The sequence below is a fragment of the Neofelis nebulosa genome, chromosome 6 (assembly GCF_028018385.1).
Source record: "Neofelis nebulosa isolate mNeoNeb1 chromosome 6, mNeoNeb1.pri, whole genome shotgun sequence".
In the NCBI taxonomy this organism is placed as follows: Eukaryota; Metazoa; Chordata; class Mammalia; order Carnivora; family Felidae; genus Neofelis; species Neofelis nebulosa.
This window is the reverse complement of record NC_080787.1, coordinates 3749964-3819134: the sequence shown is the minus strand read 5'-3', so window position 1 is coordinate 3819134 and position 69171 is coordinate 3749964. Positions and strand designations below refer to the sequence as shown.

Here is a 69171-nt window from a genome sequence, read left to right as displayed (position 1 = left end):
ATGAAATTTGTTTGAAGGCAAAATGATAAAGGAAAAATAAGAGAGAGAGAAAGAGGAGGTGAGTGGATCTGGTAACTGAAAAGAGAGCTGGAAAAATTTCTAGAAGAGGTGAAAATTGGGTCAGAGACGATACACACTGAGAGGAAAGTAAAGAGAAACCAAGTGAAAGAAGGAAAGAAAAAGAAAGAGAAGGACCCGAGTGGGAGAAGAACACAGGGGAAGGTCCCGACAGAACAAATTCTGGCTTTGAGGAGGAGGATGCCTGCCCGCAAGCCCCACGGAACAGGAGGAAGGGCTGGGTGGCAGGCTCAGCGCTCAGCCCTGGGGAAGCTGAGGCAGGACCGCGTGGGTCCCACCAAACGTAGGCACCTGCAGAGGTGAGTTTAGCCAGCCAGGCTGGCAGCACTGAGCCCTCCAAAGGGAGCAAGGCTGATGTGGGCAAGGGAGTGCTGCCCCAAAGGCCGGGGACACTGGGAGAACGGGCATCCAGAGGCCACCTGTGTCCACGTCATGATTCCGTGGCTGCCCCTGCCCTGAGCTGTGAGCAGGATGGGCACAAACGCCTCCCTGGTGGCCCAGTTCATCCCCATGGGCTTCTCCCACCTGGCCCACCTGCAGGGCTGGCTCTTCTTCCTCTTCCTGGGCGTCTACCTGCTCACTGTGGCCAACGACCTATTCATAGTGGTCATGGTGTCGGCCGACGCCACCCTTCAGTCCCCCATGTACTTCTTCCTGCGCGTGCTGTCAGCCCTGGAGATTGGCGCCACATCGGTCACCCTGCCCCGCCGCCTCCTCACAGGCCAGCGCCACGTGCCCCACATGGGCTTCACTCTCCACATGTTCTTCTTCCTCTTCCTCAGGGCCACGGAGTGCTGTCTCCTGGTGGCCACAGCCTATGACTGCTACGCAGCCATCTGCAAACCCCTTGGCTACCCACTCCTGCTGAGCCACAGGGTGTGCCTCCAGCTGACAGGGGCCGCGTGGGCCTGTGGAGCGATGCTGGGCCTGAGCCACACCTCCTTCATCTTCTCCCTGCCCTTCTGCAGCCCCGACGCCAGCCTACACTTCCGGGTTCTTCTTGCCCTGTTTGCCAGGTGCAAAAACCCACCACAGATATGGAAGATGACAACTATAAATAACCCTTCCCACTTGCATTCAGTGCTCAGATCTTTGGAGAAACAGTCTCCTCTGAGCCCGTCGGTGTTAAATAAATCTCCAATCCACCAAGTTCTCCAAGTGCTGCTTGGTTTTTCCACCAGCGTTCCAGTCTGGTTGCGAAACATACTTGGTTCCCTGACCGGGAAACCCAATTGTGCTGGTCTATTGTTGCCACTGGCTTGGGAGAACAGCGAGGCAGTGACGGAATGAAGGATCACAAGGGAGAGGGCCCACCTTGCCTGAATTTCGGCAGTCTCCTTCTCGGTTGCCTTGGGCCGGCCCCTGCTCCACCACTCCCACCGGACTCAAGGAGACTTGGCAGGTGAGGACCTGGACCCGACATCAGAAATGGTAAGGCTTGGGGCGCCTGGGTGGCGCAGTCGGTTAAGTGTCCGACTTCAGCCAGGTCACGATCTCGCGGTCCGTGAGTTCGAGCCCTGCGTCGGGCTCTGGGCTGATGGCTCGGAGCCTGGAGCCTGTTTCCGATTCTGTGTCTCCCTCTCTCTCTGCCCCTCCCCCGTTCATGCTCTGTCTCTCTCTGTCCCAAAAATAAATAAAAAACGTTTAAAAAAAAAAAAAGAAAGAAATGGTAAGGCTGGAGCCCAATCTAGTCAGGCCCACTCACAAGAGTGGAAGGGGGACCTGATCACTCCCCGAGACTTCAGAAGTCTCACAGGTAGGAATTCTGTGGAAGGAAATATAATAACCTCTGGTGTGTGTGTGTTGAATGTGCGGCTCAGCCAGGCTTGCCAGTCGAATTCGAGTCTGTAGCTCCACGGACGGGCACCCTTAAAGTCCCCCAAAATTTACAGAGTCTGAATGGGCTCTCCTGTGTCATGGTAAGAGTATAAGGTCTAAGGTGGTATCGGGTCAGATTCCGACCACAAGTCACAAAGCTGAGTCCGCTAAGGCCAAACCTCACCTAAAGTTTCCCTCGGGAACGTGACCAGAGGAGTATCTGATTTGTCCTCTCATCTGAGGGGATACCCTCCCTTTGTCTGTCTTTGCGACACCAAACACAAGAACGGAATTAATAATGGGATCAAAACAGAGTAAGCCTACGATTTTAGAGGTCATGCTCAAAAATTTTAAAAAGGGCTTTTCAGATGATTACAGGGTGAAAATGATACCCAGGAAGTTAAGGACCTTTTGTGAACTAGAATGGCCCCTATTCAATGTAGGATGGCCCGTAGAAGGGACATTAGATACTCAAATAGTGCTGTGGGTTTGGCTAATAGTCACTGGGAACCCAGGCCACCCTGATCAATTTCCATACGTTGACTCCTGGCTTGAAATTGCCCAAAATCCCCCACCTTGGGTGTGATTCATCATTAGCAAACAGAGCCAGGCAAAGGTTTTAGCCACTTTATGTGGAGGCTCACCCAAGAAGCCAAAGAAGCAACCCACCGCTCTCCTAGCGTTTGCAAGAAACCTGGAGGAAGATCCCCTCTTTCCGCCACCTTATGACTCACCGGGCTCCCTCCCTACTGCCCCTGAGCTTGAAACTCCTCCCCCGTCTGTCTCTTCTCCCCTCCTGGACCCAGAGAACCCTCCCTGACAAGGACCAGCAGCCAGATTGCACCCTTGGCCACGCACAGGCACTCTCCAGATGTCAGTCCAGATCCGCCGGTACCAAGAGGCTCTCCTCCGGGGCATCAGAGCAGGGGCTGAGAAGCCCAGAGTTAAGGCGGCCAACTCAGAGGAACCCTCAACCTGGTGAAGTGATCCAGATCCAGTCAACCCGCTTAAACTGACCCTCAAAAAGACACTGGCCCCTGAGACCTCCACCCCTGCTCCAGCCACACCCGGAAGCTGGCTGGCCTGCACATGGCAGAAGCTTGAGGACTCAATGTGTGGACTGAGCCCAGGGGTTCGGATGCAACTCTGCCAGCCCTTGCCCCTTACTGGTGTCATCGCCCTGATCTTGCTTCTTGCTGTTGGGCCAAAAGAGACGGCACCAACAAGCTGGACGTGGAACGGATGGCAGACTCCCTGGGAACCCGACAAAGCCAAATCAACTCCCTGGCAGCAGTGTGCCTCCAAAATAGGCGAGCCCTCGACCTCCTCACTTCAGAAAAAGGAGGGACTTGCATCTTTCTGGGGGAGGAATGTTGCTATTTTGTAAACCAATCAGGAAGAGTCAGGACTAAGGTTAAGGAACTCAAGGAAAGAATTCAACGTAGACAACAGGAAAACATCAGTCAATGGAGAGGACGGGATCTCACAGACTGGGCATCCTGGCTCCCTTCGCTGGCAGGGCCCCTTCTTTCCATAATTTTCCTTGTGACCATCGGCCCCTGTATACTAAATACCTTGGTACATTTTATTGAAAACACTGTTGCTCGCCAAACTACAGCTTTCCAAGAGTACCAACCTGTAAAACTGAAAGGTGATGCCTAGTGAAAGTTTTTTTTAAGGCATCAAAGTGGGTAATGTTGGAGAAATGAATAAAGTCTTACACCATAAGACGGCCGATGAGACTAAAACAAGCTCTGGTCTCTGACTTAGAGACCCCTCTTCCAGGTTCTTCTTGTCCTGTTTGTCGCACACACGAAAACCCCCACAGATATGGAAGCTGACGACTATAAATTACCCTTCTCCCCTTCATTCGTAGCTCAGATCTTTGGAGAAACGGTCTCCTCTGAGCCCGCCGATGTTAAATAAATCTCCAATCCACCAAGATCTCTGAGTGCTGCTTGGTTTTTCCACCTGAGTCACAGCCTGGTTCCGTAACAGTATTTTCTATTCCACCATTTTCTTTGTTCGGTCTACCTCAGCCTTATTTTGTGCAGTTCACAGAAGGCACATTAAAGCCTTTCAGGAACAAGGCCTGCATGCAAATCACAGCACAGAGCCTGCTGAGTGGGGAAAACCCTGGGTTAAGACGGAAGACCTGGCTGCCACCCACACCGTGCCACAGATGACGCTCAGGACCTGCCACGTTCTGCTGCCATCATGTCTCTGGTTTTCAACTTCCTCAATGAACCACATGGGCCTCGCACCAGGTTCAGCCCCACTCTTCTACACCCCAGGAGTTTCTCTTTCTTGTGGCTGATTTTCTTACAAAGAACCAAAAAGATTATGTTCAATGCTCCTTGTCCACCATCCCTACAAAGTGATCTTGAACTACGGTAATCCCAGCCAAATATAAGCATGGTCACTTGGTTGCCATGGAGACCAGTCAAAATAGGTAGCAAGTTTCTAAATTCAAAACTATGACGCTGGATCTAAAACAAGTCAAGTGGGAAAGTTTCTGTTTATTTACAAAGATATTTCCAGCAAGAGGGCAGACAAGCCTGGTTCACCAGAAGAAAGGGAACAGAGAGGATGAAGGGACCTTTAGTGGCCCACATCTACCTTCCTCCAATGCCGCGGTGCTAAGAGAGCAAATGATCGCGGCTCCCAGGATGCAGTGTGCTCTCCGCCTGGCCTGTCTGGTCCACACTCATCATGTGCTCCAGCTGTGTGGAGGCAGCCAGCATGGGACCCAGAAAGCCTCGGCCAAGGCATCTTGTCTCACCCAGGACCATCAGCTCCTTGTCTGTTAGAAGCCAGCCCCAGCCACACACAGCTTTGCAAACTAGTGCACCAAAAACAGTAACACAACTGCCTGACCGGATGCCTTAAATGCGCCCAAAAAGACTCATAAAAGCTCTTCCCTTCAGATCACAGACGATTTCTTGCTTTAGGAGTTTCAGAGAAAGTACATTACCTGAGTCCTTTACCATTTACACCTTGAGGGAGCGTTCTAACAGCAAGGCGTCACAGGACTTGGAATCCACACAGGGCCAGGGAATGATGGCAGACAGGCCAAATGCAAAACCGACGGGTCTCACAGGTGGAAAGGTGTGTAAGTCCGACCTTGTGCCCCAGTCAACAACAGGATACCTACAAAAACAGACACTCAGATCAATGGAACAGAATAGAGAGCCCAGAAATGGACCCACAAACATATGACCAACTAATCTTTGACAAAGCAGGAAAGAATACCCAATGGAATAAAGACACTCTCTTCAGCAAATAGTACTGGGGAAACTGGACAGCGACATATAGAAGAATGAACCTGGACCACTTTCTTACACCAGACACAAAAATAAACTCAAAATGGATGAAGCGCCTCAGTGTAAGACAGGAAGCCATCAAAATCCTTGAGGAGAAAGCAGGCAAAAACCTCTTTGACCTCAGCCTCAGCAACTTCTTACTCAACACGTCTCCGGAGGCAAGGGAAACAAAAGTAAAAATGAACTATTGGGACCTCATCAAAATAAAAAGCTTCTGCACAGCGAAGGAAACAATCAGCAAAACTAAAAGGCAACTGACAGAATGAGAGAAGATATTTGCAAATGATGCAGTGTGGGGGTAATGGTGGGGTTCAGGGTTTTGGAGCTGATGGCCAAGAAAGAATTTTTAAGATGTCTTTGGTGCAAAAAGGTGGTTTTATTAAAGCATGGGGATGGGACCCATAGGCAGTAAAGTCTAGGGGAAGTTTCCAGTGAGACTTTCATAAGCCGAAGAAGACTCACAGGACACTGGAGGCCTAGCTATTGTCAAGGTAGGGTGGTTTTTCTCTCTAGCAAAGTATTAGCATTAGGACAGTACGGGGTTCCTGGAGGGATGGTTTACTCTGCCAGCCTCAAGTATCTGTCAATGGGCTGCAGGTTATAAGGAAACAGTTCTACCTGCCATTTCCTTCTGCCTTTGTTCCCACATCACTGTGGAGGAGAGGGTGATGTTGGGGCTCCAGGAAACGGAGTCTATAGGTTTCTGGAGATTAGACAATGGATAAGATTGCCTTTTCTTGTAATTTGCTAAGACATTTGTAAACTGATGTAGACTCACATCCTGCAGGACTGCAATCTCTAGTTACCATTTGTTTTCCCCTTTGTTCCTGGGCAGCCAGGAGAGCCTGAGGAATGCCACACATCCCACTTGGTGGGAGGGGGGGGGTGTCGGGGGAGGGGTGTCCAGGATGTCAGCTTGCCTTAGCTCCCTCATCACAAATGACATATCTGATAGAGCGATTCCAAAATACATAAAAAAGCTTATAAAACTGAACACCCAAAAAACAATCCAATTTAAAATGGGCAGAACAAATGATATGAAAATACTAATTTGAGGGGACACATGCACCATAATGTTTGTAGCAGGCTATCAACAGTAGCCAAACACTAGAAACAGCCCAGTGTCCAACAACGGATGAACAGGTAAATACGTGGTATATATATACAATGGAGTATCAAGAAGAATGAAATTGTGTCATTTGCAGCGACACGGGTGGAAATGGAGGGTTTTATGCTACGTGAAATAAGTCAGGCAGAGAAAGAGAGATACCATATCATTTCACTTGTATGTGGAATTTGAGATACAAATCACACACGGGGAGTGGGGAAACAGGAAAACCAAGAAACAAACTCTAAACTCTAGACAGAACAGACTGAGGCCTGCTGGAGGGGTGGTGGGAGGGGGGTGGGGTGATTGATGGGCATTAAGGAGGGCATCTGTTGTGATGAGCACTGGTTGTTGTGTGTATGTGATGGATCAGTATATTTACACCTGACGCTAACATTACACTGTATGGTAACTACACTGGAAACCAAAATTTAAAAATTAAAAATAAATGTAAAAAGAATAGGATGCCTCCTGGGGACAGACCTGCCTCCCCTCATTTGCTAGCCCCTCCCTGAGCCCCCCCTCAGGGAGCAGGTGACAGACCCCACTGTTCTGCAGCCTGAGCACAGTTTATCTTAATGGGGTGGGAATCTGCAGTCCGGGGGCTATAGCACAACCCTGCTGGCCTTTCATGGTACCTGACAGTGGTTCTCAAAATGCAGTGTGCACCAGCAGCAACAGCATCACCCAGGAACATAGAATTTTAACCCCTCGGGTGCTGCCGCAGACCCACTAAACCAGGAATTCTGTGGGTAAAACCCAGCTCACTTTCTGAAACCCCTTCGCTAGACCTTAGCTCAAGGGACAGTTGCTACAGGATTTCAGACCCCAGATCCGCCCTCCAACACTGGAGAAGACGCTGTTGTGTCTGGGCCACATGCTGGCACAGGGTCCCCAAATCCCGACACTTGGGCAGGAATTGGCAGGCTCCTGAGGGGTCAGGAGTCAGAACGCTGAAGTACAAGTATCTGTAAACAGTAGCTTTAACCCAAGTCCCACAGACAGCCTGTGGGGTCATTCGCCCCGAGGGAGAAATGCTGGCTTCCGGTAGCCACAAGTTTGAAACGAACTTTCTTCTTCCCCTGAAGCAGTATACTGAACGTTGTAGCTGGTGCACAAGGAGGCAAGGGCACCAGGCCCGGGCCAGGGACCAGGCGGTGGCCTCCGAACCTCTGACTTTGCAGGAGGCCACCAAACCCATAGCTCAGCACTTCCTGCCTCTCTTGAGCTGAGCCGTCAGGTGCCCACAGGTGGCTGGGCCACCACCACCCGCCTTTCCTCTGCGTGTGACCAAACTGCCCCTTCTTGGCTAAATTTCTAATTGGCATTCCCACCACCTCTGGCCCTAAGGACACACCCTGAAGAAAGTCAGAGAAAGTTCCATCCCCAATGCTGGACCCCTCCTTAACCTCACCCATGAGGCAGAGCAGGGGATCCGTGAGCCACTAGGGAGGGGGCACGAAACCCTAGGAAACAGCGCAAGTTGGAGGAGGAAACTGGGCCGGCGCCCCAGCTGCACGTCTGCTCCCACATAATGCTGGGGACCCAGCGCCAGGGACCAGGTCCCTGCTCTGGGGTCACCCGCGCTCCTGCGGAGGCTGCAACACATCTGAAAGGACAGGGGGGCACAGGCCCGATTCCCAGACACCCTACCTGCGCCCCCCGGTGTGTGCTTGACAGCAAGCTGGTCCTCAGAAACGGTGACCCCCGATGGCCAGCAGGTCCCCGGACACGGTGACTCCCGACGGCCAGAAGGTTCCCGGAGACGGTGACGCCCAATGGCGAGCAGGTCCCCGGAAATGGTGACCCCCGACTGCCAGCAGGTCCCTGGACACGGTGACCCCCCGACGGGAAGCAGATCCCAGAAACGGTGACTCTGACAGCCAGCAAGCCCCCGGAAACGGTGACCCCTGACGGTGAGCAGGTACCCGGAAACGGAAACGGAGACCACGGAAAATCCGCAGGAGCGGATCCTGCTCAACCCTATGCACCTCCAGATCCTCCCTCGGCGAACCCCACCGAGAAAGGAGGGGGCGCCTCTGCCAGCTCCCACCAGGAGCCTAGGGCTTGGGTCCCAGGCCTGGCCACGGCCCTGAGTATCACCCCGGGCCACCGCCGCCCGTGCAATTTCTCATGTGTGACACCGGGTGGGCTGCGAGCAGGCGGGGCGCAGCGACCTGACAGAAGCTCAGGACACCGGCACGGCAAGAGGGGGCGGGCCGCGGGGAGGGAGAGGAGCGCAGGAGGGGGGCACAGAGAGCAGCGGGGCACGGGAGCTGGTCACACAGCAAACCTGCCACTCTGTCCTGCTGCCTGTTGCCCAGAACTGCAAATAACTCCCTTCTTCCATGACTCGTGTCTACAAGGACGGCCAATTGTTAAACATCAATAGTGCTTTTTGAGAAAGGCAATCCAAATATCTAATGTATCCTCAGCCACTCCTTCAGATGGGCAAGGGAGGGAAATTCTGTTCCCTTAACAGATGAGGTCACCAACGGACCAAGTTAAGACAAGCTGAGACTGGAGTCTCATTACCCTGATTCTGCAGGTGTCCCATTAATACCAGATTCTATTTTGGATTCCTCTCCCTCAGCACTGTCCCCATCACTCTGATGACCCCATGTCTGCATGCAATTTGACTGCAAATTAACATTTGGTTTCCTCTTGGAGGAACATCAATCTTGATGTCAACCGTAGCCAAAATTAGTCTCTGGCTCTGTACTCCATCCTATATTTGCAGAGAGATCACACAATCATTAAAGCGGTCACCAATTAAATTCATAAGAGAGTTAAACCAGAATAATGGCAGAAAAGTAAAAAGCACAGTAATTTACATAACAAAAGACTCACACGGGAATTTTAAGGTTGGTTGAGGCAAGAGACAAGATAACCAGAAGGACCTAGTTGTGGGGGGGTGGGGGGGGTGGGCAGGGAGGGTGCCTCCAGAGGCTCAATCAACTTTCATCAAATGTTAGAAAAGAAGAAAGGGTTGCTTTGTCTCTGGAGGGGTCCTGGAAGCCCACAGGGGTTCAGCAGGGCATACTTACCACCTCATTATGAGGTATAACTCTTTTTGTAAAAAAGAGAAAGAAAAAGATCAGTGGTGGCAGGGACTGGAGGAGGGAGGGATGAAGAGGCAGACACAGAGGATGTGTAGGGCAGTGAAACTCATCTGTATGATGCTATAGTGGTAGCTACAAGTCATTACACATTTGTCAAAACCCACGGAATGGACACAAAGTGAGCCCCGCTGTGCACCGTGGACTTGGGAGATTATGACAAACCCACGGAATGGACACAAAGTGAGCCCCACTGTGCACCATGGACTTGGGAGATTATGATGTGCAGGTCCATCAGTGGTAACAAACATACGGTCTGGTGTAGTATTGATCATGCGTGAAGGCAATGCGTGTGGGGGCAGGAGGTATATGCGAAGTCTTTGTACTTTCTGCTCAATTTTGCTGTGAACTTAGCCCTGCTCTAAAAAAAAAAAAAAGTCCACTTAAAGGGGAAGAGAAAAAAAGTCACAAATTTTGCCCTAAATCCATTTATTCTAAATGACAGTCTTGCAATCTTCCCTTTTCTTATTGCCAAAACTCTCTAATCTTTATATAAGTAAATGCTCAAAGAAGTATTTCAAAATACCAATTACTTAATATTTTCTCCTAATTTTCTCACAACTGAGTGTTCCTTTCCAACACACACACACACACACATGCACACACACACAAATGACCCTCTTTCTTACCGCTTATCCCGCATACACCCCACCACACACATTTCCCTGTAATGATGATTCTCTCCTGTCAAGCAATCCTCCTATTGGAGTCCATGATTGGTAATTCTCCCGATAATTAACATCAAGCGGTACAGCATGGAGTGTCCCTTGCCAGCCTCAGCCTCACTCCACCTTAGTGAGGTTTTCCCTTATTAAATTTCACAAAGGGAAGGGGGAATCCATGCAAACTGTGTGGATCAGGAATGTGGTTCTAGTAGGTGTGACAGGGGGGACAGGGATGAGGGCAGTTTTGCTTCTTTGGATGCTCCATGCTCCAATAAATATAGTAACAGTAATAGCAAAAGTAAATGCTTCTCTGCACATCACTGTCTGCCTGCTGATTTCTCCATGATGATCCAGAAAAGCAGACATATATCCATATTCTTCTTCACCCCACAACTGCACACAACCCTTCACCACCTTCCTATGGTTGAAAGCTTCATTGAGCAGGACAAGCCCTCACCACCTTCTCATCCATCAGCTAATCCTTACTTCCTAAGTCAATCAAAATATAGCAGCAACTATTCTAACTGCCAAGAACTGGAAACTCTCCCAAAGTCCTCCAATAGGAAAGCAGATTTTATAAAAGCAGGATTTCCATACAGTGGAATAACCAGCAGTAAGAGGAATGACTTACACAGTGTGGACGACTCCCATAAGCATGATACTAAGTAAGGTGGCTGCAAGAGAGCACAATAAACATTAAAAAAATTTTTTTTTTAAAAACTGGAATATTAGGGGTGCCTGGGTGGCTCAGTCAGTTGACCGTCCGACTTTGGTTCAGGTCATGATCTTGTGGTTTGTGAGTTCGACCCCACATCAGGTTCTGAGCCGTCAGCACAGAGCCTGGAGCCTGCTTCAGATTCTGTGTCTCCCTCTCTCTTTGCCCCTCCCCCACTAAATTCCCCCTCCCTGGTCTCTCTCTCAAAAGTAAACATTTAAAAGATGTTTAAGAAAAATTTGACTTTTTAGAACAACACCTCTAGCACCATTGGGCCATAAGCCTGAATGTGATCTCCCACCTGAACACATCTCCAATATGACCCCAGCACTACAAAATTATCTTGAGATCAGGATCAGGATTCGTGTGTACTTTTATCTGCCACAGCCTCTAGTAAATGAGAGCCTGGCTTGTTTAAATAAATTAAAAAAAAAAAAAACACCAAGGTTCTCAGAATTGGTGGGATTTGGGTTGAAATCCTGACAAGTATTTACCAACAGTGTGACCTTCGGCCAGTGATTTAACCTCAACCACCCTCCTATCTTAGTCTACAGTTAGGACTATTGCCTAACTGGCAGGAGAATGAAGCCCAGAGACATAAACTCACATAGCAGTTCTCCCCCTACCTGGTGCGGACCTCTCTGAACACCTTCCCGACTTAGGAAATAGAGCCTATAAGAGTGAGCACTTACCAAACACCTATTCTGTGCCACGCACTGTTCCAGGAGCTTTACATGTTTAACTGCTTCACCAATTCTACTCTCAAGTGAGGGCACTGGGCCACAGACACATTAGATTGCTGGGCTAGGAAATGGCAGAGCCTGGATGGAAGCTCAGGCAGTCTGACACACCAACCCTCGTTCTTAATCACATGAATACCTGTTCTGCCTAATGAGGATAAAAACATGATGTTCTGTTGGGGGCGGGGGGGAGGGAGGTTTTTTCTTCTCGTGAAAAACTAAAAAATCAGGGGATTGTGATTTTTAAATTAGGAACAGTCAATATGAAGTTGCAGTAAGTTACCTATATAACAATACCTGTCAGGAAACTTGCCAAAGAAAGATTTATGTGCACCTTTTAGCCATCACCTCAACCACTGTGGTTTCTGCACCATTAGGAAATGTGATTCAGCACCACTTTTCAGGATTGAAAGGCTTCTATCTCCCCTTTTCATTTGTTTGAAAAGTACTTCTTGCAGTTAGAGCCAGGGGGATAAGCCAGGAGCCCCAGAGGTCATCTGGCTACATGAAAACCCTGAGGCAGGCAAAGAGAAATGTGTGACTTCTCCACATCAACCAGTCAAATGGGCCAAAGGCTATTATGTCTGGTGGGACCCGGGTCTCCCGACTTCTAGCCTGGTGTTGTTATCCTGACACATGGCTTGTGGTTTAAAGACTGGTAAAGCACAGTAATCACACCAGATAGAAGCAGGAGGGGCATGAACATTGGAGCCCAGAAGAGAGATTCACCACAGATTAGCACTCAGGAGTCAGCAGTTAATGGCTGTATTAACAGAAGCAGAGCCCCTGAAAGAAAGGTGATAAATGGTGATATATAAGTCTAATCTACCAAGTGTTGGTTATACCAAGTCTGGGGTATTGCACTTATTCTTAGGCACTACAGATTTTCCAAGAAGGAGAGGGAGACTGGGGCGGGGGGGGGGGGGGGGATTTGTCTTCAAATATCTGGAGAACTATTCTAACCCCTAGTAAGTTTGATCAAAAAGAAAAAGGAAAGGAGCCATACAAATAAAATCAGAAGTGAAACAGGAGAGATCACAACCAACACAGTGGAAATACAAACAATAATAAGAGAATATTGTGAGAATTATACACCAATAAACTGGGCAATCTGGAAGAAATGGACAAATTCCTGTAAACATAGAAACTACCAAAACCGAAACAGGAGGAAATAGAAAACTTGACCAGACCTATAACCAGCAAAGGAATCAAATTAGTAATCAAAAATCTTCCAGAAAAACAAGACTCCAGGGCTGGATGGCTTTCCAGGGGAATATACCAAACATTTAAAGAAGAATTAACACCTAGTGTCTTGAAACTGTTACAAAAAATAGAAATAGAAGGAAAACTTCCAAACTCTTTCTATGAAGCCAGCATTACCTTGGTTACAAAACCAGATAAAGACCCCACTAAAAAGGAGAACTATAGACCAATTTCCCTGATGAACATGGATGCAAAAATCCTCAACAAGATACTAGCCAACCAGATACACAATACATTAAAATAATTATTCACCACGACCAAGTGGGATTTATTCCTGGAATGCAGGCTAGCACAATATCCGCAAATCAATCAATGTGAAAAAGGAGAAGAACCACAGGATCCTGGGAAACTGTCATAAGGGAGGGAGTTCAGAACCACAACCCCCTAGAGAACTGTCGTGCGGGAAGGAGGTCAAATCCACACCATCCTCAAGAACTGTCATACGGGAGGGAGTTCAGATCCACACCATGGAGAACTGTTGTACGGGAGGGAGTTCAGATCCACAGAATCCTGGAGAACTGTCATACAGGAGGGAGATCAGATCCACAGGATCCTGGAGAACTGTCGTACAGGAGGGAGAGCAGATCCACAGAATCCTGGAGAACTGTACGGGAGGGAGTTCAGATCCACAGGATCCTGGGGAACTGTCATACGGGAGAGAGTTCAGATCCACACCACCCTAGAGAACTGTTGTATGAGAGGGAGATCAGACCCACAGGATCCTAGAAAACGGTCGTAAGGGAGGGAGTTCAGACCCACAGGATCCTGAAGAACTGTCATACGGGAGGGAGATCAGATCCACGGGATCCTGGAGAACTGTTGGTCGGGAGGAAGTCGGATTTCCACTCTGGCTCTTAGGAGCTCTTTGAGAAGCGGGGTAACCCAGGGAAAAGCAGCGACTGGGAAATGAGACAGGCCACAAGTCCCACACGGTCACTCACTAGCTATGACCCTGGGACAATGTCACCTTTCCGACCCTGAGTCTGTGTCCAGTGAGTGAGATTCTTTGTTCCAGGAAGCAGGTGGCAAACACACCAGCTAAAGGGCACCAAGGCTCGCCTCCCACACTATGGCCCTCACCACCCGGCTCCCCGCGCCGGGATGTCCTCGTGCAGCCACGGCGTCACCTCGCGCGTGGAGTCCCCACCCCCAACACCCCGGGGGCTCCCCTGTCAGCGCAGCCACAGCGCGGGAGCGCTTCCTCCTGCGGGGTCGCCCCCCCCCCTCCCCGCATCGTCCCGACCCCGGAGGGCTACCGGACGCTCGTGCAACCGCCGGTGCGCGACCTGCACCTGCAGACGCACGCGCACGCGCACGCGTGCGACCTCAGGTGTCACCGGCGCTGCTGGATGCGGGCTACACGGCGAGCGTGGCGCCCCTGCTGCGGCCGCTTTGCGCGACTGTGCCCGAGTGCCCCCAGCTGGCGGCGACGGTGCGGGACGCGGGGAGGGGCGGGGGCAGGCGGGACACGAGGCCGCCGGCCCCGCCTGCTGCACCTCCCCACCTCCCCGCGCCCCTCCCCGCGGCGCCCCCGCCCCTTCCCGCTCCTCCCCGCTCCCCCCCCTCCCCGCCTCCCTCGTTCCCCTCCCCGCCCTCCCCGCTTTCCCGCACCCGCACCCGTACCGCACGCAGGCAGGAACCTTGTGGGTGCGTGTGCCCCGCCCGCCGCCCCCCTCCACCCTCAGGCCGCCCGCGCCTCTACCACCGGGTTCGCTTTGCTCCTACCGGGCGGTCCAGCCGGCCCTCAACCCGCTAGTGTCCACGCTGGGGAAGGAGGGAGTGAGGGGGCGGCGAGGAAGCCCTGGGGAGTCTGGGGAGGGGGCGGGCCCGGGGGTGGGGATGGCCACCGGGAAGGCGGTCTGCAGGTTCCCTGTCCTGAACCGCTGAGGTCCGGGAGTGTTCGGGGCAGCCCCTCCATCCTCGTTTTCACGGTTCAGACAGGGAGAGTGGCCTTCGGGCGGAGGCAGAGAGAAGGCAGGATTGGGGGAGGACGTTCCCCATCCTTCGGGCACTGTGACCGCCCTTGCCAGGGTCAGGTATCACCGGACGGGTGATACCCGTCGGACGGCACACCATGAAAAGACCCCCACGCTGTCTGGCGTCAGGGAGGCCCCCAAATTGACCGGGAAATCGTACACTCTACCTGCAGGAGACCCCGTCCGAAAACAGGATCCCCGGTTGCCCATCTTGGGAAACCAGACCAACCTAATGCCCACCAGGAGCATTGGACCCCTAAGTGTACCAAGCAGCGGGACAGGGGGACAGGGGGACAGGGAGTGAGTGAGCGGGGGAGGTGGAGGAAGGGGCCCCGCGCTCCCCGGAGAGGGCCAGGCCCCAGTGACGGTAAGGGTGATGGAGGCAGACCACACCTTCCAGAAACCCCTGCCCCAAGGACCTCCCACTGGAGACACAAAACCTCTGGGTCCTGAGGAAAATATTTTCCCGTGCTCACCATCTTCCCCAGAAACGAGAACAGTTTGGATACCGAACGTAAAGAGTAAGAAGGGACACAGTGCCAGGTGACATTTCATACCAAACAGCTTTAAATAGGGACACAGGACATACTTTAATTTGAATTTCTAAATTCTTTATTAACAAGATTGTAATCATATCAGAGTACTTCATTTATGATGAATCATTTCAGTGTTCTCTGTAAGTAGAAATTCAGTTTGGTTCAGCATATGGTGTGATATTACAGATGAAACATATCGATGGAAACACAGAAATTAGTAGAACATGGATCCCATTCTAAAACTTACACTAACTTGCTGGACAAAAGAGGAAACAGCAGTGTCTCTATAAATCGGAGGGGGCCAAGGAAAGATTCAAATGCAAGCTGGCTTTGATGCTGTCTCTACAGTGCCTTAAAGATTTATGTTCTGCTGGAGTCACATGCACAATCTTGCCACCTAATCAATTATGTGAGATCCAGGAAGGTGGGAATTAGAAAGCAGAGTTTTTCTGCAGCCCTTCCTCCCCACTTAACCCCACATCTTCTCTATCTTTCCCATTAATTTGGGGAAATCATCAAAGGATGTGGGTGGTGAGTAAGGGCTAGCAGTAGCTCTTCTGCTCCTGGATCACCCACCCATGATGTGGTCACCCTACCCCCCCCCCCTCACCAGATACAGTAGGTCGTCATGAAGAGTAAACTGCCCCTTTTTTTTTTAATTTTTTTAACATTTGTATTTATTTTTGAGACAGAGAGAGAGAGAGAAAGCATGAACAGGGGAGGGTCAGAGAAAGAGGGAGACACAGAATCCGAAACAGGCTCCAGGCTCTGAGCTGTCAGCACAGAGCCCGACGCGGGGCTCGAACCCATGGACCGCGAGATCATGACCTGAGCCAAAGTCAGACGCTTAACCGACTGAGCCACCCAGGCACCCCTAAACTGCCCCTTTTGGTGCCATACTCCCCCATGGTCTTCCCATCTTCCAGCTTCTTGCCATTGCAAACCACAGTCTGTTTCTCAAGCAGGCACTACAGCCGTCTTGCTCTCAATCATCTGTCTCACCTGGGCCACCGAACTGGACCTTCGCACCTGGAGGAGATGCCTCTGCCCCTCATCACCAATCTCCACCAGAAACAGGGACAGCTACTCGTCACTGGGCTTCACCACCTTTAGAGTGAGGTGGATGGTCGTCTGCCTGTCGATGCCATAAGATGACAGCTTTCTCTGGGGCTTGAGAGTCTTGGATCCCAGCAGAAGGACCTGGTCCTGCACAGGGATGTTGGTCTGAGCCCGGACATATTCAGTGATCTTCTTCACTCTGTTGTCCAAGTTAGCAGTGAGGGTCATTGATGCCCATTCCTCAGAACAGACCTCCACCTGGACAATGAAAGCCAAGCGACCCGGCATCAAGGTGCCTGGAATGCCTGCAGCCTTTGCACCACTTGTCCCCTCTCTGACCCATCCGGCTGGCCCTCCAGCTCCTTCACAACAAGCTGTGGCCCTCCCTGTCTTGGAACTTCTCGTTTGGAATTTCCAGCTTAGAACCCAAGAAAATCAATCGTATTCCTTTACAGCCATACCTCTTCTTCATCCCAACGTCATTGATGGTTTCCCACACTACTTGCCTCACTCCTATCCATGTAGTTTGTCAAAGGTCGGAACTAAATACGATTACAAAGCATCCAAAGATATATACCAGACTCTAAAAACAACTCCCAAGAGAATTCCCAAGACTTGGTGGCCTCAGGGGTTACTCCCAGCACTGCCTTCCAGGACTACCTTACAAGGAAACCCTGGCTAGGATGCCTATTCTCTGTACAATTGTTTCATTTTTTAAATGTCCCATGGCCTTATAATAATAACTCAGTGTGTTATGTGCCTTGTTCATCTGTATTTCCTGTGTTTTTATATATGCCTGTTGTAGAATACAATCTCCTCCTGTAATTAGACTAGGGCCTCACTCACAGGAGGTAGGGCCAGGTCTAAGTCCTACTTGAATAATCTAAAACTGGGCAAGCTTACCCTGTGTCATTACCAGCAAGCCTGGGAGGCCCTCCCTCCTGCTCCACTCAAACTCATCTTCCCAGTCTGGATGCCACAGACATTTCTTCTGGACTGGGGCCCCTCCGTGCCAAGCTCTTATCCTAGCTCTCTTCACGGTGCACATACTCTTTACAAGATAATGTATCAGGTCTTTAACAGCTGGGGATAAATGAGTTTTGTGAACTGCTCTTCTGGGAGGAGAAGGAAGTTTAAGAGCCCAGGACCCCTAAACACAATAAAAGTGAAAGGGCTTGCATGGTTTCAAATCTTGGCAGCCCCATTGAGCACAAGGCCCACTCACACCTCCCACCACCCTCCCCTAAGCAGCCTGTCAGATCTGACACAGAAGAGAACCCAGGAGTCAAGAGAACCTCTTCTATTTCCAGAATCTTCCTTCACCTCCGTAGATATCGGTGCCTGGTGCATCCCTGCAAGATGGCTTCCCAGCTCCTCCCAGCTCCATCCCTCCTGCACTCCTGAGCCCTGTCCCCGCCCCACCTCTCCCCAACCCCACCATCAAGCCCCAACTCATACAGAGGCAGGAAGCACCAGATGCCATGTCTGCAGTCAAGGGACCAGAAGCAGGAGGCTGAGGAAAAAGAGCCTTGTGTCCAGCTTATATGCATAGGCTGGGTTGGAAATCCCCTGCCTGAACCACTGTGTCTGTACCCTTTGTTCTCAAATGATCTCATGAATTTTCTTTCACTTTTGCTACAGTGGAGTCGGTAAACAAAGAGTACTGTCTGATCAAGCACTTTGTTCTCTGCCGAAGCATCTACCCTCCTGTTCCAAACACAGGATGGTCCTTCTCTGTTGAGAATTCTCCCTGCTTCACAACCACACCCCTGGTCCTGACCTCTGGACCCGGAAAGGCTGGCCAGGGTCGCTGAGGAGTGATGTGACCAGAGCAGCCTGTTCACACCAGCCCGGCAGAGGGAACCAGGTCTCCAGAAGACACAGGATGAGTCTCCTGCATGGGTGGAAGACAAGGCTGCAGTGCCAGGGAGCCACCTGCTACCTGCGCTCCAGCAGGTGCGTTCGCCTCCTCAGATGTCTGTTTTCCAGCCTTAACATGAGACCATTGGGCAGAATTTCTAAGTTCTTCCAGGCTCAGAAAACTGTTCATAAAATGTTCTTCACAAAGAACTTTGGGTTCCTGGGTCGTGAGCTCTCTAACCTTCCTATCCTGCCCCAGAACCTGCAAGCCAAATCCAGTACTTAAAACAATCCTAGACCAACAATCAAGTGCTGAGCCCACCTTCCGCACACCAGAACACCACATATCCGCTGTCACATCACAGCACTGTTTCCCCACCTTTCCGCTGGACATTACCTACTCCCTGTGCGCTGTGACCTCCCAGAATCTCCCAGGAAGCTGCTGCTTCCTCCCTGGCTCTGCAGGGAGGATTTGGATTGAGACAAAGAGGGCGTGCACAGGCTGTGTGCCCTCAGGGAATTGACTTGACTACTCTGATCCTCCTAACATCCCAAAGGAACCACTACCCTCTCCCAAACTCAGGACAGTGCCACAAAAGCCGTTCTCAAAACACCATCTATTAAAAGTACTCCCAATGCTTTCCAAATAAAAATTCCCTAAATATGTCAAGTTATCATCTTTTTTGCTGTACTTTTAGTGGCCATTCACTCACGGAGAGATGTGAAATGGTCCCATTTTACCGCAGTAGTCTCCAACCTGCAGAACTTGGATTTACAGAAGCGCCTGTGTAGGGTCATGGGATCCAAGACCAACTAAATATTTTTTAAAAACTCAACGTAAATCATGTTCTTCTGCTTGAAGCTCTTACTGGTCAATAAAATTGGAGGAAGACAGATCATCCACCTGCAGGGCTGCACCTGCATCCGGCGTCCAATAGGATCCGGGCATCCTGAAGCGTCAGCAGTAGCCGAGCAGAAAACACCGGATCAGGTTGCGGGAGGCTGGAGCCAGCGCTGCAAGAAGAGGTTAGAAGCCGGGAAGCCATCTCCGTCGTGTTTGCGCAAAGCATCTGAGCCCCTCCCCTCCTCCCACCTTGGCCTCGGGACCCGGACCCCTGGTCTGAGCCCACCCCTCCTCCCACCTTGGCCTCCAGACCGGACCCCTAGTCTGAGCCCACCCCTCCTCCCACCTTGGCCTCGGGACTGGACCCCTCGTCTGAGCCTCTCCGCTCCTCACACCTGGACCTCACACCCGGACAGAGATCAGGTGTTGAAAGCTGCTTACCATTCGCGCCTTCTCATGCTTCCCTCTCAGCCCTTCCCGCCTGGGCAGGCTACACCATGTTGGGGCCCATGTCTCCTTTTCTCAGAAAAGCTCCTGCAGGGGGGCCCAGGACGAGGTTTCTTGGGAACAGATTCTGTAGAGCCGCGGACCTGCCGGTCTAGCTGCGCCCGTGCACCGTCCGCGTTCCCTGCAGATGCCCCGACACCAGGTCAGGGAGCATGCCTTTCCTTCTGGCCCGCCCCTCGGCCTCAGGGATTTACACAGATCAACCTGTGAGCAGCACCTCCTCCAGGAAGCCCTCTCTAACTCCCTTCCTATGCTGGGCCATGGGCCCATCCTCTATCCAGTCATACGCCTTCCTTGAGCCCCTCGGAACAAGCTTCTCCAGCAATAAGACCACCTGCTTACTTGTCTGTCACCCCCACTAAACAGTAGGAATCTTGGGGGCCATGACTGTGTCTTGACTGACCTGTATCTTCAGCACTTCGTGGGCATCTGCCTGGTGCAGTAAATACTTGATATTTACCAACGGCATGAGGACTTACGAGATTTCAGGAACTCCAGGAGACATTTGTAAATGCACCTCATTCCCTGTTTCCACTTTCTATGGGGTAAATGTTGGTACCCCTCCAGCTCCATTGATAAGAAGGGAACTCACCCACAGTCTTACTAGTAGCTGCTGGCAAGCAAGACTGGAGATGCAAATCTCTACTGCCTTCCTTCCAATCTTCTCCCAGAACAAAGGAAAGGGGGAGTGCGCGGTGTGCGTGCCCTGGCATTACAGGAAGGGCACAAGTCAGGGAAGGAACAGGGCAGAGAAGGAGGCTGGCGAGGAATGAGCTCGAGCTCGAGCTCGGGTCTGTATGCAGATGGAGCATCCTATGTGGTGGGCCCTGCCTGGACCTCCGGGCAGCGGTCAGCAGAGAGCCTGCGAGAGCAGACGTGAGAGCCTGGAGGAGGACAGCCCCCCACCCGAACACTGGTGGTGGGGGTGGGGATAGTTTACAGGGGTTGCTGTCACACCCACCTCAGCCATAGGGGAGTCACCCAGGGGAGCTGGGGATTTGCAGCTTGGAGCCACTGCAAGGGCAAGCCTGGGATTTCCCTAAGAAAAACTGATTCAGGGGATTCCTTACCCAGACAGGGTTGGATTCCAAGATGCACTGTACTTTCTAGGAATCCAAATAACAAACCTGGACTCTGATCTCTCTCCACATAGTTCCCTTCCATGCCACAGCCCAGGCTGTGCCCTGTGCCCTTCTGCTGGCCACAGGGAGGATTTCTTCCCAGGACCTGACCTTGTCCTTGCTTCCTAGCACAGTAGAAATCTGAAACTTTTTCCCTCTGTCATAATAATTTTTTTCAGACTCAGAAAGATTCCTTTTCATTTGTCATAGATTCTGGGTCTGGAGTTCTCTCTTGCCCAGCAAGAAAGCGGTACGCAGGATTGAAATGCGAGAGAGGCTCCTGTCCTGGAGAAGACAAGAGCCCCAAGTCAGGGTCCTTGCTCCATTTTTATCAGGATCAGGCTTACAAGCATGATGGGCTGATGGGTGTGCACAAAGAGACAATGAAACCGTGAACATTTACTCATGGGCGTGGGGGAAAGGGAGTTTTGAAGATATATGTGTTAGGGGTTTGAGTCAACACAAAACAAAATTCTGGTGGCACCACCTCTGTTTACCTAAACTGACCTGGGGACAAGAAAGACAGAGCAAGCTACCTCAGGGTCAACAAGGCACCTTTCTCTTTCTAATTAGATCCATTCTGGGCAACTTCACCCCACAGCAGTCTAAAGTCCTGTTTTTCCTGTTTACCTAATTTGGTCCTTCCTTCCTGTGAAAGCAGCTTTCTGCTATTGGACTAAATTGGAATACCTAGTCTTGTTTACCTAATCTTGTATATTTTTATCCTGAGATTTCCTATTCCTACACCTTTGTATAGGGGCTTTGCCCCGTTTACCTAATTTTGTTTACCAAATCTTGTTTACCCAAACTTGGGTGTGTTCATCCTATGGCTTTCTAATTCTTTATGCCTTGTTAACCCATTGGTGCAAGCTCAGGGAATTCCTAAACTTATTCCCCACAGCCCTTCAAACAGATTCAGAAAATCAGCCAAGGTAAAATGTCATGCGACAGAAGTCTTACCAGCTCATAAAACGAAGGTGTCAGACACACACACGTACAACCGGTACAACCGGCCAGTGTGACTCCCTCAAAAACCAGGCAGGTCGGTGCTGGTGCCACTAGGCAGGTCACTGCCATCAGGGCAGAGGGCCCTCCTGTGTGTTTTCTGGTGTCCCAGAGGGCATGTGGAAAATGGCTCAGAGAGCTAGAATACCACTTCAGAAATGCCAACCAAACTCCATCACAAAGTTCCTGAGAATTTTCATTTATTTATGATTGGAAAAATAATTCATCCACTCTCATGAAGGACAATGTGGAAATACTTACAAATGTAAGTCTTTATTTCTGGATTTTTCCATCATAGTCCATTGATTTGTATGTCTCCCTTTATGTCACTACTACACTGTCTTTATTACTCAAGCTTCATAATAAGTTTAAAATCAAAGTATAATTTCACCACCTTTTTATTTTTTACAAAGTGTTTTTGGCTATTCTTAGTCCTTTGTATTCTAAGATTAGCCTGTCAGTTTCAAAGGAAAGAAAGAAGAAAGAAAGAAAGAAAGAAAGAAAGAAAGAAAGAAAGAAAGAAAGAAAGAAAGAAAAGAATCCTGCTTTTTTTAATAGGTATTGTATCCATAGAGAAATTTGAGGAGAGTATCCACTTTTACATTTTCTTCTAGAATTTTTTTTAATTTTCTTATTTATTTTTAAACTTACATCCAAATTAGTTAGCATAGAGTGCTACAATGATTTCAAGAGTAGATTCCTTAGTACCCCTTACCCATTTAGCCCATCCCCCCTCCCAGAACCCCTCCAGTAACCCTCAGTTTGTTCTCCATATTTATGAATCTCTTCTGTTTTGTCCCCCTCCCTGTTTTTATATTATTTTTATTTCCCTTCCCTTATGTTCATCTGTTTTGTCCCATGAAGTCCTCAAATGAGTGAAGTCATATGATGTTTGTCTTTCTCTGACTAATTTCATTTAGCATAATACCCTCCAGTTCAATCCACGTACTTGCAAATAGTAAGATTTCATTCTTTTTGATTGCCAAGTAATACTTCATTGTGTGTGTGTATATATATATATATACACAATATATACATTGTGTGTGTATATACATATATATATATGTGTATATATACCACATCTTCTTTATCCATTCATCCATCGATGGACATCTGGGCTCCTTCCATACTTTGGCTATTGTCGATAGTGCTGCTATAAACATTGGGGTGCATGTGTCCCTTTGAAACAGCACACCTGTATCCCTTGGATAAATACCTAATAGTGTAATTCTAGGTCATAGAGTAGTTCTATTTTTAGTTTTTGAGGAACGTGCATACTGTTTTCCAGAGTGGCTACACCAGCTTGCATTCCCACCAGCAGTGCAAAAGATATCTTCTTTCTTCCCATCCTCGCCAACATCTGTCCTTGCCCGAGTTGTTAATGTGAGCCATTCTGACAGGTGTAAGGTGGTATCTCACTGCGGTTTTGATTTGTATTTCTCTGATGATGAGTGAAGTTGAGCATTTTTTGATGTGTCAGTTGGCCATCTGGATGTCTTCTTTGGAGAAGTGTCTATTCATGTCTTCTGCCCATTTCTTCACTGGATTATTTGTTTTTTGGCTGTTGAGTTTGATAAGTTCTTTGTAGATTTTGGATACTAACCCTTTATCTGATATGTCATTTGCAAATATCCTCTCCCATTCTGTCGGTTGCCTTTTAGTTTTGCTGATTGTTTCCTTCACTGTGCAGAAGCTTTTATTTTGATGAGGACCCAGTAGTTCATTTTTGCTTTTGTTTCCCTTGCCTCTGGAGACATGTTGAGTAAGAAGTTGCTGTGGGCAAGATCAAAGAGGTTTTTGCCTGCTTTCTCCTCAAGGATTTTGATGGCTTCCTGTCTTACATTGAGGTCTTTCATCCATTTTGAGTTTATTTTTGTGTGTAATGTATATGTTTCTAGGAATTTGTCCATTTCTTCCAGATTGTCTATATTATTGGCATACAGTTGCTCATAATGTTCTGTTATTACTGTTTTTATTTCTGCTGTGTTGGTTGTGATCTCTCCTTTTCATTTTTGATTTTATTTATTTGGGTCCTTTCCTTTTTCTTCTTGATCAAACTGGCTAGTGGTTTATCAATTTTGTTAATTCTTTCAAAGAACCAGCTTCTGGTTCCATTGATCTGTTCTATTGTTTTTTGGGTTTTTTGTTTGTTTGTTTGTTTGTTTTGATAGCATTAATTTCTGCTCTAATCTTTATTATTTCCTGTCTTCTGGTGGTTTTGGGTTTTATTTGCTGTTCTTTTTCCAGCTCCTTAAGGTGTAAGGTTAGGTTGTGTATATGAGATCTTTCTTCCTTATTTAGGAAGGCCTGGATTGCTATATGCTTTCCTCTTATGGCCACCTTTGCTGCATACCAGAGGTTTTGGGTTGTGGTGTTATCATTTGCATTGACTTCCATATACTTTTTAATTTCCTCTGTAACTTCTTGGTTAGCCCATTCATAGTAGGATGTTCTTCCAATCTCCAAGTATTTGTTACCTTTCCAAATTTTTCTTGTGGTTAATTTCGAGTTTCATAGCGTTGTGGTCTGAAAATATGCATGGTATGATCTCAATCTGTTTGTATTTACTTAGGGCTGATTTGTGTCCCACTACGTGGTCCATTCTGGAGAACGTTCCATGTGCACTGGAGAAGAATGTATATTCTGCTGCTTTAGGATGAAATGTTCTGAATATATCTGTGAAGTCCATCTGGTCCAGTGTGTCATTCAAAGCCATTGTTTCCTTGTTGATTTTTTGATTAGATGATGTGTCCATTGCTGTGAGTGGGGTGTTGAAGTCTCCCACTATACTAGTATTTCTGTCAATGAGTTCCTTTATGTTTGTGATTGACTTATACATTTGGGTGCTACCCCATTTGACACATAAATGTTTACAATTGTTAGGGATTTTTGGTGGATAGACCCCTTGATTATGATATAATGCCCTTCTGCATCTCTTGATACAGTCTTTATTTTAAAGTCTAAATTGTCTGATATAAGTATGGCTACCCCGGCTTTCTTTTGTTGACCATTAACATGATAGATGGTTCTCCATCCCCTTACCTTCAATCTGAAGGTGTCTTTAGGTCTAAAGTGGGTCTCTTGTAAACAGCATATAGATGGATCCTGTTTCTTATCCATTCTGTTACCCTATGTCTTTTGATTCAAGCATTGAGTCCATTGACGTTTAGAGTGTTATTGGGGCGCCTGGGTGGCGCAGTCGGTTAAGCGGCCGACTTCGGCCGGGTCACGATCTCGCGTCTGTGAGTTCGAGCCCCGCGTCGGGCTCTGTGCTGACAGCTCGGAGCCTGGAGCCTGTTTCCAGTTCTGTGTCTCCCTCTCTCTCTGCCCCTCCCCCGTTCATGCTCTGTGTCTCTCTGTCCCGAAAATAAATAAAAAACATTGAAAAAAAAAATTTAGAGTGTTACTGAAAGATATGAATACATTACCATTACGTTGCTTGTAGAGTTGGAGTTTCTGGTGGTGTTCTCTGGGCCTTTATAATCTTTGTTGCTTTTGGTATTTATTTATTTATTTTAATTTTTTCATCTTTTCTCCCCTCAGAGAGTCCCCCTTAAAATCTTGCAGTGCTGGTTTAGTGATCACTAACTCTTTTAATTTTTGTTTCGGGAACTTTTTATATCTCCTTCTATTCTGAATGACAGGCTTGCTGAATAAAGAATTCTTGGCTGCATATTTTTCTGATACAGCACATTGAATGTATCCTACCACTCCTTTCTAGCCTGTCAAGTTTCTGTGGATAGGTCTGCTGCAAACCTGATCTGTCTTCCCTTGTAGGTTTGGAAACAGCCATAGGGACTAAACTAAGAAGGGAGAAAGGAGAAAGGAGAGGGATTAAATTCCATTAAGACTCTATAAACAGGGTGGGGTGCAGAGTCTGCAACTCCACAGCTTGATACCTGGACGTGCTCTGGTGGGAAGGGCAAATCCCCACTGCTGGAAAGACATTTGGTAGAGGCTGTGAGGCAACCTGGGTCCAGCAGACCCCAGAGAACAGCCACATTTGCTGGTGCTGGAACAAGGTCTGCTTCGGTTTCCTCCTGTTAAAGACAGGGGCACGTAGGGTAGGAGGGTGATTAGAGGCAAGCTGGTGAAGATCTGGCCACCAGCTACGTTGGGGGAGACAGAGCCTCCGTTTGAAGGGCTGGCCAATTTCTGTGGTGTAGACATTCCCGCCATGGCTGGCCCACCCTTCTCACCAAATTCCCCGCACTGGCACACGACACGGGCCTGGTGGGAAGCTGTAGCAACCCTGCGAAGACCAGAGACCACCGTGCCCAAAGGTCCAGTACCCTTGGCGTCCACGTGGAGACACCGGTTAAGAGTTTGTCGTCACCGCAGCAGAGGGGAGTTTCAGTGCACCTGAGGGTAAGTGGGAAGTGTGCTCTCCTGGGAGAGGGTAGTTTGGACACGCCCTCAATAGCAGAGTCCAGATCCCACTGCGCTGGCACCTGTGGCCTAGTGACCTCAGCCAAGTTTCTTAACCTCTAAAACAATTTACTTCTTGGTAGAAGTGGAATAAGAGGATCTTCTTTGCAGGGTTTCTGTGAGAACTGGGTGGGTGGGCCGCTTGAGACACAAAGGAAGGACTGAGCACACAGCAGATATGTAGCAAGTAGGGATCTCTGGGCTCTCACTCACTCCTCTCAGTGGGCTCCCCAGCCCAGGCCCTGGCTCCCAGCGCAGTGCTCACACTCGTGGGGCCAAAGAAATGAGGAAATGCAAAAACCACTAGATGAATGTGAGGGGAGAAGAGCCAGGAACAAAATGGTAGATGAGAGATAGTGGAGAAGACAAAGATTGGGGGAGGAAAGACAAGGTCCCTAAGGGAGAGGCCACCTAAAGAGACTGAGGAAGAAGAAAGGGGAGCATGGAGAGGCCAAGAGGATGAGGATGAGGATGAGGAGTTCAGAAATGAAAATGAGTTGATTAGGACAATGGCTGGTGGGGGACAACAGAGGCGGGGCTACCATTCAGGGTACAGGACTTGTGAGTCACAAAGAAGTAAAGGGGGTGACTGCCCATTGTCAAGTTCTTCTCTGCCAGGAGATGCTCTGGAGTTGAGGACATTGGTTGCACACCTGGTGAACATATAAACCATGAAGTTGCATGCTTTAAATGGGCAAATGTATAAATATATCTCCACAGAAGAAAACAAAGGAATGGTTCATTAGAGATTCAGCGTGGTGTTTGCACCTGGGGCGTGGGCACACTTGGAACATTTGCTCAGCTCTGTAACCTAGTTGCTGGTTGACTTTCTTACTCATTGAACTGTAGACATGTGCTTACTCACACTTTCTTGAATATATAAAAATATGGAAAAAAATAAAATATGTCCTATAAGAATGATGACAGAAAAAGAAGAAAACCAAGTATGATACAGAAACAGAAACATCCAGAAGATGTACAGCAGGCTGGGAACCAGTGTGAGGAGATGTGGAGGCTGCCCTGCCCTCCCCCTCCCTGAGTGTGGAGGTCACCCAAGGCCAGGAACCCCTGAGTACCTGTCTCTCAACTGCCCCTAGCTACAGCCTCCTGCCCCATCTCTGAGTCAGCCTTCTATGCCCCAATACTCCTCTTTTCTACAGAAGAAACAGTCACCTCCTCTAGGAAGCTTTCCCTGATATATCCACCCAAAGTGGTCTTTCACCTTATTACAGACCTTATTCCCTCATTCACTCAGTATGTTGGAATTATTGACCTTTATATTTTTCAAAATGTTTATTCATTTATTTTTGTAAGGGGAGGAGTGGGAGTGAGGGGCAGAGAGAGAGGGAGACAGAGAATCCCAAGTGCCCTGGTATTACTGACCTTTAGAGCTTGGGGTCTCATCAAGATAAAAAGCTTCTGCACAGCAAAGGAAACAATCAACAAAATAAAAGGCAACCAACAGAATGGGAGAAGATATTTGCAAATGATGTATCAGATAAAGGGTTGGTATCCAAAATCTATAAAGAACTTATCAAACTTAACACCCAAGAAACAAATAATTCAGTGAAGAAGTGGGCAAGAGACATGAATAGACATTTCTCTAAAGAAGACATCCAGATGGCCAACCAACACATGAAGAAAATGCTCAACATCACTCCTCATCAGGGAAATACAAATCAAGACCACAATGAGATACCACCTCACACCTGTCAGAATGGCTAAAATTAACAACTCAGGCAACAACAGATAATGGTGAGGATGTGGAGAAAGAGGAACCCTCTTGCACTGTTGGTGGGAATGCAAACTGGTGCAGCCGCTCTGGAAAACAGTGTGGAGGTTCCTCAAAAAATTAAAAATAGACCTACCCTATGACCCAGCAATAGCACTGCTAGGAATTTACCCAAGGGATACAGGAGTGCTGATGCATAGGGGCACTTGTACCCCAATGTTTATAGCAGCACTTTCAACCATAGCCAAATTATGGAAAGAGCCTAAATGTCCATCAACTGATGAATGCATAAAGAAGTTGTGGTTTATAAATACAATGGAATACTACTTGGCAATGAGAAAGAATGAAACCCTGCCATTTGCAGCAATGTGGATGGACCTGGAGTGTATTATGCTGAGTGAAACAAGTCAGTGAGAGAAAGATATCATATGTTTTCACTCATATGTGGATCTTGAGAAACTTAACAGAAGACCATGGGGGAGGGGGCAAAATAGTTACAAACAGAGAGAGAGGGAGACAAACCATAAGAGACTCTTGGATACAGAGAACAAACTGAGGGTTCATGGGGGTGGGGGAGAGGGAAGAGAGGGCAAAGTGGGTGATGGGCAGGGAGGAGGGCACCCGTTGGGATGAGCACTGGGTATTGTATGGAAGCCATGAACCACGGTAATCTATGCCAAAAACCAAGAGCACACTTTACACACTGTATGTTAGCCAATTTGACAATAAATTATAATTTTTAAAAAGCTTGGAGTCTTTGATAATGTTTCTATGATATTAATGACGATCTAAATGTGCTTATGGCTTGCGTCCTGCCTGTGAGCATCTCAGGGCAGTGACAGACCCGTCTGTGAACCGGATCGTTAGCCGCAAAGGGAAGACCTTTCTCCCAGATACAACCTCAGTCCCTGACGAGCCCCCTCTCCCCCCCCTCAACCCCTGCAAGGAGGACGCATGGATTATAAGCAGCCCCACAAAATTCCTCTGACAAATAGAGAAATGATCCACTCCACAGACATAGCTTATAACCCGAAAATCCACTCAAAACACACATGACTTTGCTGGTTCTTCTGGCAAATGCGCAGGGAGGACACAGCTCCCCCAGCAGCACTCAGAGCACAGGGGCGCCAAGGGCACGCAGTGCTGGAAATTTCCACTAGCCTCCTTCACCCGCACCCCGCCAGCCCCAGGCCCCGTTCGAAGTTCCACCTCTCCTTCGGGACGCCCCCTCCCGCCGCCCCCTCCCTGTGCCCCTCCTCCGAGATGCCTCACCACCGTGCACTCTCCTCCGGGATGCCCGCTCCCCCACCTCCGCGCGCCCCTCCTCCAGGACGCCCCACCGACCTGGTGCACCTGCCAGACCAGGTGAGTTCCGTCCAGTCCGGACAGGAACCGGCCGCGCCAGCAAGAGCTCCCCGGGGGACTTCTCTGCACACCCAGGGCCCAAAGGAACCCCCTGTGCAGACCCAGGGGGGCAGCACCCGCATCATCCTGCTGTCAGTGCAGGCCCCCAGGCTGCACGCCCTGAACCTCTCCTTAGATCTATGCTTCAGCGCAAGCTGCACCGCCCAGATGCGGCCCACCTCGGGCGAATACCACCAGCCTCCTGGGCTGCCCGTTCCTGGGGACCACGGAATGCGTCCTCCTCACACTGATGGCCTTTGACCGCTACGTGGCCATCCGCTGGCCCCTGCACCATGCTACCCCTGCCTGAGCCAGCAGCTGGCGGCCACCACCTGGGCCACTGGCCTGGTGGAGTCAGCGGTCCTGACACCACCCCCTCTCCATCTGCTCTTGTGTCCCCACGGGCAGGTGGCTGATATTTTTGTGTGAGGTCCCGGCTCTGATTGCACTGTCCCGCGGAAACGCCACTTACGGTGAGATGCAGCTGGCTGTTGTGGTCCCTCACTGCCCCTGCCCGAGCAGTGCTCAGGTCAAGTCTGCCACAGGGTGGAAGAAAGCATTGCGGATGCACCCCTCCCACCTCGCGGTGGTCACCCTCTTACGACTCAGTCATTACTGTCTACCTGCAGCCCCCAAATCCCGACGTTCAGCAAAGGGGCAAGTTGTCCAGTCTCTGCTATGCGGCAGGCACTCCAGCACTTAACAACCCTCTTGTTCACACCCTGACGAACAGAGGGGTAAAGGGGGCACTTGGGATGCTGCTTGGGAGGCACAGGGACCCAAGGGAGTGCTGAGAGCTGCCTGGGTGCTTTCCAGTCCCCAGGGAATCAACCTGCTTCTGTGGGGATGCCTTGTGCCCCACACCACGCCCTCCTCACCCAGGGCGCCACAGGGGTGGGCAGTAGCTGTGTGTGTGTGTGCATGCACACACGCGTGCCTGTGTGTGCGCCCTGTGTGTGTCCGTCTGTGTGTGCGTGTCAGTCCGTGTGCGTGTGTCTGTGTGCGTGTGTCTGTCTTTGTGTGCATGTCCGTCTGTGTGCATGTGCATCTGTGTGTGTCCATCTCTCTGTGTGCGTGTCTGCGTGTACGTGTCCATCTGTGTGTGCGTCTCCATCTATGTGTGCACCTCCGTCTGTGTGTGTGTCCATCTGTGTGTGCATGTATGTGTGTGCATGTCCATCTATGTGTCTGTCTGTGTCGGTCCATCTATGTGTCTGTGTATGCATGTCCATCTGTGTGTCTGTCTGTCTGTGTGTGCATGTATGTGTGTGCGTGTCCGTCTATGTGTCTGTGTCTGTCCATAAATGTATCTGTGTGTGCATGTCCATCTGTGTCTGTCCATCTACGTGTGTGTGCATGTCCATCTGTGTGTCTGTGTGTGCATCTCCGTCTGTGTATGTGTGTCCATCTGTGTGTCCATCTGTGTGTGCTTGTAATCGTGTGCGTGTCCATCTATGTGTCTGTCTGTGTCTGTCCATAAATGTATCTGTGTGTGCATGTCCATCTGTGTGTGTGTGTGTGTGCGTGTCCGTCTGTGTCTGTCCATCTACGTGTGTGTGCATGTCCATCTGTGTGTCTGTGTGTGCATCTCCGTCTGTGTGTGTGTCCATCTGTGTGTGCATGTATGTGTGTGCATGTCCATCTGTGTGTCTGTGTGTGCATCTCCGTCTGTGTATGTGTGTCCATCTGTGTGTGTGTCCATCTGTGTGTGCTTGTAATCGTGTGCGTGTCCATCTATGTGTCTGTCTGTGTCTGTCCATCTGTGTGTCTGTGTGTGTCTGTGCGTCTCCGTCTGTGTGTGCATCTCCATCTGTGTGTGTGTCCATCTGTATGTGCGTGTCTGTGTCTGTCCATAAACGTATCTGTGTGTGCATGTCCATCTGTGTGTCTGTCTGTGTGTGGGTGTCTGTCTGTGTGTGCGTCTCCGTCTGTGTGCGCATCTCCATCTGTGTGTGTGTGTCCGTCCATGTGTCCGTCTGTGTGTGTGTCCATCTGTGTGCATGTGTCTGTCTGTGTTCATGTCTGTCTGTCGTGTCCGTCTGTGCGCCATGTGTGTAAGGTACAGATGGAAAATCTGCTCAGAAGGCACACACCTCCATGCGAGGTGAGACTATAGGAACCATCATGTATCCGTCCTCTTTCCTTTCTTCCGTCCTGAACTGTCCCCATCTCCACACCATGTGCCTGGATCACCGGTCACATCACTGCTTCACCCCCACGTCTGATCCCTGCCACATCATTTTGCTTCTCCCTCAAGTTGTTTCCACTTCTTTATGTGTGTTTGATATTTTCCATCCATTTCACCCTCTCAGATGACAGCAGAACGGGGGAGCCTCAAGCTCTGAAACCAGCCCAGGAACACGCAGCTGACACCTAAGACCCAGGCCCCGCAACCTCTCAAAGGCACTCAAATGTCACAGCCTCCTTAGGCCTGGGGCCAGATGAAGCCCATACGCCAAGCGGGGATGGTCACCTGGGCACCTGCACCCCGCCCCCAATGCCCATGGGTTACCTGGGCACCAGCATTTCTCCCCGCCCCCCCCCCCCGGAGTCCACAGGTCGCCTGGGCACCAGCGTTTCTTCCCAAGCATCCAGGGGTCACCTGGGCGCCTGCATTTCTCCCCCGCCCCCCCCCCTTCTCCTCCCCAACCCCGCCCGGGGCCACGGGTCACCTGGGTACCTGTATTCCCCACCCCACACCCACACCCCCACCCCCGCCACTCCCAGTGCCCAAGGGCCCTGCCCGGATCCGCAGGCCAACCTGCAGAACCCCCAGAGCCCTGGCCGCGCGGAGGCACGGGACCGTTTGCACAACGCGGGCTCTGGCGCCCTCTGCCGGCTTCACTCGGCACTGCGCCTGACGTCGGGGGAGGGACTTACCTACCTGAGGAAAAGTGTGTACAATACACATACCCGTACACATTTCAGGTACCATTTAAAGTAATTTACACATATTAACGCATCAGTCCCTGTCACAACACCACGAAGCAGATACTAGCTTTTTCAGATGCACAAACTAAGAAAGATATTTTGGGGCGCCTGGATGGCTCAGTCATTTGAGCATCCAACTATTGATTTCCACTCAGGTCATGATCTCAGGGTTCATGAGATCGAGTCCACCATCAGGCTCTTCGCTGATGATGCAGAATCTGCTTGGAATTCTCTCTCTCCCCCTCTCTGTCCCTCCCCTGCTCACTCTCTCCCTCTCTCTCTGCCCCTCCCTGCTTACTCTCTGCCCCTCCCTGCTCATTCTCTCCCTCTCTCTGCCCCTTCCCTGCTCACTCTCTCCCCCTCTCTGCTCACTCTCTCTCTCTCTCCCTCTCAAAATAAATAAAAATAAGCCTTAAAAAAAAAAGTAAGACACAGTTTAAGTAGCAGCTGAAGAAGGTCAGTGATTGGTACCCAGGTGGGTGGACTCAAATCTGTGTTGTTAACCCTGTGTTTTGGTACAAACAGTGCCTCTTTAGCCCAGTTAGGAAGTCTCAGCCTTTCAGCAAACTTTGAGGAAATCATCCCAATCTAGAAATCTGATTTTCCACGTGAAGGAGGTTTCCTCCTGGGAATGAGAGTTTATCACATGCCTCAAAGCTGCTGGAAGTTTTGTTACAGCTCATGGTTTGTGTTCCTGGCTCACACACACCTCCACCCCTGGATTTCAGGCTCTCAGAAGGCAAGGACTGAAATGTTGCAGAAAATTGGCACCCAATTAATTCTATAAATGAGCAAAGGATTAAATAAATAAATACCTACAAAAATATGTGTAAAGCTTTCTGGAAGATCCTAATCCCACAGATGTGGTCTCTTAGCTTTTCCATGGCAATGGCAATTTCAAGTCCTCTTTGGTACACGCTGATAAGAAAAAGAAAAATCCTATGTTTATTCTAGTCCCAACACAAAGTGGCTTTGGCTGAACATGCACAGAACAGCTGTGTTAACTCTCTCCATCCTCCTCTTTCCAGCCATCCGTCCAGAGTAATTTATTGCCTCCTCCACCTCATGTTAGACTATGTCCTGATCTTAATGTAGATCCCCCCCCATCTTATATTAATGTCCTAATCTCATCCCCACAAGTAATGTTGACCTTAATTCCACTTTTCAAATCGCTTAATTTCTTTTTCCCATGACCACGTCTGCCCTCTTCCTCTCACTGGCATCTGGAAACCTCCAGTCTTTCTGCCTCTTTATCAGCTCCGTTCACACGGAGGCCCTGGTGTGGAAATATGACAGAGAATTAAATGAAGCAGTCTAAGAAACTTTTAATGAAACCTGATTTGTTGAATAAATGCTTTAACACAGGCTTAAAACTAGCATCTCATTCTGAATTAATTCTATGTGTAAAGTTATCTACTAGAAACTTCAGGAGAAAATCTCTACTAAGATTAGTCAACCACAATCCTCAGTGTCCGGAGAAGATACAGATGCTCAGAGGCATATTTCTAGCCTGATTAAGCACCACACAAGTGACTTCAAGGCTCTTGGCCTTAGTAAAAACTGCCAGTCTTTTTACCAGCACAAGAAAAAAAGAGAATTACAATCTGGGACAAAAAGGTAGGCAAGTCCAGGGGACAGAGGAGAGAGCACACATTTTAAGGACAAAAGGGATGAGGTGGATGAGAAAATGTTGGGTTCAGAGCGAATGGTCAAGAAAGACTTCTTTTTAAAGCACAACTTCCCTAGAACTTAATGTAGTTGGCTTTTTTCTTCTTTACTTTTTTTAACGTTTGTTTTTGAGAGAGAAACAGAGCATGAGTGGGGGAAGGGCAGAGAGAGAGGGAGACAGAACCTGAAGGAGCTGTCAGCACAGAGACTGACACGGGGCTTGGACCCATGCACCATGAGATCATGACCTGAGCTGAAGTCAGACGCTTAACCGAGTCACCCAGGCGCCTCCAGGATTCTTGAGGCATCTTCAGTGTAAAAACATGGTTTTATTAAAGCACAGGAACAGGACCCATGGGCAGGAAGAGCTGCACTAGGGTTGTAAGGAGGGACTGATTATATGGTCTTAGGGGGGATAAGTAAGTCTGTAAGGGATTTGGGAGCAAGGTTCCCAGGACTTTGAAGGGATAGCTCCTGTTAGGAAAAGGTCATTGACTACAGAGTAGTAAAATCTCAGTTATGAGACCCTCCAGATGTGTATCAGGGGCTATAAGCTTGGAGGATGATTGCCGGCATATACCTTGGGGCAGATGAGATCAAGGAAGTTCCCAAAGGGATTGTTAAAGGATCCTGGGGGTTGAGATAATGTTACATTAAAGTTTTGACATCAAGGCAGCTGAGCTCCCAGAAGAAGGTCACTGTGCGTGTCTCAAGGACTTGTCAATGGGCTGCAAGTTGCAAAAAAAAATTATTTTCTTTTGTCTTTGTTCCCCACATCACGTTGAGAAGGCTGTTATGAGCTAACAGTCCACTGGAGTAAACTGGGAACTTGGGAGTGTGGTGGCTTCTCAGTGCCTGAGCTTTGGGGGAGGGGGGCTCCTGCTGGAGTAGCTGAATGGTTTCCACCTGCAAGGTCAAGCCCCCCTCTTCCTATCAGGTCTGCATTTGACCAGCAGTGCTGGGCCTGAAGCGCCCCTTGCCGGCCTCTGGACTCCATTGTGGTGAGATTTCCGTTACTAATTTTCAAAGGCAAACAAGAGATCCAAGGAACCCAGAATAAAACAACAAAGTGTATGAGTGCTTGGGTCCCCGGGAAGCAGAGGATTCTTCTGAGAGGTTTGAACCACGGCAGAGGGAGCAAAATTAATAGGAGATATTCACTGATTTACTGTGTGCAAAGAGCTAACGCATGTTGTGCATGATGGTGGGAAGATGTGGGAGGAGTTACATCAGGGACCTGAATGATTAAGGAGGAAGGTGGACATTATTTTAGGAATGCATGGAAGCTACTGAATTGGGAAAAACTGGGAAGTGGGACCCTTACAAATGCTTGAAGTCTGTAAGACTTAGGTCCCACGGGGACAGGCACTTAGCCATCCACCTGGTACAATGCTTGAGCCAGAAGTATTTACGGGTGTCATTCAAGAACCTCAGGGTTTTAGTTGCAAATTCAAGTCTGGCCACTGGTTCCCTTCTGAGGCACCCACTGGGTAGGTAAGACACCAACGATGGCAGGGGTGGGGCAAGCTGAGGGCCAGGCACAAGCTAGCACCCTCCCCCCCTCCACCGATGAGATACATGCACCCCCCACTGATGGGATACGTGCAACATTCCTCAGCTTGCACCCCGCCCCTCAGGTGGGATGTGTGTGCTATTCCTCAGACAGCACCACCCCCGAGGTGGGATGTGTGTGATATTCCTCAGGTTCTCCTGCTGCCCAAGGAGGAAGAACTGAAAACAAATAGTTAAACTGATATCATCTCCATCAGTTTATAAACATCTTAGCGATATCAGGGGAAAAGGGCAATCTTATCAGTAGCGTAATCTCCAGGAACTCCCACTGTCTTATGTTGATGCTTTGCTAGGCGGAAAACAACCTTAGCCTGAAGACAGCCAGGCCTCCAGTAAGGAGTCTTCTTTAGCATATGGAAATCCCTTTTTTTTTTTTTTTTTTTTTAATTTTTTTTTCAACATTTTTTATTTTATTTTTGGGACAGAGAGAGACAGAGCATGAACGGGGGAGGGGCAGAGAGAGAGGGAGACACAGAATCGGAAACAGGCTCCAGGCTCTGAGCCATCGGCCCAGAGCCTGACGCGGGGCTCGAACTCACGGACCGCGAGATCGTGACCTGGCTGAAGTCGGACGCTTAACCGACTGCGCCACCCAGGCGCCCCTGGAAATCCCTTTAAGAAAATTCGTCTTTACTTTACCTCCCCCAGCTCTGTAGCATGTAACCAGTCACTCTTCACAACCCCAGTGCAGCTCTTCCTGCGCATGGGTCCTGTCCTCGTGCTTTTATTATTTTATAATCACCTTTTTGCACCAAAGACGCCTTCAAGAATTCTTTGTTGGCCATCAGCTCCCAATCCTACCATCACCCCAAAACCATGCATGGGGTCCAGCTCCCACTGCATCGCAGAGCCAGGCTTCCCGTTTCTCCCATGCAGAATCAATCCCTCACTCCTGAAGGGCACCAGAACCCACAACCAAAATAGGCCTCTTTGGCATATGGATTATTTCTAGCCAAGGCCGTTGAGGACCAGCGATGCAGGAAAAGCGCTAAGCAAAGGTAGGCACAGGTCCCTTTGCATCTGTGAGGATGCCTCCCTCCCTGAATTCCAAGGGGACTCCACAACTTTGATCAATGAAGTCATTGACTTAAATCTGCAAAACAAGCCTGTCTGTGCAGTCTGCTTTCATGCCTTCCCTGACTTCCTCCCCCAACGGGCTCAGAAGCCCAAGCCCCTTGCCCTTAGTGCAGCCTCGAATGGGCACTAGCGAGCTCCTAGGTCACTATGAGCATGATGCAGTCACTGTGGGAAAACGTTTGTCATTCTCTGTAAGCCTGTCTCCCGCTAGCTGGAGACCTGGAGATGGGTAGAGGAAAAAGAGGATTTTTCTTCCCCCTGTCCCCACCGCTCTCCACACACTGGGAGGGAACATTCCACCAGCCCACCCTCAAAGCCTCAGCACATTTACGGCAGCAGCTGCCGCCACCGGAGCCCGAGTTTATCTTCCAGGAGAGTCTCTAGTGTCTCCTATCTTACTCCACAGGCCATACGGTGGGGCTGCCATATTGGTGACGGGTTTTGAACATCACAACTGTTTGGGGATGAGTTGTGGGAGGGGGACCCTTTCTCTGATTTTCCCTTATGTTATTGGACCATGAAGTGCAAAGAATTCCCTGCTCCAAAAGCCTGAGTGAACAAACCAAAAGGCAGCAGTCCAGAGGGGCCCGAGGTCACAAGGACCATGGCGGCAACCAGCATTGTCAGAAAGAGCCAGTGAGGGACTCCGGCTGGCCCTGAAGCATCCAGAAGGCAAGGTCTAACAAGAGGCTGCACGACCCATCAGCTTGGGGTGCAGACAAGCAGTATGAGGAGGTGCCATGAACCGTCTCTGGAGGACGCGGACCACACACAGCAGGTGATGGGTCACTCTTTCCAAAGGCAGCTTCAACAGCACATTTATCCTGTCCCATGAACATTTTTACAGTGTGACATTCATTCCAGGACGTGGGGCCTGTGTTTCTGGCACTTGAACGTGCAAGGCCTTGGGACGGCCTGGACCAATGGGACATGGCAGAAGTGACACCATGTGACTTTCAAGGCTGTGCCAGAAAAAAGACAGCTTCAACCTGGCCGGCTGTCTGCTCCCGTGTCTCCCAGGATGCACACCTTTGGAGCCCAGCCACCATGTCATGAGCAATCCCAGGCCACATGGAGAGGCCACGCCTAGGGCTCCACCAGACCACCCAGCTGAGGTCTCCACTGATGGACATCACCCATCTTTGGGCCCTTCTGATGACCTCAGCCCCCAGCCTTCAGCTGTCTCCAGTATCTCCCCACTCTCCCCTGCATGAGCTCCTGACCCACAGAAGCCGGAGATCAACAATTACTCGTATTTTAAGGTGCTGTTTTAGAGCAACAGGTTGTGCAGCAACGAACACCAGTACGAGGAGTCTGGCTGCTGGCTCTACTCATTAGCAGAGTGACCCCGGACCCCAGACCAGGGCCACACTCTGCCCGAGCCGCAGTGTCCTCGCCAGATGAGGGTCTCGAGAGCACAACGCCTTCCTTACGGTCTGTCCTGAGCCTCAGAGCTGTCACCTACAGACCTGCCTACCTCCTTTCTGCCTCCACCTACACCCTCACTCATTAGAGAACGTGCACCCAGGAAGCCTGTGTTGCTCGCTGCACCCAGAGGAGCTCCTGCCCACGTGTTCCCAGGCAGAACTTGTTTGTAGAAACACCACCAACATGGCATAGAGCTCTCCCGAAATTCTCTGATAGTGGGTGCCCAGGCGGGAAGCACAGTGCAGCCAGGTGGGCAGTCCAAAACCCAGGGCACTCCAAGCTCAGCTCCAAGGTCACACACCTGTGGGAGAATTCCATCCCCACAGAGGCAGGGCTGGAAGCACCTGGCTCTTCCAACTTCCTTCCAGCAGGGCATCTGCTCAGCTGGTTTCCTGATTCCCACAGCGTTTAGCTCACCCTCGACCTCTGCAGAGCTGTGCAAAAGACATCTGAGGCAGCAATAATGGTCTTTTAGGGTCTACCCTGGGGCTGGAACAGCACATTTTCCACACCACAGGCTTGCCTACCGCACAGGCTTCTTGCCTTTCCCTGAGAAGGAGCCGCTGTGGGAGCAGGGGAACTTGCAGTGCATGCAAATGGCCTGCAGTGAATAATCACAGTGGACTAGTGTTCAACCATTGCTCCGGGACTTCAGAAAGGCCTTCCGAACAGGACGATGAAGTGAGAGGACCACCCAGGCCTCCAATCTTCCACAAAAATGTGAGCATTGCTTTAAACAAACAGTACCAAAGGGAAACACAAAGGCTGAGCTGCAAAGAATCACTTCACTCAGACAACTCAGGGAATCATTCCCTCCTCTCAGAGAACTCAAGAAATCACCTGCTTCTCTCAGAGAACTCGGGGAATCACCCGCTCCTCTCAGAGAACTCCAGAAATCATCCACTGCTCTCAGAGATCTCAGAGACCTCACAGCGAAATTATCTGCTCCTCTCAGAGATCTCGGGAACTACTCACTCCTCTCAGAGAACTCAAAGAATCATTCCCTCCTCTCAGAGAACTTGGGGAATCAACTGCTTCTCTCAGAGAACTCCAGAAATCATCCGCTCCTCTCAGAGATCTCAGAGACCTCAGAGCGGAATTATCCACTCCTCTCAGAGATCTCGGGAACCACTCACTCCTCTCAAAGAACTCGAGGAATCATTCCCTCCTCTCAGAGAACTCGAGGAGTCAGGAGTCCCCAGGTTTCCTTGCCCTAATGGACCACTCAGTACTTTCTGTTCTCCGACAGCAGTTTCCTTGCCAGCTGCTCAGGGTTCTCAGAGACTGAAGGCAGGGGGTCCTCAGGGGCCGCTAGGCCCAAGGTCACCAGCACCCGCCATTCTTCTGTGGTGCTTGATCCCTAGGAGGGAGGGTCCTCGCGTCTTCTCAGGCGTGTGCCCCAGGCTCCAGTGAGCACCCAGCACTGTCACACACGTCGTAGAATAGCAGCGACAGCGCCTGGCACTCACCAGCATCCTCCGCGGGCCAAGGACCACTCCAGGCCGCGGTCCCGGCACCACTGGACAAAGGGCCGAGTGATGGTGGTGGGCAGGACGAGGCAAGGAGCTCCAGGCACCTTTCCGCAAGTGGTGGTAATGGACGCTCTGCCGCGACTCCAGAGCCCCCACAGTTACGCGCTAAAGTATCACTGACTGGTCGCGGCCCAATCCTGTCCTGCTTTGAGAGGCCCTCAGTGGACCAACAAAACCTTCCTTCCACCCCTCTGCTGTGGGGCCTTTTCACCAGCATGGAGCCCCCCGAGTTCCCCTCCTGGGACTGAAGCCCAGTGTGTTCTCAGTAAGGGATGAGCTGATGAGTCACACTGTGCACTGGTTTATTGAGATTGGGGGAGATCCCTCCCCAAGAGACACCACAGTGTGAAGGGGATGTCACCTCCTGCCCGGAGTTCCATCTGTCCACCCGGGGAGCCTTCCTTTGGTTGGGATTCTCAACCATCACCTACAGGACACAGCCTCCCAACCTGCCCCCACTTCTTCTCCCTTAAATCCCCCCAGAAAAACGCACGACCAGAGGGAGCAGTTCTGGAAAGAAAGACTGTAAGGCCTGGGGAGGGTGAACATAAGCAGGGGGGCAAGGGGAAGGGGTGACATGAGCAGAGGGGGAAGGGAAGGGGGGACATGAATGGCTGGGGGGGAGAGTTGAGGGGAGGAGGAGGGGGAAGGAGGGGGGCAGAGGAGAGGAAATGAGCAGGGGAGCAGGGGAGGGGGGACATGAGCATGGGGGAGGAGGGGAGACATGAGCGGGGGAGGGGGGCAGGGGGAGAGGGGAGTTGAGGGGAAGAGGAGGGGGACATGAGAGGGGGCAGTTGAAGGAAGGAGGAAGGGGGAGGAGGGGACAGGAGAGGGGGGACATGAGGGGGGCAGTTGAGGGAAGGAGGAGGGGGGAGGAGGGGGCGGGGAGGGGGGACATGGCGGGGCAAGGGGAGGAGGGAGTTGAGGGGAGGAGGAGAGGGGTGGGGGGGCAGAAGAGGAGGGGACATGAGCAGGGGGGCGGGGAAGGGGGGACATGAGCAGGGGGACAAGGGAGGGGGGACATGCGGGGGAGGGGGGACATGAGCAGGGGGTCAGGGGGAGGGGGAGTTAAGGGAGGGAAGAGGGGTAGAAGGGGGACAGGGAGGAGTGGACATGAGCAGGGGGTGGGGAAGAGAAGGGGAGACATGAGAGGGGGTGGGGAAAGGAGTGTACATGAGCTGGGGATGGGGGGAAGTTCGGGCAGAAACCAAGTGAGTAGGAACTGGGGACAAGGGCATCACCTTGCGCAGGGTGGGCACCTATAGCTCCGCTGGGAGGGTGCCATGATTTCCAGGTGCAGAGGGGGAGGTACCCAGGTACCACGAGCACGCAGGGAATGCGTCTGGATACACACGGATGTGCCCCACTGGGAAAGACCCACCTCAGCTACACATGCACACGGGCCAGGAGAGCTTCGGGGTAGCAAGGACACGTGACCCCAGGGGGGAGGGGACAGCACCTGTGCAGAGCAGGTGTGGGCCAGCATGAGCACGCGCAGGTTGAGGCGGGAAGAATGAGCGCCAGGAGGAGGCAAAATTCAAGAAGGACAAACCTGGTGTTAGGGGTGAGGGGTGAGGGGTGGACCCGGGGAAGGAGATTAGGAGAGGGTGGTAGTAGGTGAGGGTGTGGCAGGAGAGGAGTGCAGAGGTGGGCGGGGCGGAAGGGAGGGAGTATCAGGAGGTGGGCGGGGACAGGGCTGAGGTTGGGGGTGGGGGGGGGGGGCCAGGAAGGCGCGAAGGGGAGGGAGCACCAGGAGGTGGGCCCAGGCAGGCCAGGCAGAGGTGGGTGTGGACAGGGCAGATGTGGGCGGGATCAGGGGGAGGGAGCATGGAGAAGTGGGCGGGGACAGGGCGGAGGTGGGCGGGCAGGCAGGGTGGACCGGGTGGGGGGCGCAGCGGCGAGGCACAGAGGGGACAGCGGAGTCCAGTGGACGCAATTTGGTGAGGACACAAGAGACACCGCCAGTTCCCAGAGTCGGAGAGTCCGAGAGGCCACCCGGCCTCACAGAGGGGGGACTTCGTCCCGGCCCTCCCCTTCCCTCCCCCCTCCCAGCCTCACTTGTACAGCAAATGAACCCGGCTCCCGTCACAGCTGAGCCGGTCAGGGGGCTCATGGGGCCCCCTGGGCAGGCCCCCAGAGGGGTCTGGGGGCGTCGGGGGGTGGCGCCGCGGGCGGAGCTGCTGCCGGGACCGGAGCTGGTGGCGCAGCTCAGAGACGCGCTCCTCCTTCTGTGGGAAGAGGACAGGAGAAGGGGGAGTGAGGAGCGAAGCCGGGGTGGGGGTGGGGGGGGGGGCGGTTGGGCAGGGACGCAGAGGCAACAGTGGACAGAGGAATGGAGAGTCAGGAAAGAGTGCACAAGGGGGGGGGGGGGGGGCGGGGGGAAGGGCAGGGACGAGAAGGGACCAGAGAAGTGAGGACCAGGGACGGGAGGGACGGTCCGTGCGCCCCCACTGCGCACCTCGGCAATGATCTTCTCCAGCTCCCGGTTCTCCTTCTCCAGCAGCCGGGACTTCTCCTCGTCGTTGTTGTTGGTGGAGGACCCCGTCTTCATGGTGTCCTGAGCCTCTGACTGCCACTCGCCGCGGGTGACCAGCCGGCGCACCTGGGAGGCCAGTGTGGGGGGTGTGGGGTGCTGGAGCGGGGCGGAGGGGGGGAGGCCAGGAGGGGGGCAGGGGGGCAGGGAGCAGAGGCCCAGGATGAAGGCCGGGTTCGGGTCAGACCGCGGGGGGCGGGGGCGGGGGCGGGGGGGCGGGGGGGGGGGGGGAGCCTGACCTTGGGCACGAACAGTACCACCAGAGTGATGTAGGAGGAGAACACTATGGCGAGGGACGCGAAGGCAAAGGCGGCGTCCTGCTGGCTGGACAAGATCATGGTGACGGGGGCGGTGATGAGGCACAGGACCTGCGGGCGAATGAGCTTGGGACCTCCGGGCTCTCCTCCCCCAGGACGGCCCATGAGGACACATGCTGGCACAGCTGCCCTGCCATGAGGGCCCAAACGTGAGGCCACCCTCTTGGGCTCTAGGTCAGCCCCTGCCTCTCCTGCTACCATTACACACATTCAGTCCCCAAGTGTCCCACACCTGGTGGCAAGCCAACCTGGCCAGGGAACCACACACAAGCCATCTAACCCTTCTGCTTCCTCGCCCGTGTAGAGGGGACAGTACCGTGTGCCCCATGGGCCGTCACAGGAAGATTAATGAGACAGTGTCTGCAGCGTGCTTTCCCAACTGTAAAGTGCTTGGCAAACCTGGGGCATTAAAAACTATTTAAGACTTGCACCCACTGACCCCAGGCAGCCCCTGGGGTCAGGGCCAGGTGCTACGGCTCACCGCCACATTGTAGATGGCCATGCCCACGGCCCTGTGGTCGTTGATCTTCTCGGTGGACACGCTCTTAGTCTCATAGGCAAGAAAGATGCCCAGCAGCAGTAGCAGCCCCTTGTAACCATAGAAAATGCCTAGGACAGCAGGAATCGGTCGCATGGGCAACAAGCCCTCCAAGCGTCCACCCCTGCGTCCACTCTCTGCCCACACCCCCCACCTACTGCAAACAGGGCTCCCCTCCCATCGGCCCCTCTGACCTAGCACAGCCATCTCTGTGCATCCCCCAATCTGACCACCTGACCACCTCCTCCTGGGACACAAGTGGATGACTGCTAACAGCAGCTATCCACCAGCCCCGGGGCCACACAATGTCTCACCCCCTCACCCTCCAGGCTGAGGGTAAGTTTTACCCTTTGTGGTAAAACCACAAGACCAGAGCAATGTTCAGGAGGCCAAAAGGGGCCTGCCCCAGGCCCTCACAGCTCTGGTCTTCCTATAGGGAGCAGACCAGACGGAAGGGGTCAGGCCATCCCCCCTGGTCCCTGTGCCACACCCCTGCTTTAGCCCCCCGCTCCTCCTGGAAACAGTCCAACTCTCCCCCATCCCCAGAAAGGATCAGTGCAATGACACAGAGGAGGACACTCTTCTTCCGAAGACCCTTGTCCCCACCAGCCCGCTGTCCCTGCCCCACCCCCTCCCCCACAGCCCACACACCGAGCCACGTATTCATCTTCTTGGAGCTACAGTGCTCCAACTGGGGCAGGATGGACACATCAATGTCTTCCTTCGGCTCCTCCTTGGCAAAAGTCTAGTGGAGAAATTGGGCCACCAGAAAGATGGCAGTCACCCTCCCCGCCCACCCCTGCCCCCCCTTTTCTAGGAGACCAGGCCCCGTGCTAGGCCCAGGGGTGTTTTCGTGAACCCCAGCTTTCCACATGCCTGGAAGGTCTACACATCCCTCCTGGCTCCCCACTACTCGCTTTCATCAAGGAACCTCGGGGCACCGGAGCACGATGCTGGACAGCGCTCTCCCACGAGTGGCTGCACGCTTCCAGACCGTACTCAGCCCAGACACCAGCGAGCCCCACTCGGCCCTGGCCTCAGTACCTCCTCCCAACCTGTACCTCAATGGTTCGATGCAGGGGGTCCACAATCTGCCAGATGGCAAGAGTGACCACATCCATGCCCACCAGCAAGCCCACCGTGGCATACAGCTTCCAGGGCTCCAGCGTCTGCACAAACAGAGCACAGGCCAGTCGGAAGAAGCCCTCTAGGCCCCGGGAGCCAAGGACCTGAGGGCCGAGGAACAGCAAGCAGCTCACCTTCCTCCACTCCTTCTTCTCCTCCTTCTTCGTGAAGACCGTATGCACCCACCAGATCTTAGTGAACATGGAGCCGTAGCCCAGACTGAACCCCAGACCCAGGAGCCAGAGGCGGGCCTGGCACAGGACGAGAGAGCAGGGCAGTGTGGGGCAGAGCCTCGTGAGGGAACAGGGGTACAGCCAGTGGGGATGGGGGTGTGAAGGGCCAGCAAGGGAGTCCCTGCCTTCAGCAATGTCCTCCCATCCAGCAGGGTGACCGGCCATAGTCTCCTGGGGTTACTGGCCAATCGGGCGGGTTACAGCCCCAGACCCTCCACAACACAGCCCCACCCACCTCTGCAGGCCCATCTACGGGCCTTTGCTCCCCCTGCTCCAGCCACACTGACGTGCCCGCCTGAGATGCTGGCTCTTCTAACGCTGCAAACCATGTGAGTGACCACCTTTATCTCTCCAGCTGATAAAGCCCACGTGTCCTTCGATATTCAAATGCCACCCTTGCTGGGGTCCAGCCATGTCCTGAGCTGCTTCCTCTCTGCTTCCACAGCACTCTGTGCAGAGACCCCTCCTATAGCCCCCTCTGTCTACCTCTCCCACTGCTTTCTGGTTTTACTGGGGACATACAGCCTCTGGCAGGGTGCACGTGCACAGCTGCAGGGTCGGGACGGGCACACAAGGAGGCGTGAGGAGGGCAGGGAAAGAAGCACTATTTCCCACCAGCATAACAGAACTACAGAAGCCAGCCTTTCCCCACAGCCCAGGACCTGCCATGCCCCGAATACCAAGAACGTCCTCCCTGCCCCCACTCCCTGCTGTTAGTTCAGGTCTCCAAACCACAACCAAGGCCACCCTGGGAACCCAGTTCCTTCTCTCAGCCCCACACAAGCTGCCATTGTTCAAGGGCTCTTTGCGCAGACCCTCCTTCACCCTCAACACCTCCCCTCTTGTCCATGAGGCCATGGCAACCTTGGAACCGACAAGAGAGCCACACAGTGAGAAGGTCTGGAGGACAGAAAGAAGGAATGGGGCCAGGCAGGGACCACAGGGGTGGCATTAGGGGGACAGGGACAGTCGAGGAATGGCAGGGACCACGGCCTTCTGGGCCAGGCTCCTGGGCGGGGGGGGGGGGGGGGGGGGGGGGAGGGGGGGGGAGGACAGCTTCCTCCTGCAGGGTGTCCACCCCACATCCTCCTTACCTGACAGACAAAGGGGAACTGGCTTCTGCCAATGTGGTAGCCGTCCAGCCCGAGGGGGAAGACGGCAGCCAGTGCCAGGGCACAACCCACAGCAGTCAGATTGTTCAGGTGGGGCTGGGAGTTCTGGATGTAGCTAGGGGCAGAGGTGGGGGTTGGGGGGGGGAGAAAGAGTAGAATTAACCTCTTCTCCTGGGGGGTGAGCTCCTCAGTGCCGCCAGGGCCTGACCCAAGCTCGGCCACGGGCAAGGGTGCATGGTGCAGCCTGGGAGACAAGGCCGCATGGGCGGGGGCTGGCACAGAGCTGCGGGGAGCTCCCCAGCCCAGGACACCACCTGCACACACTGTGTCCCCTGGCCCCAGAGGCTCTTGGTGTCCAGACAGCTGCTTTGGGGCTGGGATGGGGGGTTTCCAGGCCAGTGGCCACTGGGAATGCATTAGAGTGAAAGCATCCACCGCCCAAGGCCTCCAGAGGGTCTTATCCTTGGTCCCTCGGGAGGGGAGGGCATGCCCGCTGTCTGGGAGGGGCAGACAGAACAAGGAAGTGTCAGGAAAGAGACTTACCGGACATGAGAGTTGTAGATGTTAAAAGACAGACAGACCACAGCCAGGACAATGCCCAGGCTGGACAGAACAGAGACGGAGATGAAGAGTTTCTGGGACATGAAGCGAAATGTCTTGATGACCAGGGTCTGGTCAGCCGGGGGGGCCCCTCCTGCATGGCATGGGGGGTAAGAGGGGTCTGGTCAGCTGGGGGTCCCTCCTGCATGGAACTGCAGGGGGGGGGATCTGGTCAGCTGAGGACCCCTCCTGCATGAAACTGGGGGGGTTCTGGCCAGGTGGGTGGCCCCTTCTGCATGGCATGAAGGGTAAGAGGGGTCTGGTCCCTCCTGCATGGAACTAGGGGAGGGGTCTGGCCAGCTGAGGACCCCTCCTGCATGGCACTGGGGTGTTCTGGTCAGGTGGGGGGGGTCCCTCCTGCATGGAAATGGGGGGTCTAGCCAGGTGGGGGGTCCCTCCTGCATAGCACTGGGGGGGGCACGGGGGACAAGGAATGAAGATGGGGCAGGTGACACTGTCTCTAGTCGTGAGGACATGGGGACCCTCACTGCCCTGGACCGGGGCCCCTCCAGTGCCCACTCCCTGCCGCAGGGGGTCAGGAAGAAGTCAGAAGTGAGGGGTGGAGCTACAGACCCAGATGTATCACCAAAGCCCTAGTCTGTTTCTGTCATTGTCTGTTCCGTGTGTTTTTCTGTCTATTTTGCAGCAAAGGAAAGTGGGTGGGAAAGAAGGGTTGACAGAGATAAACCTCACGAGGTCTCTTATGACTCAAATCAAAAGCTGCAAAAGACAGCTGTAGAATCATAAATCCAGAAACTTCAAAGTATCCAGGCTGGTCTCCTCACCTTAGGAAAACACTGATCTGTGATTTTTAACCCTCGTAGGGTGATATACCCAAAGGTGTTTTCTGGTTATTAATAGGGGAAGCTCAAATGTGTCATCGAGTTCACAGGGGAAAAAACGAAAAAAAGAAAAAAACCAATTTCAATTTGTTTCGCTTTAAAAAGAAAAGTGTAATTTAGGCCATGCAGCATTTATAGCAGCACAGAACACTGTCCTAAATTCAAATTATGAAGAAATGTCAGCTCACCAGCAGTGCTGGGAATCTCTAGATCCCAGCTGGGTAGGGCAGCTGTCCCCACCTCGGTCCCTCCTTTTGTCCACCTTGAGTGTCTTTCCTATTTCTGATCATTTAGCCCACAAAGCACACAAAGAGTAATTGTTTCCTTTTTCCCTTTAAAAAGCACATGTCATTGGAAGAGAATTACATGAGGTTTCAAAGCCTCTCCTATAGTTTAAGTTTTCCTGACAGAGATGAAGAGGCCATTGTCGGCCTCAAGTAGCTGGTTCAGAGACAGCAAGGCACCAGAACAGCTGGTAAACCCAGACGGGGTTTCCTGGCTGCCCCCTGTGCACCCCCACCCCTAACCCTCATACCTGAGCAATGTCCTATCCATACCAGTGCATTGCTACCAACCACCTGCCCCTCCCCAAATACACAGCTCCCCTAGCCGTGTCCAAACCTGGGCCCCCGCCCCCAGACCATGTACCCCACATTCTAGCCTCAGGCACCTGCCACCCCCTTCACCCCTGTTCACATGCACAAGGCTCTCCCTCAACTGCTCAGAGGCACTGAAGGAAAACATCAGCAGGGCCCTGCTTACCAATCCACTTGTCCGTTTTGGACCAGGAAAGGTCATCCTTGGTGCTGTCATAGTAGCCAATCTTCTTGTAGCTTCCACCTGGATGGGGACAAGGCAGGGGGGTGGGGTGGGGGTTGAGGGCCCAGCCCGGGCACCAGCTTCCCAGGGTTCTACTTCACCCTGAGCCCCTCAAGGGCACCCGGGAGGACCCGGGGGCTGCCTGCACCAGCAATCTGACCGAAAGCAGTACAGGATGGGCCCCAACACAACATACATACAGAAGAACACCTTCTACGTCTAAATGGTCCGCCGCCGTGCAGCAGCCTCACACCTCTCACTGCGGATGTCTCGCACGTCGATTCTGGCTTCTAAAGCTTTCAACATCCCTACTCATTCTCCCTCTCATGACAGACAGAATCACAGGATCTATTTTCCCAGTGGCTTTCATTTTAATTTTAGACATTTCTCTTCTGTTGGCTTGGGTTCTAATTCCTTGGAAAGTTGCATCTGCCTCTTTAAAGACCCACAAGACAAGACAGAATGCAGCATGCAGCTCCTAAGATTCCTGCTCCACATCTGGTTATGAACAGCTTCCTTCAGAAGCCAGCGCACCGCCCTCCAGCAGGGGTGGGAGGAGGGGGGAGGAAAGGGGGAGGAGGATGGGGCGAGGGGAGGGAAAGTGGGGGAGGGGAGGAGGGTGGGGGAATGGGAGGTAGAGGGGGGAGGTGGTGCGAAGGAGGAGGATGGGAGGTGGGGGGAGGGGAAGAGGGGGATGGAGAGTGTTTGGGGGGGATGGGGTGGGACGCGGGGAAGAGGGGGATGGAGGGTGTTTGGGGGGGATGGGGTGGGACGCGGTGAGGATAGGGTGTGGAGGAGGAAAGGGGGGTGGGAGATGGGAGGAGGGGGATGGGGGGCAGGAGAGAAAGAAACTTCCCTCCAAAGGCCACACAATGGCTCTCTTGCAGGGGCTCTAGGAAGCTGGTTGGGGTGTGAACAGTTCAGCTCACAGAAACCTGGCAAATACACACATACATGTGGTAAATTATAAGAAAATGCAATCTAGAAAAACCAAACTATGACCACCACACAAAAATTAGGATGCTTGTTTATATAGCAGGGAAATTCAATAGGTTGGTTCCTTTACAAATGGTCTCTGCCAGATGTGGCTTTCCTTGAGTTGTGGGTAAGTGACCAACAAGGCGTTAGCCCCTCGTTGGCAAGCCACCCAAGGGAAATTCCTGAAATTAAATGGGAAGCCACTGGGGAAAGACGGGCTTTCACTTTGCCTGCCCCTCTCCAACTCCTGAAAACCCACTGTCCCTCAGCTTTTCACTGCTCTCATACTATAAGAGCTTGACAGGCAGTTAGAGGAGAGCAGCCAGCGGTGGGAGGCCCCTAGGTCATTGAGTCTTACCCCAGGCAGTGACCCCAAACAGCTGGCCCCTGCCCCCTGTGCTCACCCTGCAGCTGCTCGATGAGAGTCCAGGCCATCCGGGAGCCGCTGGCATCGAAGACCACATGGCCCTGAGGGAGGGAAACAGGCGGAGGCAGACAGAGGTGATAAAAGCAAGAGCGAAAAGAGACTCAGGGACTCTCTGGATCCTTATGCTTTGATGTAACTGAGCCTCTGAATGAAGTCTATTTCTGGCATTTGCCTGCATATAGGACGTACCCCAGATGCCCATACCCTAGATTTCAGACACATTATTCTGTTGAAAAGAATCTTCACCCATGGGATTTGAGTGAGAAAGAACCCCAGGTAGAGCACCGGAGACCCGGCCCCTGGCTGTGTGACCTGGGTAGTCACGAAATCCTTCTGGACACTAATTTCCCCACTCTGAAAGGAACAGGAGACAATCTATCCGACTATTTCCTCCTCTAACGTTCTACGATTCTCATCTATTAATTCCTACACTGGAAAGAAATGAGGGAGAGGTGGAAAGAAAAGGAATACACCACTTTTCCTTCTAGTCTCTTATGGGTTCTTCTGGTTTGGGGGTCCCTACCCCCCAACCCAAGACCCATTATTGCAGAGACTGAAGTGCACATCCAGGAGGAGGACGCTGTGTCTGTGGGAGGATGGGGAGTGTGAAGGAGGTCACTGTAACTCACAGAGACGCCCTCGAAGGACGAGGAGTTCATCGCCCGGTAGATTTGGTCAGTAATGGTCTGGTTGTTATAGTTGAAGTCCTCCAGGCGCACCCCTGAACGGCCACCCCCTCCGGACGTCTTGTTCAGAGCCAGCGCCAAGGCCCAGATGGCGTCGTAGGCCAGCGGCGCCTCCTGGAACCCACCGGTCTCCTCGGGGTGTCTCTTGAGTCGCTTGGTCAGCTTCTCCACAAACTCCTGGGATGTCTGCAGAGGGAGGGAGGGGAGAAAGGGTTGGCGCAGGAGGGGGTGGGGGGCACGGCTTCTGATTCTGGCTCCAGAACTTCTGCTGAACAGATGGTTTGTGCTTATGACAGATCGAGCGCACAGACCTTCAAAATCTAACCATGCCCCTGTATCTCTTAGATCAGCCGGTGAGCTGGGTCCAGGGGCTCAGTGTGCCCAGCCACTAGCTCAGAATGGGAACAGAACGTCTAAGGAACAGTCACTCTGCAGAACGAATGGCAAGAGAAAGGAGACGTGGACGACCTTCTCTCGTGCTCAGACCCAGCACCTGACAGCTCCTCCAGTTCGGAAACACCCTAGATGAGGTTCCTGCAGAGCCCTCCTCACTGGACTCACCAGGCAGGAAGGGGACTCTTCAGTGTGCTACCTGCCTTACCGTCCTCACGGGCCTTCAGCTCACAGCCCCCTGAAGGGTGTTCGAGAGACTGAGAGCCCAGAAGCAACCTTCATGTGTTTGAGGTCCAATACTCAGCCCCTACCCACACCCTCCCCACCCTCAACCTCTTTCCTCCAGAAGCTAAAGAGAATGAGATAGCTCCTGTAACTGTCAGGAGATGAATAAAGAGCCCTAAATTTCTGTACCTGGCAACGACCTCATTTGGCTAAATAACCATAGGTCAGTTCCTCAAGTTTTTGGAAATGTCTACCACGTAATGGAGAAAAATCACATCTGTCCTCTGTTACCTCCCAGAGGCCACACAAGGAAATACCCAGAGGCTACCTCTTGGCAAAGCACAAGTAATACACAGGGCACCTCAGAACTCTATTAGATCTGGAATGTACTAACATCCTCAGACTCTAAGGAAGAAATGAATGATGAAGTATAAATAAAAATCTGTTTCCCATGCCCTGCCCGCTTTTCTTTCTATTCAACTTTCTGAAGATACAGGAGTGGGAGGTGCAAGGGGCAGGCAGTGTGTTACAGGGGAAACTGCCTCTAAAAACAGGCCAGGACCAAGTTTCATCCGTCTGCACACCCTCAGCACCCAGCCCTGTGCCCAGCACACCATGGACAAGCAGTAAATGTATCCTGGATTAGGGCAGCAAAAAATACCCCACATGTAATTCTAATGGGAGATACATGTCATTGTACATTTGCCCAAACCCACAGAATATACACCCCCAAAAGCAAGCCCTTGTGTAAACTATGGGCTTTGGGCGATAATGTATCAATGTTGATACATCAACTATAGGCACTCTGGTGGGAATGTTGATAATGGGGGAAGATGTGCACATATGGATTCAGGAAGTATATTCTTCTCAATTCTGCTGTGAACTTGAATTACTCTAAAAAAAAATAAAGTATTTTTAAAAATGTCCATTGGCACTTTTCCAAAGAAGACATCCAGATGGCCAACAGACACATGAAAAGATACTCAACATCACTCATCATCAGGGAAATACAAATCAAAACACAATGAGGTACCACCTCACACCTGTCAGAATGGCTAACATTAACAACTCAGGCAACAACAGATGTTGGCGAGGGTGTAGAGAAAGGGGAACCCTCTTGCACCGCTGGTGGGAATGCAAACTGGTGCAGCCACTCTGGAAAACAGTGTGGACATTTCTCAAAAAAATGAAAAATAGAACTGCCCTACGACCCAGGAATTGCACTACTAGGTATTTATCCAAGGGATACAGGTGTGCTGTTTTGAAGGGACACATGCACCCCAATGTTTATAGCAGCCCTATTGACAATAGCCAAAGTATGGAAAGAGCCCAAATGTCCATAAATGGATGAATGGATAAAGAAGATGTGGTATATATATAATGGAATATCACTCAGCCATCCAAAAGAAGAAATCTTGCCATTTGCATAATGTGGATGGAGCTAGAGAGTATTATGATAAATGAACTAAGTCTGAGAAAGGCAAATATCATATGATTTCACTCAGATGTGGGATATAAGAAACAAAACAAATAAATGTATGGTGGGGGGAACAAGAGGAGAGAGGGAAACAAACCACAAGAGACTCTTAATGACAGAGAACAAACTGAGGTTGATGGAGGGAGGGTTAGGGGGATGGGCATTAAGGAGGGCACTTGTTGGGATGAGCACCAGGTGTTGTATGTAAGTGATGAATCACAGAGTTCTCCTGAAACCAATATTTCACTGTATGTTAACTAACTAGAATGTAAGTACAATTTTGGAAGAAAACAAAATAATAAAAACAACTTGAAAAAATAAAAAATAAAACTAAAAATGTCCACTGGTGGGGGGCCTGGGGGGCTCAGTCAGTTAAGCATCCGACTCTGGTTTCAGCTCAGGTCATGATCTCAGGGTTTGTGAGTTTGAACCCCACGTCGGGATTCTCTCTCCCTCCCTCCCTCCCTCTCTCTGCCCCTCCCCTGCTCACACCCTCTCTATTGTCTGTCAAAATAAATAAATAAGTAAACTTTAAAAAAAATGTCCATTGGGTAGATCTCAATTCCAACTGACCATCTACCTGCTGTGTAACCTCAAATGACTTATTAAACTCCACTAGTTGGTTATTCAACTTTTTTTTAAGTGGTCTTCAAGCTCAGTGAAGAGCCCAACATGGGACTTGACCTCATGATCAAGACCTGAGCTGAGATCAAGAGTTAAACACTTAACCCACTGAGCCACACAGGCGCCCCCTGGTTATTCAACTTTAAAATGGGCATAATACTATCTCGAAGGGTTATTATATAAAATAACAATATATATAAAATACAGGGTATAAAGTAAGTTGCAGTTTCTCTTTGTGAATCTCCTTGTCTCTTAATCTCACTGTTGTCACTGATACTCAGATCTATAATCAGGCTCAGCATTTCAGGACCTGTATCCCCAACTGTCTCTGAGGCATTTGTAACTATACGATCAGTAATCCAAAATTAAAAATATCTAAGACTAAGCTCAATTTTTCTTCACTCCCAACACTTCCCAATACATGAGACTGAAGCTTTAGAATCACCTTGGGCTCTTTCAAATCATGAAGTCCTCTCAATTCTTCTATTGAAATGTTTCATTAATAACCATCAGCCCCTATGGGGCACCTGGGTGGCTCAGTCAGTTAAGCGGCCGACTTCGGCTCAGGTTATGATTTCACGGTCTGTGAGTTCAAGGCCCATGTCGGGCTCTGTGCTGACAGCTCAGAGCCTGGAGCCCGTTTCAGATTCTGTGTCTCCCTCTCTCTCTCTGCCCCTCCCCTGTTCATGCTCTGTGTCTCTCTGTCTCAAAAGTAAATTAAAAAATGTTAAAAAAAATTAAAAAGGGGCGCCTGGGTGGCTCAGTCGGTTAAGCGGCCGACTTCGGCTCGGGTCATGATCTCGCAGTCTTTGAGTTCGAGCCCTGCGTCGGGCTCTGTGCTGACAGCTCAGAGCCTGGAGCCTGTTTCGGATTCTGTGTCCCCCTCTCTCTGACCCTCCCCCATTCATGCTCTTTCTCTCTCTGTCTCAAAGATAAATAAACGTTAAAAAAAATTTTTTTTAAAAATAACCATCAGTCCCTACACTGAAAAATGTTAATAATAATAGCTAACATTTCTATCTCCTTACAATGTACTAGGTATTTTCTAACATATTTATAAGGTATTTCTAAGGTGTATATATAAATGTATTTAATCCTCAAATAATCTAATGAGGTTTATTGCCCATTTTAGAGATAAAGAAACAGGCACAGAAAAGTTAAACTTGCCAGAAGTTATACTGCACAGCAGGGCTGGGATTCAAGGCCAGGCAGGCTGGCATCAAAGTCCTTACTCTTGGGGTGACTGGGTAGTTCAGTCAGTTAAGAGTCCGACTTTGGCTCAGGTCAAGATCTCACGGTTTGTGGGTTCGAGCCTCGCGTCGGTCTCTGTGCTGTCAGCTCAGAGCCTGGCGCCTGCTTTGGATTCTGTGTCTCCCTGTCTCTGCTCCTCCTCCGCTCTCTCTTTCTCTCTATCTTTCAAAATAAATAAATAAAAACTTAAACAAAAAACAAACGTGACGGAGGGGCGCCTGGGTGGCGCAGTCGGTTGAGCGTCCGACTTTGGCTCAGGTCACGATCTGACAGTTTGTGAGTTCGAGCCCTGCGTCGTTCTCTGTGCTGACAGCTCAGAGCCTGGAGCCTGCTTCAGACTCTGTGTCTCCCTCTCTCTCTGCCCCTTCCCCTGCTCACACTCTGTCTCTGTCTCTCTCTCAAAACTAAACATTAAAAAAAATTTTTTTAAAGTAGGGAAAAGCTGATAACAAACCTGGAAACAATCTCAGTGTTCATCAGTGGGGAGTGTCCAGACCCACCATGATACATTATACAATGTTAGTTTAAAAGAGATAATTTAGGGGCGCCTGGGTGGCTCAGTTGGTTAAAGTGTCCGACTTTGGCTCATGTCATGATCTCATGGTTCGTGAGTTCGAGCCCCGCATCGGTCTCTGTGCTGACGCTTGGAGCCTGGAACCTGGAGCCTGATTTGGATTCTGTGTCTCCTTCTCTCTCTGCCCCTCCCCACCTCCCCATCTTGCTCTCTATCTCCCTCTATCAAAAATAAATAAACATTAAAAAATAAAATCTTAAAAAAACACAAAGAAACAAAGTCCATAGTCCTCCTAACCACCTTGCATCACGTCTGCATGTGGACATGCCCCCTCCGAGAGCACCTCAGACTTTCTGAGTCATCCTCAGCCTCAAAGTCTATCCAATCTCCAGTTCAAGGTAAACACTGGATCAGGAAAATACCCAGATGGAAAGGGATTCATCTGCTAGGAATGGGGTCCCCCCTGAATACATCTTCACAATTTCTGCTGGCTCCAGGTCACTTGACAAACACACTTGACCACGGGGGGCATCGCCCCCCCCCCCGACTAAAGTTACCAAAAAAATGTTTCCCCTTGGGTCAACAGAGATATAGTTGCAAATGTTCAAGTAGAAACATTACTAGGAAGCTCAAGGAGAGGCAAACAGCAAAACTTCTACAACCTGTAGAAATTAATAATCAAGTATAACTTTATGACCCTAATTTGCACCAGCCCTTCTGTTACAGCCCTTTCCGGCGCTTGTCACTGACCTAAAGGGTGTGTCCTGGGGTAGCTTTTGATTTTGTATTGTACCAAGATCTGATGAGACCTCTACCCCAAGAGACAGAATCTTATCCCCAGGTACGGCCACCTCCCCACTGCCCCTCTAGCCCCAGAACTGCAATATTTCCCCAAAACTACTCCAACCTACTGTCCTAAACTATGTTTCTCAACATATGCAGAAAAAGGATTCAATAAAAAGGATATCCATTCACAATAAAATCCCTTGGCATTAAGAAAAATAAAAATAAATAAACCAGGGTTTTGCAATCTCTGCACTGTTGACATTTGGATCAGGATAATTCTTTGCTGTGGGGACTGATCTGTGCTTCATCGGATGTTTAGAAGCATCCCTGGCTTACCCATCAGAAGCCAGTCGTGACAACCAAACTTATCCCTAGATATTGCAACCTTTGGAAAACTACTGCTCGAGCCAACAGTCCTCAAGATGTGGTCTCCAACCAACAGCACCAACATCCCCAGGGCACTGGTTAGAGATGTAGGTTCCCAGGCCCACCTCAGACCCGCTGAATCCGAACTTCCAAAGGAAGAGCCCAGTAATGTGTGTCCTAATAACCCTACAGGAAGGTGAAGCTGGAGAGCCAGTGCCCTTAAGTGACAGCCATCCTTATGGGCCAGAGGGAGCTCTGCTTTTCTCAGTCAGCATGGCTCTGGCCCCTGGGTCCAGCCTGTGCTTCTGGTCCACTCTCCTGGTCCCTGCTTGATTCATCCACCATCTCTTCCCATCAGTGGTTCAGGCTGCTTCTACCCCTGGAAAATCTCGGCTGGTCCACTTGGTGTTTCAAGCTATGAAGCAGACCTCCCGTCACCAGAACAAAGGCTATGGCCTCAAAGGCAGGCACTACCTCTCTCTAGAGACCAAGAGCCAGAAAGAGACCCTCTCGCTCATTGAGTTCCAGAGCCCAGATGTCCCTATTCTCTGCCAGGGACTCCACTGTTGCCTGCTGTGGGGCAGAAGCTGGGACGGGCAGGGCCTGGGCTCTAGGCACCAGCTCCAGTACTCCCCAGGTTCTCTCCAGGTTCCCCAGGATGGCTCACTGCTCAGATGCTCTGCTGGAAAGTGATCCCTGGGAATTTCCCCGGACAGAGTCCACAACTGGAGTCCACACAACACAACCCTCTGCTAGAACAGACTGACTGGACCTTCTTCCTCCCCTGCCCCAAAACTGTCACCAGCTCAGGTGTTAGCCAATAAAGGCACAGAGTCTTTAGTCAGAATTCATGGTTTTCCATGGAGGGTGATGGCGCAGAGGGCCTGGGGTCAGACTCCAATAGGGGCCAACTCTGGCCTCACGACTCAGCAGGGACAGGGCTGGAGGGTGATGGGGCAGAGGGGTCTGGGGTCAGACTCCAACAGGGGCCAACTCTGGCCTCACAACTCAGCAGGGACAGGGCCAGAGGGTGATGGGGCAGAGGGGTCTGGGGTCAGACTCCAACAGGGGCCAGATCTGGCCTCACAACTCAGCAGGGACAGGGCCAGAGGGTGATGGGGCAGAGGGGTCTGGGGTCAGACTCCAACAGGGGCCAGATCTGGCCTCACAACTCAGCAGGGACAGGGCCAGAGGGTGATGGGGCAGAGGGGTCTGGGGTCAGACTCTAATAGGGGCCAACTCCGGCCTCACAGCTCAGCAGGGACAGGGCCCCTAGGCCAAGTCACTTAACCTCTTTGCATCAGTTTCCTGGTCGATAGAACAGAATTAAAACCCTAATCAGAGCATTAGTGGGAGGATCACTGAAATCATGTACCTAAGCTCCTGGTTTACTACACAAAAGCATTTTCACTGAACCTTTGTTTTGATGAGATATTTGGGACTTTACAACCATGAATTTGCCCCTGGCATGCTTTCCAAAACAGGTACCCCAGACCTGGAGCTACCCCTGGGAGTAATAAGCAGGCATGCAGATTGCCCTGTAAGCTGGCTCAAGACGCCCATGGTCCTTGGGGTATAGCACTGAGAGGAAAGGAGCAGGTGCCCCTCCCGCGGGGCCACCCCAGCCTTCCCAACCAGAGCATGTGCCTCCCAGCTCTAGGTCCGCCACTATCCGTTATCCGGAAGTAACTGATTTCAGAACTCCCTTTTATATCTGAAATTCTAAAAGGGAATCATTAAAACAACATCAGGAACCAAGCTAATTGAGTATCAATCAGGAGTGAATATTAAGCAAGTTCAAAGGGCCTGGAAGTCACTAAGAGAATAAAAGGCGTTTCAGCTCAGGAACAGCTCTGCCGAGGTGCCTGCGTATACAGCATCTATATTATCATTAACGCCTCTCCTTCACTTGACTTCTTGCCAACTGCTCCTTGTTGCCATGGTAACAGCCCTTCCACTCAGGTGGGCCTAGTGAACTTGCCCCTCCCATCTCTCCCTCCCGCTCCCCTGCCCTGCCAGGCTCCCTCAGTCCTCGCCCCTGCCCAGGGGCTGGCTTCTAGGTCCCCATTCTCACCATGTTGGAGATGCTGCGGGTATTGGCCGGGTTCAGCATGACGATCTCAGTGGTGATGTGGCCTTCCACAGCCTCCGTCATCTCGTCCACTGTGCAGTTGATGGACGGGTCGTAGATCTTGAACCAATTGTCAGCATACCAGCCGATGAGGAACCAGACGTACTTCTTCCCGAAAAGCCGCTCCTTGTACACCTGAATGCAGAGGAGGAGGGAGGCTGGGCCCTTCTTTCTCTTTTTCTTTTATTTCCCTTGACACTCTCCAGCCTCTTGGGAATCAGAGAAGAGCAGAGAATTGAAAAGAGGAATCTACAAGTCTCGGAGGGAGTGGGAAAGACTCGACGATTCCTCCTTCTAAGCTCCTCCCCAGCTAGTCAGGAAAGATGGGACTCGGGCTCCTGCAGAAGCACAGAGGGTACAAAACTGAGATCTGGAGAAAGTGCTGTGTGTGAGAAGCCAAGATGGGAGGCAGAGTCAACAGACAGGAGCATCATATTACTCGTCATCTCACAGCATCTGCTATCAACCTGATCCGAGATGCAAACAGGAGACCCCACAACACACCCAACGTACAGAGCCCACCCAGACCCCTGCCTCTTCTGATTCCAACTCTACCTCACAAAAAACTTTCCGGGCTTCGGTCTCATAGAACAGTCCCACGATGATCCGGGCATCCTGGCGCTGCAGAGTGGACAGAAACAGCTGCTGAGGGAGGCCTGGAAACAGCCAGCTGCTGAGGGAGGCCTGGAAACAGCCAGCTGCTGAGGGAGGCCTGGAAACAGCCAGCTGCTGAGGGAGACCTGGAAACAGCCAGCTGCTGCCACGGCATTCATCCCCTGCCCCAGAGTGCTTAATGCAGGGTTCTGCTGGAGGGGTAGCATAGAAATGTCACTGGACAATGGAAATTAACCTCCCCAGGAGATGCTGCTATCTCACAGAATCAAAATTCTGTGATGCGATAGAGATGTTAGCTGGGGGGTGGAGGAGAGGGGAAAGTGGGTGATGGGCATTGAGGAGGGCACTTGTTGGGATGAGCAGTGGGTGTTATATGGAAACCAATTTGACAATAAATTATATTCATAAAAAAAAGAGATGTTAGCTAGCATGGATTGTAATCATATTGCAACATATCAATGTATCATCACAGCTTATATAATATTACACATCAATTGTATGCAACCCATAATATATATATCTATATATCTATATATCTATATCTATATATATAGATATATAGATATATAGATATATATAAATGTATCAGATCAACTCGTTGCAGGCTGCAAGCTTACACAATGTTATACACTAATTATATCCCAACAACCTGCCTGTCTGGTTCTCCTCTCCAGCCCACCACTGTCCCCCCAACCCGGTCCCTCTGTAGGCTGAGCCCACCACTCCCAACCACCCCACCTTAAGGTTTTTGACAGGCACAGCTGGATCTGAGAAGAAACTCTGGCGGAAAGTAATCTCGATTCCAGCCTCCTTCACTCGTTCCTCTAGGTCGTCCAGAGTCTTGGGTGGGAATAAGAAAAAATGGAGAAAGCACAGGTGCACAGTGGCATAAAGACCGGAGATGCTACCTGGGGATCATACACTCTGAAGTGGAGGAACCGCAGTTCTGACCCTTCCTTCAATGGCATCTGCCCCAGGGTGGGAAGAGCTCAAAGGAAAGCAGCTGGGGTCTCAGGGATGGTCCTACATGGGAAGGTACTTACGAGCCCCTCGCAAGGATCTGTGTCCTGGGAGGTCACCCTATCCCCCCACCCCCACCCCCCGCCAATCCCTACCAAGCAGCAAACATGGGGGAGAGCAGAACAGAGGAATCGGGGAAAGATGAGACAGGGTCTGGTGTGCACACGATGGTCTCAACCTCAAGAGGCAAGTGGGCAGACAAAAGGATCACAGAAGAATGTCCTGGTCACTGAGAGAAAGTCAGGGGAGGATTGAAGGGCTGCTGAACATGAGGGCGGGTGGAGGATCCAAAGACCAGAATAAAAGGAGGGGCTGCCTCCGTCAGGTTCAGAGCCCTGAGCTTCCTCTTTTCCACCCGTGCTGTTCCGGAGACGTCTTCTGCCTCTCCTGTCCCTCCTTCTCCGTTCCCACTCACACCTGCCACCCCGAGTGTCTCTGGATTTGCTGCCTTTCTGGGTTCTTCTCTCACATTCTCTCTCTCATCTCGTCTGAACTGTGGAGTGAACCTACTTTATTAGAAGTGGGTCATTTGGGTCTGTCTGGGGAAGAGAACATCAAAGGAAAAAAATGTCCTAAAACTAAGAAGTTGGAAAGAATCTTGAAAACTCAGCTGTGCTTATTCCTCTGGCTACAGAAAGAACATGCACTTAACCCAGTCGGAATGTGTCTGCTTTTGATAAAGAAACAGGATCTTCTCCCCAAAAGGGATCCTGGCCACATGTCTCCACTGGCATGTGGAAAATGCGCTCTCACCGAGGTGAAGACCTCAGTGGTCTGCTGGATGGTGGCGATCTTCCTCCAGCCCCACTTCTCAAAGAGCTTCACCCGGGTGGGATTGTGGAGTGTGGCCGACGGATGAGTTCGAAAGAACGTAGGGAAACGCTGCCGGTTGGACAGGGCCGGTGAGCTGGAGCCATAGGAAAGCTGAGGGACAGACACAGCGCAGGGCACGCTCACGCTCCAGGCTCCCAGGAGAGGGGACCCTCACAGACCCACCACCTGGCACAGGTGCCTGTTCCCTGATCTGACTTCACTTCCATCTGACAAGAAGCTAAGTCAGCTGCAGCTATCAGCCCCCTGCTGCCAGGAGGCCCCAAAGGACCAGGAGTCCTGCACCTGGGTTCCTCCACAGCCCTCTTACATGCTGTCCACCCCTGTTCAGCTCCCACCTTCTGAAACCCCCCCACCCCCACCTACCACAATGAGGTTCCACATCCTGGCGGCCTCGGCCACAAGTGTGGAGACAGAACTGCAGCCAGGCATGAGGATGATCTTGATGGGGTCATTGTAGAGCAGCTCGTACAGGTACTTGGTGGCTTGGCCTGGGTCACACTGGATGGGAGGGGGTAAGCGTGGGTTCTCCCGGTGCCCCACCCCCCGCGTCTCCAACAGTCTAGTCGCTCCTCGAGGACCCATCCCACCACTGGACCCTTGTGTGCTTTTACCATTTTCTCCTGCCTACCCTCTCCTGCACGCACCTCCATCCGTGTTCATGCAGACACAATCTTCCCTCCCTTCAGCCCCTGCTCAGACATCCCCAGCCTCATTTCCTCTAGCACCCCTGTCCCTTTTCCCCTGTGTCTCTGCTCCAAATCTCTGTGAGTCTGCAGGAATGTGAATAAACTCTCCCCAAGTCCACAGACAGGCTCCTCAAACATGGCATGAAAATTCCTCCCTCGCCTCTCCCCACCGTCCATTTTCCCCTGGCTCTTCCCTTTCCAGGGCTAGAGATAAACAAACAAGAGAGAACAGGGAACAGGACCACTAGGGGGTCCTGCTGGGCAATCCCTCCCCTCCTGCTGGGCTCTGACATTTGACGGGTCCATTAGAAAAAGAAGCCTTGGGGGGGGGGGCGGCAGAGGGAGAAACAGGTGAGGAAAGAACTGGGAGAATAAATAGAAAAGGACTCTTAACAAACCGGGTGTTTTTAGGGGTGCGTGAAGGGGAGGCAGAGAGCTGGGGAGGGCAGGGGTGCTGGGAGGACGGCACGTGGGGAGGAAGAGCCCCATGGTCTCCCCCTGCCTGTTCCCCTCCTGCTGAAGTTTGACATTTCAGAAGCCGCTGGAGCCCCAAAGGAAGCAGAGAAGAAATGGAAGCCAGTGGGAAGCCAGGGCAGAGGAGAAACAGGAGGCACAGGGGACTGGGGGGGGGATGGAAAAGGGGGAGCCGGCAGTGAGCAAATAAGGAAGGCCCCCTAGAGCTGCTCGCTTCCCACTGAGGCCTGACATTTGAGACCCTGTGGGAAGCTGGAGCAGGGAGCCAGGTGGGGCAGGAAGAACAACACTTCCCCGCCCCCCTGCTAGGAGGGGCTTCTCCGGCAGGCCCCACCATCCTGAACTGTCTCAGGGGGTCACTGCAGATCCTACCCCAGCCCATCGCAAAGCCCCTGGGTGCCCCCCTCCTGGCTTGAAGGAAGGGTAGACAGGAACACGGACATACCAGAGCATACACACAGGGCCACTAGCCTGCCCCACGTCTCTTCCTCCGCTTCTCCTTCCTCCGCTACCTGCTCTCAAACCCTTTCCCTCCACATCCTGCTCCTCACTGCAGATTCCCTCCGTGTGATGCCCACCCCCTCCCCCATAGACTTCCTCTCAGCCTCCCCTCCGCTCTCTTCTGCAAAGGATCCGGATTTGCAGGCAGGAAACCACAGGAAAGCACACATTCCTGTTAGTCTGCTTTCCTTGTGCCTTCTCTCAGGGCCCCCCCCCCCACCTGCTTCCCAGCACCTCTGGGGAGTCACCTCTCATGGTGGAAGAGTCTGAGCCCACATCCAGACCTCCTGGTGACCCCAGTCATGACACCTGCACCCAGCCCTCCCAGGCTCCCGCCCCAGACTCCCGCCCCAGACTCCCGCCTCCAGCAGCCCTGACCCTCTGCCCTAACTCCTAATTCTTTTCCAGCTCCCTGCTGTCCCTCCACAGGCGTCCTGGGGTCATCTACCTAGGCCTCCTGCACGACAGGATTTCGTGCTCATTCCGGACCAGACAGTTAGAATATGTGTTTGAAACAAACTCCTCTACCATGGAGAAGCTTAAGAGCCCCTCCCCAAGTGTCAGGAGGGATCTGAGTCCCCTCCCCAAGCTAACAGTCCCCATGCACCCCACCTTCAACCTCATTCCTGACCCCTCGTCCCACACAAACCCATTTCTAGGTGCAGATGGCTGTTGGAAGAGTGACAATAAATCCTGAGTCCAGCCAGGTGTAAGATGACCGTTTCATCACCTCTGCACTCCACGGTCCCCCAGTCCCTCGCGTTTCCGGGGCCACACGTCAGACAGGATAAATCTGAGGCCGGAAGCCACATCCTTCCCCACGTTCCCAATTACTCAAATGGGACATAGGGTGGGGAAGGAAACTCATGGCCGACCCAAATTTTCTCACCTTCCGCCTTCCTCTGGTCCCCGCCTCCCTAACCCTTCGTGCTGGTCCTTTCTCACATCTTAGAGGCCACAGTGCTGAATGGAGGAGCCACTCTAGACCCAAGTTCCACAGGAGCCCAAGGACTGATCTTCACCCCAGCCCTCCTGCTTGCCCCCTCCCCCACTGCCCTTCTTGCTGGTTCTCTCTCCTGCCGGTTCCCAGACTCCCTCTATCCCTAGGCTCTTGTGCGGGCTCCCTGCAGACAGCTAACCCAGTTCGTTGCCCATCTCCCAACCGTTAGCCCCTCCCCAAGCACAACACGCAGTGTAACCCACAACCCAGGAACCCTCAACCCGGTTCTGGTGGAGAATGTGCAGAAACCTGGTGGAGCTCACTGCTACCTGGCTGTTTCGTTGTGATACATACACGAGAGCACGCAAGTCCCTCAAAATTTCGCTTATTCAGTCCCCATTCCTCCCAGCTCCAACCTGCTGTCAAGATTTACCTCGTTACCATGGAAAACGTGAGCCGGCCTCAGCTCCTGCCTCGGACACCTCCTCCACCCCTCCACCCACCCCAGGAGGTAACGAACTCCCCAGAGGGTCAGGGTCAGCTGGTGCCCTACACCCATCCCCAGTTCCCCCACCCCCCGCCCCCACGTCCAGGGGTCCTGGGGAGCGGAAGGGTCACGACCCACCTCCTAACCCCCTGACCCTCATCTTGAACCTCCAGCCCCTCTGACTCTCCCCAGGCTCCCACACCCCAGCCCACCTCCCTCCAGTCACACGTGGGAGGGGTCCACTTCGCCATCCCAGCGGTCACCCAGGCCAAGGCGCGAGGCTGGCCTCCTGCCCCGCTGTCCCCTTGCCCCTGTCCCCCTGCCCCCTGCCTCGTGTCCCCTGTCCCTGTCCCCCTGCCCCTGTCCCCCTGCCCCTGGCCCCCCTACCCCTGCCCCCTCTCCGCCCCCGCCAGGACTACCTTGCTGTCGTGGTGGATGAGCTTGAGCTCGTAGTCCGGCAGGATGTCCCTGCGGCTGTTGACGTCCTCCAGCGCCATCTCCACCGCGGGCTGGCAGGCCTGGCCCCCCGGCCAGCCCCCGCTCATGGGGAACAGCGCCCCGATGTACACTGCGCGCCGCTCTGAGGAGGGGTGCGGGGGGACCCGCGGGTGAGGCCGCGGGAGGTGAGGGGAGTGGGAGGCCCACGCAGGGGCCACCCCCGCCGCCATCACCACCAGGAGCGGCAGCGGCCACCCCGCCCGGGGAGAGGGGACCCCCGGGCCCATGGCGTGGGGGGGGGGTCTGCTTGGTGGGGAGGAGCTCAGGGGGGACACTTTTCCCGGGGAGGGCTGCTGAGGGGGTGTCGAGGCGGCGCCTCCATCTCGGGTTTCGGAGGGCGCAGGGGGCCGGAGCCCCCAGGACGCGCGGAGGGCTGGCTCCCCGTGGCCCCCGCGGCTCCCGCCACTGCCGCTGCCGTGGCCACCGCGGACTCTCCTCGCGGACTGACCGACCGACCGAGGGGAGGAGGAGACGGACGGCTGGGAGGGGGCCCTGACGTCACGGGCGGCGCGCGGCGGCTGGGGGAGGGGCGGAGGGAGGCGCGCGCGCGTGGGAACGCCGGGGGAGGGGCGGGGAGGGGAGGGGCGGCGGACGCGACCCCCGCGGGACGCCAGGGAGGGGCGTAGAGGGGAGGGGAGGGGGCGTGCCGGGAGGAGGGAGGGGGGTGGAGAACCGGGGCGAGAACGGGGGTGTGGACGGACGGGCGGATGGATGGGGCGGGGGCGGCCGGGGGAGTGGGGGGGGGGCGGACAGGACGCGAAGGACCTGGGATCCGAGGAGGGAGAGGGAGGGGTGGGGAGGGCAGGGGCGGGGGTGCGGGGTCTGGGGGGGAGGGGGCCAAGGCCTGGCCCTGAGACGCGTGCGCGTGGCTGGCGGGGGCGCCTGGAGAAAGCCCGGGGAGGACGGGGGGGGGGGGGAGCCCCGCGGGGAGGAATTGGGGGGCCCCGCCGGGCTCTGCCCTCCGGGAGGAGCGGAGTGGGGAGGAGGCGGAGCCGAGCGCTGGGCGCCGAGCGGGGAGTCGGGAGGGACCGCAGCCTCGCAGAAAACCGGGACTGGAGGCAGAAACCAGGTAGGAAGGAGGGGCCGGCCGCAGACGGGGGCGGGGGGCGAGAAGGACGGGCCCCCACCGCCTGGGGTGCAGGGGCGCGAGTGGGGGTTCGGGGGTGCAGTGCGCGAGAGGAGGGCTGTCATCTCACCTGAGTGCGGCGTTCGATTCACTGGCAGCAGGAAAGACGGGGATCAGAGAAGAGTTACCACCGGCGCCCGGCTTCCCCGGCCTGAGCCCAGCCCCCTCCCACACCTGTCCATGCCGGGAGGCCCGCGTGCAGCAGAAGCCTGCGTCTCTGAGGGGGGGAAGGGTGCCTGGGGATAAGAGCAAGGTGGGGCTGTGGGTCAGGACCTGTTGGTTTTCTTCTTTCATTGTTCATAGGACAACAGAATTTGAGACAGGACATGGGCAGATTCTGGCTTTGCGGAGCCTAAATATTATAAAATTCAGGGGCCTCTCTTTAAGAAGAAAAAACTGCAAATTACAAATACAATTGATTTTAAACTGTTGCTGTTAAAATCTTACTTTTGCATTTTTTACAAAAAGCTATGACCGTGTGAACACATTACTAGAGCACAGGACGAGACCCTGGATAGGATTCCCAGTTTCCAGAATGGAGTGGTGAGGTATAAGCAGAGCAATGACATTAGGGGACGAAGCCAGGCCAGGACCTCCAGGGAGTCTGCAAAAGTGGGGGACGCATGAGGTCGGCCTGAACCCCGGGGACAAGAGTGCAGGGGCAGAATCTGGGTGCCCAGGATAGGGGGCATTCTGCTGAATGAAATGACAGAGTAGGTGTTGGACACAAGACTGAGTGCCCTGGGGAAGGACGGAGGTTGTCGGAGACCCTCCTTTTCCCCTCCCCCATCCCCGGGTCATCCTTTAGTGCTCTGACAGTTCTGCCCCCAATTTTAAGTCTTTTTAAATTTCACCCTGATAACTTTCCACCCCAGATATTCTTTCCAATCTTAGTGTTTTTTCTAAGTATGACATGATTTATTTCTGAGTCTTTACAATAATCCAGTTATATAACAAATGGAAAGGAATCAATTGTAGAAGAGGGTTATGCCTAGAAAGTTCTAAGTTTAGAGATAGGCTAGGGGAAACTGCAGTATTTAAACCTTAAGAAAGGTGATGGAGGGTGAGATTCATAACGGAAAAGAGAACATGTAGAACTGGGAGCAGGGAGGAGATCTCTAAAGAGGAAGGTAGAGGAAGGGGGCCCCAGCGTAGGCGAAGTGGACAGTGATGCTGCAGAAGGGGGCTGGAGAGAGGCAGGCGAGGGCAAGAGTTGGGTTTTCACCTCCACTTCCCCAAAGCCCCCCCCCATTTTGCATGGCACCCCTTCCCTTCCCGCCACCCCTTCCACCCCGCTCCCAACCTCTGGCACGCGTCCTCAGCTGCATGCAGGCAGCCGGTCCCCTCACCCTGGCAGTGGGGCTTGGGAGCACTCCACTGGCCCTGACTACAGATGCTGCGGGAGCTGCCCACCAGATGGAAGTCAGGGTCACACCGGAAATCCACCCGGGCTCCGTCCAGAGCGGGGAGGTCCCCACCCGTCAGGAAAACCTTCCCGTTTTCCAGGGCCAAGTATGACTTGGAGCAGATTCGGACTGTGGAGAGACACGAAAAGGAAAAGAGAGGCAAGTTGGGGAAGGGGGCCTCAAGCACCCCACTCTTCAGGAAATCAGATGTGCAAGGGGTTTGGCTCTCTGGCATCCTCTCCTCCCTTAACCCTGGAAGCATCCACACACCACCCAAGGAAAGGGAAAAGGCGTTTCCATCCTTGGTAGGAACCTGAGGTGGAGCTGTAGGTGCACAGAAGGGAATCTTTTCAAAGTCAGCGGCAGTGGGCGGTTCCCTGGCTTGGAGAGTGCGGATGTGTAACTTTAGATGCACAATTGGATTTACCTTTCTTATTATAGTTGGTTTACAGTAATGTCAAACTGGGTTTCGCTTCGTGGGTATATGGCCTCTGCGTTGGAGACAGAGGTATTCAAGACTGCAGTGAAACCATTTTACGAGGGTTTTTGCACAATCTGCCACTAGTCCTCAAAGAGAAGAACTCACAAGCAAGATGAATAATCAAGTTGTTTTGTCAAGTGGTCAGTGGCCTAATGCAGGGAGGATGAGATGAGGTGATGTGTGGGCTGCTGACTTTACTGCCTCCAAGTGCGGCAGGGAAGTCCCTCTTACATGGTGTGAGCTCTGTAAATGTCCTTGTGAATTGTGACAGTGGTTGAAAGTGCTGACCTAAGCAATAATGCTAAGTGTGAGGCAGGCCGAGGAATGATCTAGAAGAGAAGAGGGGCTTGGGGATGCTACTCACCGCAGCGGCTGGGAGTGTCCATGTCTGTCCAGGAGCCGTTGGCCAGGCACTTGCGGACCTTGGGCCCCACCACCTCGCGCTCCCCCCGGCACACGTACTCGATCTCATAGTCCACGGGCAGGAAGTTGATCGCCTTCACCTGGTCCCGAGTCAGGCCCCTGTACCTGATGCCCCCTTCCCAGGGCGGGTGTATGATCTGGCACCCTGAGGGGTGAGTGGAAGGCGTCAGAGAGGAATGGCGGGGAGGGGAGGGACAGAGGGCGTGGTCAGCGGGCAGGTGGCGGGCCCAGGGGAGCAGCTGCGGTGCCAGAGGGTGGGGGTCGGGACGGGTACAGAACCCGGGACTAAAGGAGAGAGAGCTCTGCGAGCTCGCCAGTGAGGAAGGAAGGGTGCAGGTTGGGGGTGATGGGCAGAATTAAGAAATGGTGAAGGGGTACACTGTGCCGGCGAGCTTGGTAAAACAGGCTGGAGGAGGATTTTTGAGCGAATTAGGCTGAGAGGGCAGGGGGGCCTTAGGCTCCCTGGGCAGCAGTGTAGGCAAGGAAAGAGGGGTGGGGTTGGGCTCATCATGCAGGGTCCCCGAAAGGTGGCCTATGCAGCAGTTTGGGGCAGACAAGAGGGGGCGCTGGGTCACAGGCGGGGGTGATGGAAAGGAGGTCAGGGATGTCACAGTGGGTCCGGCGGACGGGACAGGAATGGGGACCAGAAAAAGGGAGGGGGAGGGGCAGGGAGAGGGGGAAGGGGATGGGGGTGCCCGAGGTCGCCGGCGAAGGTGCACCTTCGGAGGTGGCGTTGGGGGTCTGCGCCCCGCCCGCGCCCGGGGGGCGGAGGAAGAGCGGCGCCAGCGGCAGCAGCAGCAGCAGCATCTGAGTGACAGGAGGCCGTGAGGGCCGGACCCCCGCCGGCCTGGCCCAACCCGGGAGGCCCGCCCGGCCTCGCCCGCCCGGCCTCCCGGGGCCCGGCCCCGGCCCCGACCCGGCTCCTCCCGCCGACTAGACGCGCGCCCGGCGGAGGAGGCGGGGGCGGAGCCCCGCGCGGGGTGGGGTGGGGGGGGGGGGGGAGGAGAGAGCGCCGGTCCCCACCCTCCTCCTGCCTCCCTCGGCCCCCCACCCTCCCGGGACTCCACCTCTCGGCCCCCGCGCCCCGGCCCGGCCCTCCCCCGCGCGCCCCTCGCGGAGCCCGGCTGCCGGCCCGGCTCTTACCTCTGCGCCCGGCCGGGCTCCCCGGCTCCGCGGCTCCCCGGCTCCCCGGGCCTGCAGGCCCCAGGCCCGGCAGCTCCTCCCGCTCCCCTCCGGTCTCCCCGACCGTCCGCTCCGCCCGGCCCTCCTCCCGGCGAATCCGCGCTCCGGCCCGGGTCGCCCTGCCCTCGCGCTCCCCCAAACCCCACCCCGGTCTCTGCTTCCCGGGGCGGCGGCGGCGGCGGCCGCGGGAGCCGGGAGCGAAGGAGGCGGCGCCGGGGACCGGGGGAGGCTCCGGGCGGAGGGAAGAAGGAGGGTGCGGAGCCGGCAGGGCGGGGGGGGGGGGGGGGGAGGAGGGCGGGGGAGCCCGAGGAGCGGGCGCCTCCCCCAAGCAGAGCCCCGGGAGCCGCCCCGGATCCCGGCCCCGCCCTGGACCGCCCCCGGCGCCGGGGGGGTAGGGGGCTCGGGCGCGCACGCACCCCGGGCGGGGGGCCGGCGGGCGGGCCTCGGGGCGCCGGGGCGGGCTGGGGGGGGGGGGGGGGGAGGGGAGGGACGAGGGGCCGCGAGCCGCAGGCGGGGACGCAGGGATGCAGGGTTGCAGGTGGAGGAGGCGGCCCCGGATCGCGGTGAGAGGAGGGAGGCGGGGGCCGCGAGGGGAGGAGGAGAGCCAGGCAGGTGGGAGGGAAGGAGAGCTGAGGTCAGAGCGGGAAGGGCGGAGGAGAAGGGGGGCGGGGGGGGGGGGGTGAAGGCCGGGCGACCTGAGCGGCCCCCGAGGCCCAGCAGCTTAGCCTGGCTGTCCTGGGAAGGCCCCTCGGAGAAAGGGCTGGAAGCTAGAGCCGGGGAGAGGAGCACCCTGAGAGAAGCTGAGGCGGCGGGAGCAAACAAGGGATATAGGGGGGCCTCCAGCGGAGCCGGGCCCAGCGGCCTGTCTACTCCAGCGGGGCTCAGCGGCACCCTGTCTACTCCAGTGGGGCCCCAGGCCCAGTGTTTCCTGAATGATGGAGAGGCACAGGCCTCGGGACCAGCCCGTGGCCGTGGCCTTTGTGCAGTGGTGGTGAAGGCTGTGTGTGCGTGT

The 69171-nt window shown here is 52.9% G+C and overlaps 4 protein-coding genes and 2 long non-coding RNA genes across 7 annotated transcripts; 2 read left to right on the top strand and 4 right to left on the bottom strand.

The window, feature by feature from the left end:
* The first annotated feature begins 549 nt into the window (after window positions 1–549).
* LOC131514967 (olfactory receptor 10C1) lies at window positions 550–2878 on the top strand. The gene is made up of 3 exons (XM_058735472.1): window positions 550–1096; window positions 1412–1480; window positions 2757–2878. Exons 1-3 carry the CDS (start codon window positions 550–552, stop codon window positions 2876–2878), a joined length of 738 nt encoding a protein of 245 aa, XP_058591455.1.
* Window positions 2879–4870: 1992 nt separating this feature from the next.
* On the bottom strand, window positions 4871–14628 carry LOC131513562 (uncharacterized). Its single transcript, XR_009262647.1, has 2 exons — window positions 14555–14628; window positions 4871–5046 (listed from the first exon to the last, which is right to left on the bottom strand). It is a non-coding gene; the product is annotated as an uncharacterized LOC131513562 (long non-coding RNA).
* A 1346-nt stretch (window positions 14629–15974) lies between these two features.
* UBD (ubiquitin D) lies at window positions 15975–18606 on the bottom strand. The gene is given in 4 exon segments (XM_058735471.1): window positions 15975–16303; window positions 16305–16666; window positions 17874–17913; window positions 18583–18606. Coding segments are annotated over 4 exon segments (549 nt in total). The 3' UTR covers window positions 15975–16180.
* Window positions 18607–18858: 252 nt separating this feature from the next.
* LOC131515510 (uncharacterized) lies at window positions 18859–19785 on the bottom strand. The gene is made up of 2 exons (XR_009263606.1): window positions 19546–19785; window positions 18859–19274 (listed from the first exon to the last, which is right to left on the bottom strand). It is a non-coding gene; the product is annotated as an uncharacterized LOC131515510 (long non-coding RNA).
* Window positions 19786–29190: 9405 nt separating this feature from the next.
* Window positions 29191–30095, top strand: LOC131514961 (olfactory receptor 2H1). Its single transcript, XM_058735470.1, is given in 5 exon segments — window positions 29191–29262; window positions 29438–29597; window positions 29600–29718; window positions 29720–29898; window positions 29900–30095. Coding segments are annotated over 5 exon segments (726 nt in total).
* Window positions 30096–40552: 10457 nt separating this feature from the next.
* On the bottom strand, window positions 40553–68402 carry GABBR1 (gamma-aminobutyric acid type B receptor subunit 1). 2 transcript variants are annotated; one of them, XM_058732661.1, is made up of 23 exons: window positions 68121–68401; window positions 67697–67784; window positions 66919–67122; window positions 66017–66202; window positions 64738–64758; window positions 63463–63623; window positions 60319–60453; window positions 59875–60045; window positions 58840–58941; window positions 58042–58107; window positions 57430–57621; window positions 49663–49905; window positions 49011–49074; window positions 47572–47649; window positions 45911–46061; window positions 45350–45482; window positions 44157–44273; window positions 43959–44066; window positions 43549–43642; window positions 42841–42968; window positions 42282–42410; window positions 41968–42111; window positions 40553–41737 (listed from the first exon to the last, which is right to left on the bottom strand). In XM_058732661.1, the coding sequence occupies exons 2-23, from the start codon at window positions 67782–67784 to the stop codon at window positions 41564–41566; spliced, it is 2889 nt and encodes a 962-aa protein (XP_058588644.1). In that variant the 5' UTR covers window positions 68121–68401; the 3' UTR covers window positions 40553–41563. The 2 variants fall into 2 exon arrangements, with proteins under 2 accessions (XP_058588644.1, XP_058588645.1); XM_058732662.1 differs by lacking the exon at window positions 42282–42410 and having other exon boundaries at window positions 68121–68402.
* Between the last annotated feature and the right edge of the window lie 769 nt (window positions 68403–69171).

Coding starts and splice junctions, on each gene's coding strand:
- LOC131514967 (XM_058735472.1), top strand. CDS start 550: ATGGGCACAAACGCCTCCCTGGTGGCCCAGTTCATCCCCATGGGCTTC. Junction 1,097..1,411: donor TCTTGCCCTGTTTGCCAGGT/GCAAAAACCCAC, acceptor GAATTTCGGCAG/TCTCCTTCTCGGTTGCCTTG. Junction 1,481..2,756: donor GACTCAAGGAGACTTGGCAG/GTGAGGACCTGG, acceptor GGCCACGCACAG/GCACTCTCCAGATGTCAGTC.
- GABBR1 (XM_058732661.1), bottom strand. CDS start 67,784: ATGCTGCTGCTGCTGCTGCCGCTGGCGCCGCTCTTCCTCCGCCCCCCG. Junction 60,454..63,462: donor TCATCCACCACGACAGCAAG/GTAGTCCTGGCG, acceptor CCTCCCATCCAG/TGTGACCCAGGCCAAGCCAC. Junction 49,075..49,662: donor CGTCCTTCGAGGGCGTCTCT/GTGAGTTACAGT, acceptor TCCCTCCCTCAG/GGCCATGTGGTCTTCGATGC.